We start from the raw sequence: 70,514 nt of genomic DNA on the forward strand, positions 1-70,514 counted from the left end.
ATTCTAATTCATTCATGAATCATTATTAGTTTTAATTGTCTCTACCACATGCAGGCTAATCCAATTTTGTCCCTACCCACCTGCTCTTAATTTTATTTTATAATCATCTCATTACAATAATTACATCTGACATTCTAAAATGTTTATAATTCAAAAGTCATTTTGCCTTTGATATGCCAACAAAAGACTTTAATTCAAGAAAAATTCTGATGCTTCTAAACCATGAATATTAATTTTTACGTATCATACCTACTCACTTGTTTTTTTATCTAATATAAGCGAACAATAATTGGAATCCTACGCAATCCCATCTTCCAAGATGAAGAAGACGACTGAATGATTGCCAAAATCTTTCCTTTAGTCCAAAAGCAACCGACTTAAGTTTTGAAAACATTGGAGTCTCCTTTTCTCACTAAAAAAGAATAAAATAAATTAAAAAAATAAAAATAAAAATAAAATAATTAAGATCACATTTGCTTACTAGAATATAATAGAATAAAATAAATTAAAAAAATTAAGATAAAAATAAAATAATTAAAGGAGATATATCAGTACATTCTTAAAAAGGAGTAATTTAGTTCATAATATTAAAAATCATGATTCATAAAATTTTTAAAAAATGTGATAATTTTCACAATTTTAATATATATTAGTGAGTTTTATCATGTTTATAATGAGGGAATAAGTGATTTACTTTATTTTTATTTTGATTTTTTCAATCCATACAATTCTATTATATTATAGTAAGCCAACGCAATCTTAATTTGATATGTGAGTATATTTATAAGAGGAAGGGATAAATATTAATAAATTTTGTTATACTTATCATAATAAAAATAATAATTTAATTTATTTTTATTTTAATTTTTAATTCATTTCACTTCAATTTTTTTTTTATAACAATCAAACGGAAGATCAGTGAAATGATAAGAAAATTAGGAAAATTTGCAAATAGGAAGGGAAATAATGGGATCAAAGAGGAAAGTGGCGGAAACGTTGATTTGACTAATCTACATATAGGTTAGGTGTCTACCTATAGCATCAAGACAATTTGCATCACTTATCCCCATCAAAAATCTTTATGTTGACTATTAATCGCACACAACGTATTACTGTATCCATTTTTATATCAACGTCAAGTTCATGTTTAGGCCCTAATTGTCATATGTCAAAATCACAGTTTCTATTACCTTTTTGAAACTGTTGAATCATTCATCATTTCCCGTCCCAAATTCATAAGATCATTTTAAAAATAATTTAATATCTTAAAATGTAAAATGTTCTGGTAGAAATAAAATTTTAATAATTATATTTATTTTAATATTATTTTTTTATTTTAATATTATTTTTCTCTCTCCATTATATTTCCATCTCTATATTCAATGTTTTACAAATAAAATTATATTAAATCAAAAATATTTTAAAAAATTTATAATTATATTTTTAAAATATAAAATTGTAAATTATATTTAATAAATTTTATTTGAACGTATAATTTTATTAAATAATATTTTATAAAGTGGGATAAAGGGATTATTATTTATTTATGTTAAGTTTTGAGGCCCAGTCCGCGCTTATAACATTTCTACTGTTAATTGTTGAAGCCATAAGTATGCCTGTTGCTGTGGTGTAGCGGTTATCACGTCAGTCTTACACACTGAAGGTCCCCAGTTCGATCCTGGGCAGCAACATTAAATTTCCTTTAAAGTATTTCTATTCATTTTGGTTGGGGGCTTTATGCTGTCAGGATCATCAACCTCCAATACAATTCCAGGTCCCCAAAAAAAAAAAAAAAAACAAATAAGAAAAAAAAACCTACAATGCAACTGTGTCTCGGACTTTTTGGTAATGGCATCTATAAATTGAAGATTCTTGGAAGAAGAATACAAGTGGAATTGTTGAATCTAGTGTAAAAGGATACGAATTACTTTTAAATTTCTGCTGAAAGAGATGTTTAGATTTAATAATTAAGTTAAAGTATATATTTAATTTTTAAATTTTATATAATATTTTATTTTAGTTCTTTAAATTTATAAATTATTTTTTAATATTTAATTCTAACATTGTTACTGGCAAACTTTTACATTGAATTTTTAAATATTAAAAAAATATTTTAAAATATTGACATATTAAAGTTAATTTTTTTAAAAAAATAATGATGGATACACAAAATAACATTTAAAACTAACGATGTTAGAATTAAATGATTAAAAAAATATTTTATAAAAGTATATTTTAACTTAATAGTTAATATTCAATTGTGTCAAACATGATTATACCTCCATGCTTCAATAGCTTGTGTGATTAAAAACAATAATAATATTTATTATTATTATTATTATTATTATTATTATTATTATTTGTTGAAGCTGACCAGGTCCAGGGGAAGAAATGTGATTTTTTAACAAGGTCAAAAGTTTAAATTTTATAAAGGAAAACACATTTTAAGAAAATTACTTCCAATTAAGTGCAATAATATTTTGAGGTTGATCCAATAATATATCAAATATGTTTTTTTAAATAATATGTCAAATATTAGATAAGAAAAATGATAATAAAATCTTTTCAAGTTATATAAATGACAATTTAATCATTCGAAATGTTATAATACTAATGAAGTTTTAAGAAACTTTTTTATCATTAAGAAGTTAATATAAATAATCAAATTATCTTTAGTTCAAATATCAATTGTCACTCACAAGTTTTGTTCTAAGATTCACAATTTTTTTTCTTAAAATTGCAAGAATTCAACAGTAATTCATAAGTTTGCATTTGAAATCATGATATCCTTCAAATGTTACAAATATCAATTCTCACTCATAAGTTTTATTTTAAGATTCACAATTTTTTTCTTAAAATCATAAGAATACAGTAGTAATTTGTAAGTTTACATTTGAAATCCTGAATTAAGGGCAATTTGATCATTTATATTGATTCCTTAATGGCAAAAAACTCTCTAAAAACTTTATTGATATTATGACATTTTGAAAGACTAAGTGATCATTTATATAATTTGAAAAGATTTTATTATCATTTTTCCTATTAGATAATCATTTCTAAAAAAAACATAAAAATTCTGCATTTAATTGAAGCTGTCTATTTCTTTATCCTTATTTCTCTACAAATTTCAGATTTAGATTCAATGAGTGTCTTAAATGTACTCGTTCAATAAATGTTTCAATTACAATCATTAGATTTCCCTTTCAAAAATTTAAAATTTGATATTTTTTAAATATCATATAATAAAATCATTGACAACCATTCTATTAAATGAAATTGTTGTCATCATACTATATAAAACACTAATTAAGTGAATGTATTTATAACACTTACCGAATCCAAACGAACAAATTTCTCTCGAGTGTTTATATTTTAAATGAAATAAAGCATTGAAATCTCGTACAATTTGATAATGAAGACAAACAAGTTTCCAACATCTTTTCCAAGTCCAAAACCAGCTGAAAGCATTGAAAACAAATGCAACACTTGGACGAAAAAAAGTTGGCATCCTATTGCTAGATTCCATGGACCTGACATATCTAGCCTACTTGTGAGAAATAGGCAAAACAAATGCATACTGCCTACGGTCCTATTTATAAATCATTTCTACCAATCTCATCAATATCAATACAATAAAAGTACAAGGAATAAAAGTAAGTAAAATTTCAAACATGCCCCTATATAACAAATCTAAAAAGTAATGTCCTGTTACTTTTTCTCTCTCATGAAGGGTAATTTTGGAAATACCTCTCAAATATTACCTAAAAAGACGCACCGTGACTTATAAATGGGACCAAATACACCTTCTAAAATTGGACTTATAAATGGGACCGGAGGGAGTACAATATTACATGAAAATGTGAATTAATAGTGCCAATATTAAATAATTATTATTTAAAAAAATTAATAATAAGGTGGTGGTTGATATTATAAAATGAAAAGGACCAACATAATTGGAATCCTATACAATCCCACCTTCCAAGATGAAGAAGACGACTAAATTAATTGCCAAAATCTTTCCTTTAGTCCAAAAGCAACCGAATTAAGTTTTGAAAAAAAAAAAAGCAACACTCAAACTTGGACCAAAAAGGAGCCATAATATTTGCTAGATTCCATGAATTTGGGTCCTACCAGTTCCCTATCCTACAATCATGGCATGCATGTCCTGGTTGGTTGCTGGGTTTGAAAGAATTGGAGGATAAGTTTTGATTTAGGGAGAAAGATAATTAGGTGTAAAAGATTAAATTAATGATAGTTAGGTTTTAATAATTTTTTTAAAAATAAATTGTAAATATAGATCCAAACAGTTACAAATAGAAATACATGTTATAATTTAAAAATTATATTTAATATTTAAATATTTATTTGTAATTGAAACTTTTGAATTTACAATTATCTAGATTGATATTTTTAACTTATTTTTTAAAAATTTATTGAGGATTTAATGATCATTAATTTATATTTTAAAATCTAACTATCATTTTTTATTTTTTTTGATAATGTTATTTAATTTAATAGTATTTTTTATCCACATTTTGAATTTTTTTCAGGATTAAAAGACAATTTTACTTTTAAACTTTTGGCATTTATCTGGAACTAAATTCATTTTTGATGTAATATTTTTATTTAACATTTAAAAAATATTGCAATGTCACCCCTACTATTAATTGATCAAAAAATTATAAAAAATGATATAAAAATTAAAAATAAGTACCACATAAAAATATAATTTTTGATCCTTTTATCTAATTTTTGATATTGATTAACTATCAAAGTTAATATTGGTTGGAGCAACATTACATCATTTTCAAATATTGAAACAAACATTGTGTCAAAAATAAGTTTAAGATCTCAAATGCTATTAGACATATAATTTAATGACAAAATTGTCATTTAATTTTTCTTATTATCATGTTTATCAATTTCACATACTACACTTTTGTTAATTATCGAGAAAACCCTCATTCTATATAGAGTGTGCTTCCAATCAAGTTATCACCTTGTTTGGAAGATGCACTGACCTCATACAATTTAAATTGTAGATTTAAAATATTACATTTACAATCTATGTATTTAAAATTTCTCGTTTAGATAGTATAATTTTTTATTTTAAAATTCTAATGTATCATTGAGAATGCGGAACCAAATGTCTAAACTCTAAACCACCTCACAGGAAAGAATATCCTCTCCCCTATCGCACCTGTCAAAGTCTAAAGCTGATATTTGAAATTTTAAAGAATCTTTACATTATATACATACATACATACTGACTTACATACATACATATAAATAAAGTGTGAAAGAGGTTACTGCTTATTCAACAGTGGTTTGAACAGTAAAATTTCCATAATTTTTTTGGTTTCCTTTTTCATTGTAATCTTTTTAATGGTTATTTTTTAAAATTTTTATTTTTATATGATTAAGAGAAGTTAAAAAAGTGTAGACCGATGATTAAAAATATAAATTTGGGACTCATAACAAAGGGTAGATATTTAATATGAGGTCATGGTAAAAAAGATAGGTTTAAACATTTTCTTAATTAAAATAAATTATACTATTTCCATTAAAAAATATTTTTAATCAAATTATATTTTCAATAAGTTAATTATTATCTTTTTTTTAATAAGAAGTTAGTTAATATATTTAAGTTAACATCAAAGTAATTTCTAAAAATAATTAAAAATATTTTTTTCAGATTTTGATTATTTTTAAAAGTTTAAACAAATATTATAAAATAGGTTTTTTTTAAAAATGATTTTTTTCCCAAAAATAAGGTGAAATAAACAACCCTAAATTGTTTTTAATTGATTATTCTTAGTCTTTCTCCTTATATTTTCTCTTTATTAAATTTTTATAACATCACTTATCATTTTTCAAAAAGGAGCTCATTAAAATCTTCTCCCCTTTTTTTTTTTTCATTCCATTATAATTTTTTTAAACTCAATGTGTTAATATCCTCGTGCATTACAAGGGTGTAAAATTTAGTTATAATAGCAAAATTCATTTGGATTCAGATCAAATTTAAATTTACAAATTTTTATTTACCTATATAATAGATTTGGCCCAAATCCAAACACAGCATAAACTTGATTTGAAATCAACATGCCAGCCGTGAACCTTGTGTATGCATTCATAAATGGTACAACTTTCAATAGTCGGCACAACTTAAAACTTGACAAACTTGACAAATTATGATAATTCTAAAGCATATGCATTGAATAGATTAATTCATTTATCTTAGATATTTGTAATTTATAGGTAACAACCAATAACAAAATATATAATTTTAGTATAACTAAACTCCTCAAATCTTATCTGATATCATGAGAACTTACATATATTTTTCTCTGGAAAACAAAAAAGCTATAACTAGTATACTTGGCAAGAACAATATCAGCATATATGCAAGATATTATTATCATCCTATCAACAATAAGCCCATAATAATACTGCACAATATCATCCTGTATATCATCACTGATGCATCAAACAAATGATGGCATTAAACTTATATCATGGATGACACATGTAAATACAATCCCATGATGTTTTATCACACAATGCTTAAAACTCAACCTCACAAGTTTATATCTTTACAAAATATACATTAGAATCTCCAAAATAATCTCAACGAGGGTGCTCAAAAGACGATGAGACATAAAACAAAACAGCAAAAGAGGAAAAATGAGATTCTGTTTAATGACTTATCTGCTTGCATCTCCTGTCTTCTCAGTCTCGGGCTGTTACTGCCCATCTGCTGATAAGAATTCCGGTAGGCGTATAGATTTTCCGGGTTGCCAAACACTCTGGCATAAACCATCCCAGCCACATGATGGTGAAATCCTTGAGGTGTAAGAGTGGTGCTGAGATTGAGCACTTGTGATGAGGAATCCTCATCCCTTTGGTACGGAGGCGAACTGAAATGTTGAGGACTGTAACGAGGACAGTGAAAAGGAAGATACTGATGATGACCACCCTGAGATGATGATGCTGACATCAGAGATTGAGCACTGAAAGCTCGTGGTCTTGGTGGTATACAAGTATCGTGACACGATGCCTTTGTGTCTTGCTCAGAAGGAGCTGGGGTTTGGCCCCGGCCATATAGGGGGACCATGGTGGCAAGAGATATATCAGCCCTGCAGACTGGGCATTGAGGGTGTTCATGAGATGCAAGAGAAGAACTTTGGACATGGAGCCACTTGAAGATGCAGGGCCAGCAATAGAGGTGACCACAGAGGGTGACTACAGGTTCAAGTGCAAAGTCCAAGCAAATGTTGCAATCAAAACAACCATTGTAGTTTCCAGTCTCTGTCATCACAGAACTTGGAGTGCTTTTCCATTCCTGAGAAATGTAGCGCTCAAAGGCCATATCATGAACACAGTTCTCAGAACTTTTGCCAACAGTGCTCCTTTAACCCTGGAATGCACAATAGACTCAACCACCTTAGTAAGATAATTATTGAATTTAGTTTGAGGTAAGGGCTTTGTGTTCATATTTACAGTAAAATTGAAGAAACATCAGTAGAACATGAAAGTAGATATTCAGATTTAGGAACAAGACACAAACTGACGATGATATATTGATTTTGAACTCCTAAGATGTTATGTGCAACTGGCTATCTATGTTAACGTGGGTGACTTGCAACAAATTCAAGGCAGACACATGGAGTGACTTAATCAACCAAGAACCAGCCGCATACACGCCTCAACAATCTGACAATTATTTGAAGAAAACAAATCATGATGATTGAATATCTATGTTAACGTGGGTGACTTGCAACAAATTCAAAGCAGACACATGGAGTGACTCAATCAAGCAAGAACCAGCTGCATACACGCCTCAACAATCTGACAATTATTTGAAGAAAACAATCATGAAGATTGAATATCTATGTTAACGTGGGTGACTTGCAACAAATTCAAGGCAGACACATGGAGTGACTTAATCAAGCAAGAACAAGCTGCATACACGCCTCAACAATCTGACAATTATTTGAAGAAAACAAATCATGAAGATTGAATATTGGGATTTTGAATAATGTATCATGCACTTTTGATGAGACTAAAGGTCCACATATTCCTTCATCAATTATCTCTCCTTATTAAACAAACCGTTAATTCCAATTTCACCTTCCCAATGTCATCAAAGTGAAGCTATCAAAAGACAATATAGAATACATAATAAGTTCCACTATTCATAAGTCATCAACATTACGACTCATTCATCAAAATTCATACCATGCGCATAGGCCCACCTAGTTTTCAAGAAAACTATATTTTCCCATTGCGATTTAGTACCTCTGATCAAACTAAATAGAATGTTTGTAAATCTAAGGTTAAAAATGCCAGCCTATATTAGGGAAAAGTCATTATCATTACTCTACCAGGAGAAATAAATATATTATGCAGCTTTCAGCGTTAACAACCCTACAGGAACCACGTGTCTAAACGGATGCAAAACAAGAGTCCTGGTCTTAAGATTACTACTGACAAGCAACAGCTAGAACGTGGGTCATCTAAAGCAAAAGAGCCTACTAATTCTGAGAAATAAACCTAATAAAAGATTCTTAACAGACATAATCAAAGGAATGCTTTTTCCAAATGTTTGAATATCAGTAATTGAACAAGTTGTGAACAAATGAAGAAAGTTCAATTCAATGATGCAGTAAGTTGCTTACAAACAAATGCCATAAGAAAAAAAGAAGAAAAATAGAGTCAGTCTTGATGTACAATGCAATCCAAGGTAGCTGTTAATTGATTAGAAAATCTTCCTAGCCAGACCAAACAAGGATTGATGATAGATGACTTTAAAACGTGGCTTGCTCATAAGTACTAAAATATCACCATTACTCATCAAATCAAGTAAAACTAATTATAAAATTAGAGAAAGCTTATAATTCTGTGTCCCCAAGACCCAATTTTCTCTTCTCCATTAAGATAATCAATAGAAGCAGCATATTAGACGATTCAAACCCATAATTCTGACCAAGCACAGATATGTTGAAAAAGGCGCTCTACCAGTCCTGGATAGATATCCCGTACAAATTTGGCCATGATATGGGTGTAAATGCATCAACAAATTTCATTGCTGGGTGAGCTTCAGAATGTGCCAAAATGCACCGAATGAAATGTAATCATTTTCATTATGAAACCCCTAACTTTCCCCAGTGAGCTTTTTCTTTTTTTTCCCTTAAGAGCTCTTTCTCTTTCTTGTCTTCGTCCTTGAGTGAGTTGAACAAAGCTTGGATCTTCCTTTTGTTCTGTCTTTGTCTTTTTTTGGTCTATGCCTGTTAGTGAAACTTACTTCCAAATTACGAGCCTTTCTTCATTTTGGTCTGTGAAAGAAGCTTGCTAAATCATCTATTTGCTTGGAAGCTTCAATGTTTGTCTGTTTGCTCCTATTCATCAATCATCAGTTGTTGCTTATAAAACACAGTTGCTTAATTCAAGTTCCATTGTAAGTTTTACTGTTTAATGCGTTGCGCGCGCGCGCACACACACATATCTAACAGACACACATTATACTTATATGCTAACATTTTTTTTTTTATCCTGCATGTCTGTGGTGATGTTCCAAGTAGGTGTATTGTATCGCTGCTTTATATATTTTAATTTTTAAGAAGACAACCTAATTATCGGACAAGAGTAAAAGACAGCAGTCCATATCTTCAATAAATGAAAGAACATTCTGTTTCTTATGGTCAGCTCTAGCCAATTCTAAATCACTGGACAAACTTATAGCAGATAGGAAAGCAAGAAGAGGGCAAACATACGCAGCACATAAGTGATTTCCATGCAATTACCAAACATTAGACGACAAGTGAACAATGACATAAACTAAAGAATCATTACAGATGCAAGGTAGATCAACCTCATAACAAGACCTCCCTGACTAGACGTAGATGCCATCTAATTCAGAACATATCCAATTGATTGATATTTATGAACCCAGCCAAATGTTGCCAAGATCTATCAATCAAGGAAATTCCTTCAAAATCAAATGAGAACAGTCACAGAGGACAAAAAATCCAGAGCATTGACCGTTTTTCATTCCCACAATCCAACTGAACAAATTAAGATGACAATAAAAAAAAAGTGAAGAAATGAACACACCCAGAAAGAAAAAATGAGAACAATCACAGAGGATAAAAAATCCAGAGCATTGAGCCGTCTTTCATTCCCACAATCTAACTGGACAAATTAAGATGACAATAAAAAAAAATGTGAAGAAATGAACACACCCAGAGAGAAGAGAGAGAGAGAAAGAGAGAGGAGAGATTTAGCTTTACGTTACGCAGGCTGAGAAACTTGTTGGGAGAAACTACGACGGCGATTCGGATAAAGACGGGTAACACGGAAGAAGATGACAGGGCGAAAGAGGGAAGAAGGTGAGGATTGGAGAGAAATGGAGGAGCGCGTCTTACGTTGGGGGTTTTTATAGAGAAAAATCAAATCCCCTTGATACGCACATAGATAGACTTCACTCAGCCGTTCTGAGGGCCCACCTCATTGTGACGTGGCACTGTATCACATCACATGCACTACCGGCGTCTGTTTCGGCGATCATCGTACAACGTCTAAGAATTTCTTGCATGTGCAGTGACATTACTAACATCTTAACAACTTTCTTTGGTGGGCTGGTCAAAAAACGTGTTTTTTTTTTCTTTTTCTTTGGTGGATTTTGTTTCCCGTACGTGCATTGCCTGTATCTATATACTTCCTCACATCTTATATATAAATAAAAAATAAAAATAACTGTTTATAAATTTTAAGAAAATTACTCTTTTCACCTAATTATATTTGAGATTGATTTTTTTTTTAATGAAATATTCCTGTAGTGATGTTTAAACTTCTATTTTTATATAAGTATAAGAAGTAGATTTTATTGATTTTAGAGGTGGTCTCTCTAATCTTTTAACTAAATTGCTATGGATACAAGAGTCAGAATTTGATCCCCAATCAATTGTTTAAGTGACAAGAATTCACCACTCACATCAATTTTAATTAATAGTAATATTTAAATTATATTCATTTTTTAAACAGAAAAGATGCCATTTTATTAATATTGAAAAGCAGATTTAATGACAAAAATTTATTAAAAACAATTGATTTGAACTATTGTCACTACTTTCAACTACTTATTTTTAAAAAAATTGATTTAAATTGAAACAAAAAGGCAAAATTAGACAGCTTTATTTACTACTAATCTCTCCATCTTAAATTATAAGATATTTTTAAATAAAATCTCACATACCAATAAACCTCATTAAATACCCTCAACAACCTTATTTTTTTAAAATAAAAATATAAACTTTTAAAAATATTCATCATTTAATATATTAAAAAGAGAAGGGATATAAATTAATTGTAGAAAAAAAGGATAATATTGAAATAAATTTACTTACTAAAACATTAATCTTCTTAAAAAATTTTATATTTTGGGAGGTTGAATCTTTTAAAAAAATGTTTATAATTTAGGACAGAGGGGTTATAATAGTTTTTACATAAATTTTAAACCACCAAAATTTAGTAGATTTTGTTTATATATGAGATTGGAGGGAATATTTAAAATATTTTCCAAAAAAAAAACTTATACGTATAATTTTTAATCACTAACTCAAAAATTATTTTTTTTCCTTCGATGGTATTTTACTATTTTTCATTTAACTATTTTAATATTTAAACCCATTTTTTGCATATAAATTGTTGGAATTACATTTGTCATAGCTCATAAATTTTTTTAAATTTTTTTATGATGAATATTGATATTTCTTTGAGCATGAGAGGACCTGTGAATACTAAAAGAAGGGTAAAATGCATCTTTAGTTTTTTAATTTTATATAAGATTTTATTTTAATATTTTAATTTTATGAAATGTTTTAGTATACTTTAACCCTAATACCTTTAATTTTATTCATAAAAAATTCTTACATTAAATTTTTAAATATTGATAAAATATTATTAAATGTTAACATATTAAATTTATTTTTTTAAAATAAGAAATATTGACAAAAAATGAATTAAAACTAACGATATTCAGATTAAACGATTGAAATAATATTTATTAAATTAAAATCTTATATAAAATTAAATAATAAATGAATGCTTTAACTTTAGAAGGATGTTGATATTCCTTACCCTAGGTGGAATTAAATTTTGAAGGTCGGTTGGCAGTTTTAATGTTGATATTTCTTACACGCTACGTGGAATTAAATAGTAGTAAATACTAACAGAAAAAATGCTGGTAAAAAAAATACTGACAGAAAAAATAAAAAATAAAAATTAAAAAAAAACTGTATTTTCCCTCCTCAATTGAACTCAAAAATATTTTACAGAGATGGCAGGGCAAAAGTTTCAAAAACCCAACGATCTGAGCGCGCTAAATTTCTTACAATATACAGACGTAAATGTTTTGAGTATCGCTGATAACTAAGGTGCCACGCTTCACTGAGCTTCGATTCATCAGCGATGTCTACAACCAAAATGGGAACCAGGAAACGATTATCCGAATCTGATCTCGCCAAATCGGACAAGAAAAAACAAGCTGGAGAGAATTTCGAGATCGATTTTGATCTCTCCGAGTTCGTATTCAGATAACAGTTTCCCTTCGTCTTTGATTTTTTTTTTTGGTTTGGAATTGTAGTCTGAAACATCTTAAGAAATTCGAATTATGCAAAACTTTGCAGTGATCTAAAAGGAATTATGTCTGCACTGCATCATATGCGAGAGAAGGCTCAGAAGGACGATCAGAAGAAGAACGAAGAGACAATAAGCAGGTATTACGATCCTTGTATCATACTTGAAGATTTTGTCACACCATGATAAATGAAGTATTTAGTGTTCGGAATGTGAATGCGTTTTTGTGCGATCTAGCTTGTGGTCTTGAACAGTGGGATTGAGAAATCAAAGAAGCTGTAAAATTATCTGGCATTCGAATGGTTACTAAATTCTGTTTTAATCCTATAATTTCGATTTCCAGAAATGTGCTTCTTAATTCTTATAGACTTCAAGTTTCACAAACTTAAAATAGAAAGATTGAGATTGAACAATGCAAGTTCCGCTGCTGAGGCTTTGTGGTGCTTTCTGCAGCGTAGCAGCTGAGATCAAGTCTATGATTGAGGAATTGAAGTCCAAACTTGAGAAGGATAGGTAAACTTGAGGCCATCTAATTCCAAATTCAGTGATAGACATCCCGAATCTCTTTTAGCCATATCGACTTATGGAGTCCTGTTTCATCGCACTAACCAATGATTCTGTTTTCGTTCTTTTTCAGACAAAGTTTTGCTAAGGCACTTTCAAAGAGTTCCAAAGACGTATGTGATAATTGCTAACAACCAATATGATTACTTTAAGCCATACGAAAGGAATTACGTATTACCCGGTATTCGTTTTTTTTTTTTCTGTTTGTTATCTTGCAGTGTGAGAATTCCTTGAAGGATGAAACCGCGAAGTTTCAATCACTATACGAGAAATTTTCCAAGGAGAAAGCGACCCATCTACAGGCCTTGAAAGGTACTTCTAGTACTGTCATCATCAACAGCTCTAACATGACCTGTTTGAGTTTCCACCGTCCTTTGAAAGACAGAAATGTGCCGGAGCTGAAACGTCTACCGTTTTAATCCGCTGTGAAAAGCAATTGCATTTATAACGTTCAAGCAGAGATAATAAATAAAGGTGACAACTACCAAGGAACCGCTTCGGATCTATAATTAAAACACTGGAACTCTTGATAAAGATTGAAGCTTATTTTGTCATGTGCTCGATATTGCAAGTCATAGTCTTGATACCAAGGTTAAATTAGGAATGTGAGGACCAGTCTTATTTTTGCATGTATGACGATCTGCTTATTTTGTCGTGAATCGGATCTATGTCGCCATCTAAATCTCCTTCACAGCAGAAAAAAGGATCAATTATGGTATTGGAATCACATTGATTATTTAATAAACTTACATGTATCAGTTTTCAGAAGGAAAGGGAGCGGATCTGATTATTCAAGTCATTACCTTGCAAAAATTTAACTGCATGGAGAGTTCATCATACCCATAATGAATCATTATCCCAGAAGCTCTCTTGGTTGCAGAATAATTTTGCATATAAATTAAGTTACCATGTAGTACTATTTGCTTGTTAGATTAATTGTTGCCTCTGTTTGCTAGATATTTTCTCTAAATTTGAGGAAGAGAAGGAAAAGCTGTTCTTGAGATACGAACAACTGAGTAAGCCATGAGACTTAATTCATCTTTCTAGTGAAAAACGAGAGTCAGGAGCCGGAAGCCACTACTTTATCGAATGACTTCTTTATGGATTTTTTCACTGTTTCAGGAAAGAAGGAAAGAAATATGATATCTGAACAAGAAAAGGCCTGTAATGATAGAATTGCCAAACTGGAGGAGTCCTTGAAAAAGAAGAAACAGGTATATTATGTATGCTAATAATAAGCATTGAGTTCTTGGGTTTGCAGCTGGTTTCCCTCCTACATCACGTTTATGCCTGCACAGCACAAAGCTCACTTTTCTTAGCAGAAACATTTGAACAATTCACTGTTATCACGCAGGATGATAAAACTTTCAGCATTTTGAGAAAAACTCTTGGTTCGTTTTTGGATAGTGCCTCAGATGAGGATTTTCCACCTGATGATTGAAGACTGCCACAATACTAGGGAAATCTTTGGTTCAGCCTCTGACTTGTTCGTTTTACTTGGATATGTAATTAGAGATAAACTTTAGACCGAACCATTTTTCTTTGTTAAATTCCTCCCACTTGCCATTAGATTCTGAATTTATAGTTCTCAGTAACGGAAATTCAATATCTTATACGTGCTTATTCAAAGACCTTTTCCGCCAGCAACTTTTGCTTTCGTGAAGAGAAAACTTGGTACAAACTTTGCATATTTGTCATTAGTTTTTTAATAACATGTTTTTTCAGATGAGTTCATCGTTTTGCGGTCTAATATTATACAATTAAGACATTTTTTAGTATGATAAAAGTTATTTTTATTTACTTAAATATGAAAAATAAACTTCCTTACTACATTTCTAATATCTCATCAAACTCACTTAAATTGTATCTCCACTTCTTGACATTCCGACATCCATAGCATTTTCAAAATTCAAACAACCAAATGGGCGCATAGGTTAGATATCAACTGAATAATGCATTCACAGATGTATGCGTTATGGATATCAAATATAAAATTTATAATATATATATATATATATTTTTTTTTTGGTTGAAAAAGTGATTGAGCACGCCAAGCTCAACTTGTTGGGAACTCTGCCTCTTACCCTTTAATTAACTAAATTTGTCATTTAATAAAATAAACTATTCACTTATTTAGGAGTTGTGCTAATAATTATAAATCTCGAATTCAAATATTAGGTATATACTCATTACGGGAGCTTGGCGTTCTAATGGTGCTTCATCTGAATTAATCACCAAATTTGAAGAACTCCGTATATTGAGTGTACATTTTTTTTGTTTTTTTTTTGGTGGGGGCAGATGAACAGTACACCATTTATTAATTTTTTGGAGTACAAGCTGACAACTACCAAAACAAACGAACGAAAACAAACCAAAGAAAAATCAGAAAGCCACAAGACACATCTTCTTATAATCCACCAACTCCCTACATAAAGTAGGGAATCATCAAAAGAGCAGAAGTCATAAGGAATGTCATGGGATATCTTAGCAAGACGGTGAGTTCTGACAAGAGTATTGAAATGAGATTTGCCAACTCCTCTTAAAAAAAGAGCCTTGCTAATTCAATGATATCACTGAAAAGATGGTTGGCATTAACTCCTAAAATAAGTTAGATGGCTTCAACACAGTGGAAATAAACTTCAAATCTTTGTAATCCCACTTGGGAGCAGAAATTAAGGCCCTCTATCATTGCGATAACTTCAGCTATAACTGTTGAAAAATCATTGGTCTTACAAGAAAAATTTTTAATCCATTCACCCTTACTATCTCTTATATAATCCCTCCTCTCCTTGTCCCATTTATTTTTCAAATTGTTTAAGTTTGCATATGTTGCCTGCCAAATATGTACTGATTTATAGGAGTTTCTAGACATTTAATATCCATTTGGAACCCTAACTTTTAACTTGGAAGTGCTTTTGACACTTTAAAATTAAAAGCTGTTTGGATATAAGAAATGAGATGAAAGTGCCTTTATAAATGGATTAAGGGAAATACCTTGAATATAGATTTGCCCAATTTGATTTTTCCTAATTTTTAAGATGTGCTTTTGAATTGTGATCCTTTAATTTTGACTAAAGTGTACTTTTAATAATCTAATTTTGCATAAAATTATAGTTTGGTTCATTAATCTTATAAAGTTTATTTTCAGTCTTTTAACTTTATCAGTGTTAGTTTTAAATGATTATTGATAAAATAGCATTTAAAGATCACTGTACAATATTTACATCTCATAAGGATCAAATAATTTGATAATATCACTATAGCCCTCTGGTCTTTTTGACATATTAATTTTATAAGTGAAAAGACCAAAATGTCCTCATAGTTAAAAAGCAAAAGAAAAAAAGAAACCCCATCGTCACCAACACCAACCATCGGACCTCTGCCGATGTTGAGGTTGTCGAAGCCCCTATTGTCAGCAGTCAGTCTTTGGAGCTCCGACACCAACGACATTTTATTTTAGAATTGAGGTTTTTAAGTGACCAAAAGTGGGTTTGATTCCATAACCCTTGGCCACTTAAAAAGTTTGGCCGCTAAGCTTTTTAATATATATAGGATAAAAAACAATATAAGTAATAAACTGAGCACAACTACTTTCATGTAATAACTTAATGTGTGCTGTTAATTTCTGAATGAAACTTGTTATTTTACAAATGTCACTTGTTAATCGGACATGGACAATTAAAAATTGGGGGCTTCAAAATTTCAATTATTTTTCTTATTAAACGTCTAAATATCTTATTGTCAATTACGAATAGATTTTGTCAAAATCAAACAAATACTTGTCAGTAAACGACTAACACGCACAACTAAACTCTTGTTATTATTTTTTCTAACTTATTAAAATCACAATAGATTTTTGTTAATTTTAATGAATTAGTGTTATTTTACAAATGTCGCTTATTAATCTAACATTGATAATTACAAATTAGGGGCTTCAAAACTTCACTTATTTTAATTGTTAAACATCTTAATGTCTGATTGTCAATCACAAATAAATTGTTGTAAGAATTAAAATGAATATTTATCAGTGAAAGACTAACACACACAATTATAATATGAATACTTATCATTTTAAAAATTAAAATGTATCAGAAGTTTATTTGGAATCTCCATCTATAGCTCTGAAGTCTATCTTTATATTTTGGATTCAGTAAAGTTTAAAGGATATATGTGGAGAGAGTACGTACATAACCATGGGACCCAGTCCATTCTCCACTCAAATTAACAACATTTCCTCGTCTTGCTTAGCGTCATCCTCATGTTTTCCTTCCCTTGCGCTTTTGCTCTTGCTGCTATCTGTAGCATGAATTTCATCTGATAGTCAAATCGGAACGACGAGCCTCTGACTCTGAGTCGCTAAAGAGAGAAAATGACCTGTGCAGGCGTTGCCTTCACCACTCATTTGTGTTCGGCTTTAATTCCCAATTCTTATTCTAGGCGACGACCTACCCTTCAGCTTTCGACTCGTTCATCTGCAGGTTTACTCATTCGTTGCTCCACTTCTAGTTCAGAGGCTACTCCAGGTGAGATAATGAGTTTCTATCATTGTACACAGAAAATTGCTGATGTAATGATGCTATATATATATATATATGAGCCGATGGAAGGGAGTTTATTAATGATTAGCAAGTTTTCTTGTTGAAATTGAAGTTGCTGGAAAAGATTAGGGGTTCAGTTGTGAAAGATTAAATTCTTATTGGTATAATTTTACATTGTGGATTTAATTGCATGAACACTATAGTTAAGATTAAAGAGGACTGCTTTTGTTATATGTCTTGTTGACCTTTTCTGCTAGTTAAAATTAAGGACCTTGATAGTCACATTTGAGTCTGTCATTGTTATATGTTTTTTGTTAGCCTTTTTTTATTACTCACGTTTTTGTTGTAAGTCTTTTTAATTTGAATAATTTTGAAACGTAGCACAAGTTAAATGTTTGATTTGTTTCCACAAGCTTTTCCGTGGGGCTAAATTCATAAAGGTAGGGGAAAACATGTGCATTTTCAATGTAATTCTTCTACTTATAATTGAGTTGAGTTTCGTTTTTATGGCGTCTTAATGCAGAGAAACTTGTAACTGTTGATGGTTTTCCTCTGACCGGTGGTGCATACGATTTCTCACAAGCAACAATTTCACTAACTAACGAGCCAATCTCTTCATCGAAGACGGTAATTCTTATAAGGCATGGTCTTAGCACTTGGAATGCAGAAAGCAGGATTCAGGTTTGCCATTCTTCTTAAATCTGATCTTTTCAGCCTCCAGAAGGTATGGATATTAGCGATAGTGTAATTATATAGTTCTACCCCCTTCATGTCTTTTGTTGGAATGTTTATAGATCACTTAAACTGTTTCAATAACTGTTCAATGTTTAAAATAACACTTCTGTTATTTAAGTACTTGTAACTACTTTAGTAATATGAACTTATTTAGCTTAAGGGGCTAGTTCCTTACAATATAATGAATTAAGATTTGAATTCCTACTGAAAGAAGTGTCCACATTTAATAGATTGTTTCCAATAGAAGAATACATGTGTGCAAGGAAAAAAAAAAGAAAAACTTTATATATATATATATATATATATATTTTTTTTTTTGCACATCAGACGCTATCCCTCCATTGTATCCTACATAGTATCATTAAATTGCTGATACATCCCCAGGGAAGCTCAGACTTATCGGTACTAACAGAAACTGGTGAGAAGCAAGCAGAGAGGTGCAAGAAAGCCTTGGAAAATATATATTTTGATCAGTGCTTCTCAAGCCCAATATCTCGTGCCAAGGTTAGGGACCAGGGAAACTTTATTCTAGAGGCTCTAATATTGATTTTCATTTTACTAAAAATGTTTGGGGTTTTGATATAGCAAACTGCTGAGATCATGTGGGAAGGGAGGGAGAAGCCACTTGTTTACCTTGATTCACTCAAGGAGTTGTGTCTATATCATCTAGAAGGCGTGACAAATGGTAAGATTTCTCTGTTCAATTGAAAATGTTCAACAACTTCACTTTATAGTAATTTTATGCCAGCACTCCTTTCCTGCAAAAGTTAATGCTGCTGAGTGTAGTAGTCTCGTAAAATGCTATTACATATGATCTGTATGTCACTGTTGGATACAACCTATATTCTTTTCTACAATTTTTAAGCATAAACTGAAACAGTATGTTCCTGGCCTGGAGGCAGCGGATGCTAAGAAAATATATCCAGAAGAGTATACAACCTGGAGAGAAGATCCAGCAAATTTTTTCATAAATGGTACATATCCTCTAAGAGATCTCTGGATATCTGCAAGAAATGCTTGGAAGGAAATCTTATTGACGCCTGTAAAAATCTTCTCCTTGCCAGTTGTCATTTACTTTAGCAAGTAAAATTTTTCTGAACAACATCTAAGGTTTTTTTTTCCCCTCATTTATCAGGGAGAAAGCTTTCTTGTTGTGACTCACAAATCTATATTGAGAGCATTGACTTGCACTGCCTTAGGTCTGGGCACGGAGAGGTGAGTTTTGTTAATGTTGTGATCTCAAATTTACATGATCTGGAATGCACTTAAGATGTACTGATTATTCTCCTAGTGTTGAAAGAAGTAGAAAGTTTTAGCTTTGTCAGGTAGTGTCAAAGCTTTCTTGTTATCGTTGTTGACTACAGTAAATTCTGCAAGCAAAATATTATTTTTGGGTATTGTTTGGATAGAGCACAATAACATTGTATAATCCATGTTCCCAACCTCACCTAGTGGAATAAAACTTATTACATTGTTTGGATTGATGAGAATGGAGAAGGAGGATCTGATTCAAATCAAAATTAGACCTCTCATTTTCCTCCATTCTTTGGATTTTGTGCGGGTAGAAATTCACTACAAAGTTATGTTCTATCCTTAAAATTACTTCGGTTATTAGATATTTTGTTCAATTCTGTATGTCAAAAAGAGGGGTCGTTTCCACCTCTTTCCTTGGTGAGTTGGTGTATAGAGAAGAATCTCAACACCTTTTTTCATGTTGTTTTATTCTACTTGGTTAACAGTTTAGGTCCCACTAGTGATCGATTAATTGAAACAAATCAGTCATTTCAATGATAACTTAGATGATTATACTCTTAAGAATAAAATCTCAAATGTACATTGGTTAATATGGAGCGATGAACCTTTATCTCCTGAGAAGGGGATTTAGTTTTGAGAGAAACCTAACTTCATCTTTAACCGTGACACCCAAAAAGAACCAAACAACTGAAAAAAAAAAAAAAGAACAAAACTATAGCAGCTAGTTTGAAATGTCAAAACCTCTTGCATGTGCATGTTAAACAACTTTCAGATGCTTCCTTTCCATGAAGTAGCTAGCTTCTTGATATTGATCTTGAATCTTGATATACAGGTTTCGTCAACTTGATATCAACAATGGCGGGATATGCAAGCTCAGCTTCAATGTCAGAGGTGAAGCCATGCTTCAGGCTTTGAACATGACGGCTCACATGTACAGTGATCATGTCTATCCTTCTAACTGAAGCTTCTTAAAGTGAACTCAACGGTGATGACACGTACAAGATGTGACACAGCTATATATCACATACTCAAAATGTTCACGTTTTAACGATGCCACATCCAAGGGAGGTAAATCCAGCCATTAAAAGAGGTAAGTCGATTCTTTCTGCAGTGAGAGACTGATTAGAGCAACCAAAAATACGTGGGAGCCATTTCTACCCATTTGACAGTTGACACAGACCCAGTGGAATTGAAGTACAATTTGTGCACTTGTTAATGTAAATTCCTTTGCTGGCTGTTGAGTCATGAGTGTATTGAATTTGTTCCATGACTTCTTTCTTTTGCAAGACATGATAAAAATTTTTATTGCTGCAGTAGCTGGCTGTGTTAGAATGGGACCAAAGTTCATAATGGGTGCGGGGCAGAATTCTGTCACTTGCGAACGTCAGTGAACTCAATTAATATCCATTGAAATGTCCATTTAGTTGAAGTTAAAAAAAATATGAATTCTAATTTTTTTTTGTTTGTTATGTCAAAAACTTCAACAAACTCAATTAATATCCAAACTCAATTAATGTCCATTGAAGTGCCAATACTTTATCCTACTTTTACGGTTTTACCATCTTCAAATCAAAAGAAGTTTTGACTTATTATTGCATATTTAATTTTTTAATTTTATATAATATTTCATATTAATTTCTTAATTTTATAAAGTATTTTTTTAATTCTTTTACTCTAGCACAGTCAGTTTCATCCTTATAAATGTTTATGTAGTACTTTTAAATATTGATAAAATATTATTAAATATTAATATGTTAAGTTTTATTTTTTAAAAATAATTATAATTGATATAAAAAATAATTATTTAAAATTAATAATGTTAGAGTTAAAAAATTTAAAAAAGTATTTTATAAAATTAAAAAATTAAATTAATTTTTTATATAAAATTAATAGTTTAAAAATATACTTTAATCATACTTGAAATCTTTTGTTATGGTCAAGCATGAATTATCATATTTAAGTATCTGTAAAAATGTTGTTAAATCAAACAAATGTAACAAACGACTGTGTCGTTCAACACATTAGCGCACGGTTTTTTCAAGGTCCCGCCATTTCCGACGGTGCTCGGCAACCTGAATGAAAGAAAATCGATTTCTTTAAATTGTCTTTCATGGCAAATTTTTCATGGAAGCCACACAATTGAAAGAAAAACCCCAAATTGCTGAAGGATCTTCACAGTCTGCAGAATATCGTGCTTTGCTTCGCGCAGGCCCGCGTCTCCGATTCCTCCGCCAAGCCCATGCCCATCTCGTCGTCACCGGCTGCCACCGGAGCCGAGCTCTCTTGACGAAGCTCATTATATTTGTTTGCACCGCCGGTTCAATTACCTACACTCGCCGTCTCTTCTACTCCGTTCCCGATCCTGATTCCTTCCTCTTCAATTCCCTCATCAAAGCCTCCTCCAAGTTCGGCTTTTCCCTCGATGCTATTATCTTCTATCGTCACATGCTACTGGCTGGTATCCCGCCTTCAACTTACACCTTCACGTCTGTGATCAAAGCTTGTGCTGATCTCTCGGCTCTGAGAGCTGGTAGAGCCATCCATACCCATGTTTTTGTCCATGGGCACGGGACTGATTCGTTTGTACAAGCTGCTCTGGTTACTTCCTATGCGAAATCTAGTAGTTTGGGTATGGCACGGTCGGTGTTCGATAAAATGCCGGATAGAACTATTGTAGCCTGGAACTCCATGATTTCGGGGTACGAACAAAACGGGCTTCCAAAGGAAGCATTAGCGCTATTTGACGAGATGCGTGCATTGAATATGAATCCTGATTCTGCAACTTTGGCTAGTGTATTGGCCGCTTGTTCTCAATTAGGATCTCTCAACTTGGGATGTTGGGTGCATGATTACGTCATTAGCAACAATATTGAAGTCAATGTGATTCTTGGTACCTCACTGATAAACATGTTTTCTCGATGTGGTGAAGTAAAAAGAGCACGGGAAGTGTTTGATAGTATGTCCAAACGAAATGTTATTGTGTGGACAGCCATGATTTCTGGGTATGGAATGCATGGTTATGGCGGTCAAGCTATGGAGCTTTTTGATCAAATGAAAGCATACGGGCCACCTCCAAATACAGTAACCTTCGTTGCAGTCTTATCGGCATGTGCCCACGCTGGACTTGTCCATGAAGGACAAAGAGTATTCACAAGCATCAAACAAGACTATGGTCTTGTCCCAGGAGTGGAGCACCATGTTTGTATGGTTGATATGCTTGGGCGAGCTGGGTTGCTCAACCAAGCATATCAGTTCATCAAACAACTACGTCAGAAAGATCTGGTTCCGGCGATATGGACGGCGATGCTGGGGGCCTGTAAGATGCACAAGAATCTTGATCTCGCAGTGGAAGTTGCAGAGCATCTCTTATATGCAGAGCCAGACAACCCTGGACATTATGTCTTGCTTTCTAACGTGTTTGCATCAGCTGGAAGAATGGACAGAGTGGAACTGGTCAGAAACATGATGATCCAGAGAGGCTTGAAGAAGCAAGTGGGATACAGCATCATAGATTTGAACAATAAATCTTACTTGTTCAGCATGGGTGATAAATCCCACCCAGAAGCGAATGAGATTTATCAGTATCTGGATGAGTTGATATTGAGGTGCAAGGGAGCAGGTTATCTTCCTGCTCCTGAATCGGCAATGCATGAGTTGGAAGAAGAAGAGAGGGAATATGCACTTAGGTATCACAGTGAGAAGCTTGCAGTAGCATTTGGTTTGATGAAGACAGGCCATGGCGTGACGCTGAGGATTGTGAAGAACCTTAGGATATGTGAAGACTGCCATTCAGCAATCAAGTTCATCTCAAATCTGACGAACAGGGAGATCATCATTAGGGACAAGCTTAGGTTCCATCATTTCAAAGATGGCTCGTGTTCTTGTTTGGATTATTGGTGAATGGTGACAGAATTCTTACCCGCTTGGAAATTGTTTAGTTATATGTATATATTTTTAAGACAAGATATGGAGTGAATGAGTTCTATATCGTCTATCTAAATCTTCTTTGGCTTGGTGAAGTAATTAATTATTCCAATCATTGTATGGACAACCGGACTAGCCAGGTCAACCCGTGAACTGATAAACCGGCCTTTCCACTGGTCTGATTTTTATCCTGACTTAGTCAATGAGTGACTCGATATGACTTAGCCTACTTAGGTTCAACTCGGCGTAAACTGGATAACCCGACAGGTTAGCTGAGTTAACTGGGTCACTTATTTTGCCCTTCAAAAACCCTAAAAGTTCCTATTTTGACCTTCAAAATTCCTTAAATATGATGTTTTGGGGGGTTTTTTTGAAAAAGAAAAAACTAAAAAAGCAACAAGGTGAGGCTTCGTTGGTTTTGTTTTTGAATTCTGAAATCAATTGATCAAACCCCACCCCTACCAACTCTGAACTCTCATCCCGAGCCTTAATTCAAATCGAACTCCACCCATTGGTCATCAACCATCATCGCTACTCGTTTTACCATTGTCGCTCTCTTGGGCTTCTAGCTTTTTTAGTTTAAACTCTATCTCTCCTATCGTGTAGCAGAAGTGCAAAACTCACCGTGATCATGATCCATAACTCGTGTCGCTTTTGGCCATGCTTTCTCTTACAGTGAAGCAAAACTTGCTGTGAAGCAGAACTCATTGTAACGTTGCTATCCTTTCTCTCTCTCAATGAATCTCCTTGTTGTCTAGTCATTAGTGTCCTAATTTCTATGCCTCTTCCTTCTTTGCATTTTTAATTCAAAATAAGTGATTTCTACATTATTTGTTGTTATTAATTTGTTTATTGTTGCTTACCTTTTCTGATTGTTTTTGTCTATTGTTATTTTTTTATTATTGTTAGACTTTTGAGTGGTTATATTTCTATAATCATTGTTATATTGGTATCTTGTATTAGAGATTAATTTTGGATTTGTTGAATATTTTTATAATTAATATCTTTTTATTTAAATTATATTATTTTAATTATGACCGGTTTATTATTGATTTTGACCCCCGATTCAAATACTAACTCATGACCTAGTGCATTGACCGATTCAATGATTGGTCCAGCTTTAAATACCTTGATTACAATCATTTTACTTTGATATTTTGAAGAAGTATTCTTTTGCCAAATAACAATGTAGATATACAATATTATTATTGAAAACTTATTTCTTTTAATATTTTTGCATTTAGAAACAAAATAAATATGGCTTGTTTGGAACTATTTCTGTTTTATTGTTTTGAAAATTAGTATTTTATAGATCAAGACTTGAGAATTAAAAAGAAAAAAGAAAAAACTTGCTTGAATCATTGTTTGATAAATTGTTCTCAGAGTAAAAGACCAAAAAAACTTGTTTGATTAACTTGTGTTATAAAACTAATATTGATATGATTTTTATAATTATTTAGTATCTAAATACCATTGTCATTAAATAATATTGAGAAAATTCTCTAATAAAAGAGGGTCATACCAAGCAAAACAATGACTAAAATGATTTAAATGTCACCACTGTTAAATAACATTTCATATTATTAAAACACTACCATTTCAATAGTGCCTATTACCCTTCAAGTAGCAAAATTGAATTGCGTGCATGCAACACAGTAGTCTTAGAGCAATACACCTCTAGTCCCACAACTACATGTAGAGTAGTGGATTGCCTCTATAACTATTAGTTGGTTAAAAAATAATTTATTATAAATATGGTTAGTACATCTATTGTTAATCTCTTCATCCTTTTTTGCACAATGCTACTTTCCTCTCTAATCTTGAATTCAAATGTCTCATTCTCTTTTTGAAAAACTTGCAGCACCCACTCTCTTGCATCCATTCAAATACACCAAAGCAACCAGGAAAAAAAAAGTTACATATATGCTCCATGTGGTTTCTCCAAGTTATAGGAAATATCCCAATATTTGGTATGCATCATTCAAAACTTTACTTTTAAGTCATGGCTCTAGCATTTCATTCTACAAAAACGCCAAAACTTTTACTAATTTCAACCCGTATTATCTTATATACTTAACCAATGGTTACGGTCTAGTTAGTATGTAGAGGAATGCATTAAATAAAAAAATTCTGTTTGATCAAATTTAGAGAACAAATTTGAGGTAGTTTGAAGAACAAGCATAAGAAAGTGAATCTAGTTCAAAAAATATTGTTGAAAATTCAGAGAACAAATTCTAGGTGGTTTGAAGAACAAATCTTATACATTCTATATTTTGCATTTAGAAAATTGTTTTTTAAATAATTTGTACAGGACAAATGGTATCTCAATTAATATCTCTATGATATTAGTGACCTTGATGTGCAGTATATAATGAAGGAACTTGAGAATGAATTTATTTGATCTGGATTTGAAATACTTGAATATGTTAAAAATGTCATATAACCAAGTTGCATTATAATAATACTTGGGTTTTTAGGTTTATTAGGGCAACACTTGAGTTGTTGAAAACTATTTTTTAAAAATTTTGAGTCAATTTAAATTTTTATCTTAAAAAATAAGATATTTGAAGCAGTATACACTGCACTGAACTTTTTTTTTTCCTCTACTTTTATTAATGTAATATCAAACATTAAAATAATAAAAATAAAAGAATATGAAGTAATCTCTTATACTTGTTTTTCATTGAAATTTAATTTATGAGTGTGAAATGTGTGAGCTCGGAGTTTAGGAGAAGATTTGTGAGTATTAAATGAAAGTTGAAGTAAATATTAACATTATTTTATCAATAAAAAATTAAATATTTGAATTAAATGTATTTAAATTTGAGCTTGATCTGAATTTTTTTAATCTTATACACGTTACAAGTGGGGAAAAACTTTCAAGCCTCAATTTAAAAAATCAGTTGGGAAATTAGATTCTGCACAAAGTAATGGGCCCACTCTCCTTTGTTTTGACAAGTCATCGAATAAAAAATGATGACCAATGATCATATTTTTAAGAGTTAAAGACTTGATACAATTATGATTTTTGAACATGAGAAGCATATTCACACTTTTTTAAAAAAGAGAGAGAGAGAGAGAGAGAGAGAGAGCTCTGTAACTCTTGTCACTATCACAAGTCCGCAACAAATCTGTCTTCTCTATTTGTTTATTTATGTATTTTATCAGATAAAATTGCCATAAAGGATAAAACTTTTTTAGGACACGAAGTGAGCGATCACAAACTGATAGCAAGTACTTTCGTTAATTTATTTTCAACTTTTTTTAGGTTCGGTCAGATAAATGAAGGAAAAGGTAAAAGCAGACTTGATGAAATTTGCTTCGCAAAGGTCAGGCATCAGGCTTTGGACAAAATATACCGATGAGATCCGTGTGTTGCATGGTCCCATTTCATAAGATTTGGATTTTTATGTTTTTTTTTATAAAAGAGCAATTATATTAATAAAGTAAAATGAAATTGACTTCAAATTTTTGTGAATTATTTTTTATTAATATTATTACTAATTAATTAATTAATTATCATTATTATTATTTCTTTTATTTTTTATTTCATTTATATTAATATTAATAAAAATTAAAAACGAAATTAAAATGAAAATTCATTTATTAGAAAATTCAGCATATAATTACAATAATGTAATATATTAATAATTAAAATAATTAATAATATTATTAACAAATTCAAATGTTGAATGTTTAATATTAAAAACAAAAACAGAAAAAACACGGTCTGTGATTTTTATTGTCAGTAGTACTATCGCAGAATAATTATGACAATAATAATTAATAATAAAAGCTTCCTGCTGCATGCCCAATAATGAAAAATGAGATTCTTTCGTAACTCGAAAATCGAGAAAAACATATGCTACAGAGCATTAGTATATTCCTCCTGACCAAAGAAATCTCCATCGTTCAAAAGAAAACTAAGATCATCATCATGAATTGAAGAACCACGTAATGTGAATAAAGTTATTCGAGACAGGACGGTTGAAAACGCTAGGTAGCGTGTGAATAATATATAAAATTAACTTTCTAACATAATAAGAATGGATAATTGCATTCAAGGCCATCGGAATTAAGATATTTGCAATGTCCATTTGATTCTAAATTTTTTTTACAAGTTTAAAAACTTCATTTACAATTATATTTTTAACTGAAATGACAAAATTACCCCTCACATAACCAACTACAAGCTGACTCTACATTTTCTTCTCTTCTTCTTAATCCACCTCCACCTCCACCTCCACCTCCACCTCAATTTCCTTTGTCTTTGAACCTACTTGATCATTATAATTGTTTGATTTCTTGATGCTTTGCGAACTAAGTTGGCATCGGAATTCTTCTTCGATGTTGCTACCATATAGAATGAAGAAAACAAGAGATGGTGCTATGTGGAGAGTGGACAAGAGTAAAGGGAAAAAATGGTGCATTTCGTAGAGTGAAAAGTCAACACAAAGCGAGGGAGTACCTACGATGCCAAAGAAAAAGAAGCGGAAGCAGATGCCAAAGGAAAAGAAATGGAAAGTCTTGCTTCCCAAGTGCAAGAGCCTTCAACTTAGGCTTGCCATCAAATAATGCTCATTTTCAGGTTGTAACATAGGGTGCATGTAAAATGAATTTTTTGTTGTAAAAAAAAATGCTTTGTATTGGTGTCAAAATCAAAATTGTTGTTGTGATTTGGTTGTTGATATAATTTAACTTGTTTGTTAAACTCTAAGTTGGTAGAGGATGTTCTGGAATGAATCATTTGTTGTGGAATTGAACAATCAAAATTTCATACTTTTGTCAGATCCTTCCTATCTCTTGATCAAGCTTGTGCAAGTAGACGTTGTTTGGCAGGGCTGATAGTAATACACTGTGTGGAATGGAGTAAGGGCCCTTCTCACCTCCTATGAGTAGTCTGGTGGAAAAGACTTTATGAATGGAGCAAAAGAACTCAGGATCTTCAATCTCTTTCTTAAAGATGGGGATGAGTCTATGTCAATTGATAGATTTATTTGTTCATATTAGATATTCACATGTGAATTTGGAAATTCATGACTTGTCCATTATTGTGAAAATATCCTGCTAGAAAAACTGGATTATGTATTGTGAAAATATGAACTTTGTTTTGTTTATATTGAATGTTTAGTTGTGAAAAATAAAAGTTGAGTTTTCGTATGTGAACCTTTTTTTATATTAATTTGTCCATTGCAGGTTCATACAATAGATGGCATGACAGATCTCAAGACTAGCATATCCTCATGCATGTGTTGCTATAAAGTTTTTGCATGGCAGTGTATATGGAGAAGAATCAAGGATTATGCAAAAAATTATCACACTCAAATGACACGTTAGTTGAAATTTGGAACAAGATGGTGGAGAGGAGATGGAGCCTAATAGCAGTAGCTAAAGGAAAACATGATAGGATGACCTTATTAATAGAAGCATTATAATGTAAATGCAATTAGAATTACTTTAGTATTGTGTTTGTGTTATCTTAAGTTTATTTTTTTGTATATAAAATTTCATTTTTGTAAATGGATGTAGTGCAGATGTTGTGATATATATTTGGAAAACATTTGTTGTGGTGTGATAGTTAAATTATTTTCAATGAAATGTACAATTTACTTATGTTAAATTTATAATAGAATATTCATAAATAATATCAATATTCATAAATAATATCAAAAGGTTCATATGTTAATAACATAAGGTTTGTATTTTATACATTATCCATGTAGTTTGGTAACCCAAGTTATCCAAGTGAAATTTATGGTAGAGCATCCATAAATAATATCAAAATTTTATATATTAACAATATAAAGTCCGTACTTATACATTATTCATGTTTTTGGTAGAACTAGAATATATAAGTTATTCTAGTAGAATTCACAACAATATATTTATAAATAATATGACAATGTTTATATATTAATAATGCAAGTTTCGTCTGTATCACACACTTAAACATTTGCGCACGTAATTACTTTTACATGGTTAACTTGTGGCTGTTGTGAGTCAGTTGTACGTCAATTTTCAACCTTGCAATACTCACTGGCAATTCTCACCTTTTTGCTTCACTCCTCCCATCCTTGGTTCAAGAATTTCCAAAGCTTTCTCGTTCTCCCACTTTGAATTCCTCTCAATTCCCATCAAATGTTTCTCTCACCCACCATTTGTAGGCTCATCTTCTGGCATTTCCCTCTACTTTGTTAATCATGCTATCAAAAGTTGTGCTCAGATTTAAATTAGGAATATTGACTATATTTGAAACTTAAAAACTATTGCCTCCTTGCGTTAAAAAAGAACATCTACTTTTGCATTGCATTATGATCCATGATTCCATCATTTTTCGTCTACTCCAATCTATAAGGATTCAATATCATATAATAGTGTCAGAAGTTGAACCAATTTGATTTGAAAAATTATGTAACTCCCACGTACTTCATAAATCGGTGAAAATTTGTTGCCTCATAGTAGTTTTGAATGTCTATATGCATAAAATTGACTTAAAAGTAGACAATTTCCTCATAACATTCCAAGATAAAGAATGGAGAGTGAGGAAGATAAGAAGAAAATATGTAGACAGGCAATAGTAGTTAATTATGTGAAAGGCAAGTTGGTTATTCCAGCAAGAAACATAATTATAAATGAGGTTCTTAATATGAATTTTTTTAAAAAATAATTAGATCTTATCTACAAATATCTTCATTTAAAGGGCTTTGAATGCAATTCTCCCTAATAAAAAAGTGCCAATAAAAAATAATAACGTGAATTACACAAAAACAAACGCCCTATGTCTAGGCATTTGAGCGTCATGACAACACCGCTTGCAATAACCAAATAAGCACGACTTGAACTTGAACAATGAACATGTACTGTTTTTTTACCCCATTTTCGAGCCAAAAATCAAAACCTCACTAATTAAAATTACGTAAAATAAACGTATGTGGTTACGTTTCTTTACTGGCTCACTCAAGACGCAACGCCAACATGGATGCCTTTGAGGATCAGGATCTTACAAGCTGATAATGGCGGACTCCTGGGTCCTACCTTTTGTCTCTTGATCTTTAGTGGGTCCCAGTTAAACTCCCACGTCCAAATATCCTGATTGGAGCGTGAATTACACATCCCGAGCTGCGAGCGCATCACCTAAATTATTCTTGCAAAGAAAAGTGAGCTCCAAAAAGGCACAGTTTTTTATTTTATATTTTTCAATGCCAGCTTTCGTCTGCTTCTCTCTCCCTCTCTCTCTCTCTCTCACTGCAAGCCTGCAACGTCTCGCTGGTCTCACTCACAGTCTTGTCATCACTGCAGCATCGTCTATCTTAAGGCTTTGTCCGGAGACGGTTTTAAGATGTTTGAAGAAATCAAGTAGCTTGGGAAGAATATGGGTTCCAAAACGCTATAAGAAGGATCACGAAATTTCTTTATTTCGCCCACCATGAATTTAAGACAGCGTCTTCCCACCAGGCGTGGCGGTGCGGGTGAGCACGCGCCTCCGCCGCCGCCTCTAGCGGGTTCAGTGTTCAACATTATACCTGTGCATGACCTCTTCATTGACCACCCCTCTCTTCGGTACCCAGAAGTGCGTGCTGCTGCTGCTGCTCTACGCACTGTAGGAGACCTTCCGAAGCCCCCTTTCGTGCCTTGGAGCTCTCACATGGACCTCCTCGACTTGCTCGGCGCCTTCTTTGGGTTTCAGAATGACAACGTACGGAACCAAAGGGAACATTTGGTCCTCCACCTTGCTAACATGCAGATGCGGCTTCAACCTCCCCCTACAATCGTCGATGCCCTGGACCCCGGCGTGCTACGTCGTTTCCAACGGAAGCTTCTTCATAATTACACTGCTTGGTGCTCTTATCTTGGATTAAAGTCAAACGTGTCACTGTCGAAACGACGAGACCCTACTGATCTCAGCCGTGAATTGCTGTACGTTTCGCTTTACCTTTTGATTTGGGGTGAGGCTGGAAATCTTCGCTTCGCTCCTGAATGTATTTGCTACATATATCATTTCATGGCGAAGGAACTTACTTACATTCTGGATGAGCACACAGACCCTGACACGGGTCGTCCGTTTTTGCCCTCAAGATCTGGTGATTGTGCCTTTTTGAAGTCAGTAGTAATGCCTATTTACGACACGATTAAGGCTGAGGTTGATAGTAGTAGAAATGGAAAGGCTCCGCATTCGGCATGGAGGAACTATGATGACATTAATGAATATTTCTGGAGTAGGAGGTGTTTGAAGAGATTAGGGTGGCCCATAGACCGTGAGTGTAATTTCTTTGCGACTACTCGAAAGAGCAATCGAGTAGGGAAGACTGGGTTTGTCGAGCAGAGGTCTTTCTGGAATGTCTATAAGAGCTTTGATAGGCTTTGGGTAATGCTCATCCTTTTCTTGCAGGCTTCCATTATTGTTGCTTGGGAGGGTACAAAATATCCGTGGGACGCATTGGAGAGAAGACATGTCCAGGTAGAGTTGTTGACTGTGTTTATCACATGGAGTGGTCTTAGGTTGCTTCAATCAGTGCTTGATGCTGGGACTCAATATAGTTTGGTTACAAGAGAGACTGTGTGGCTTGGGGTGAGGATGGTGCTGAAGAGCATGGCTGCCATTACGTGGACTGTTGTGTTTGGCGTGTTCTATGGAAGGATTTGGATGCAAAAGAATTCTGATAATATGTGGTCAGATGAGGCAAAACAGAGGATTATTACTTTTCTTAAGGTTGTCTTTTTCTTTCTTGTCCCAGAATTGTTGTCACTGGTACTATTTATTGTTCCACGGTTACGGAACTTCATTGAAGAATCAAACTGGAGGATAGTGTACGTGTGGACATGGTGGTTTTATTCCCGGATTTTTGTAGGCCGTGGTGTGAGAGAAGGGCTTGTAGATAATGTAAAGTACACTGTGTTCTGGATTTTGGTTTTAGCTTCAAAATTCTCTTTCAGTTATTTTGTTCAGATCAAGCCTCTAGCTGCTCCAACGAAGGCTCTTTTGAATCTTAGGGGTGTAAATTACAACTGGCATGAATTTTTCAGTAGCACCAACAGGACAGCAGTTATCTTGCTATGGTTACCTGTTGTTCTTATCTACTTCATGGATTTGCAGATTTGGTATTCAATTTTCTCTTCCTTTGTTGGTGCAACTATAGGGCTTCTCTCGCATTTGGGTGAAATTCGGAACATTGAACAACTCAGACTTAGATTTCAGTTCTTTGCCAGTGCATTGCAGTTCAATCTGATACCAGATGAGCAGCTGTTACGCCCACAATTACCATTGCTAAGGAAGCTCCGTGATGCTATCCATCGGTTGAGACTGCGATATGGGCTTGGTCAACCCTTTAAAAAGATTGAATCAAGCCAAGTGGATGCTACAAGGTTTGCCTTAATATGGAATGAGATTATCATAACATTCAGGGAGGAAGATCTCATCAGTGATAGGGAGCTTGAGCTCTTACAACTGCCACCAAATTGTTGGAGCATAAGGGTCATTCGCTGGCCATGTTGCCTTCTTTGCAATGAGCTACTACTTGCCCTCAGTCAGGCAAAAGAGCTGGAGAATGAGCTTGATTGGTCACTTTGGTTGAAGATATGCAAGAATGAGTATCGTCGTTGTGCTGTTATCGAAGCTTATGATAGCATCAAATTCTTGCTTTTTATGATTCTTAAAGATGGCACAGAAGAGTTCTCCATTGTGAATAACATATTCAGGGCCTTAGATAACTGCATTCAGGCTGGGAAGTTAACGGAAGTGTATATGATGTCTCGGCTTCCAGATATTCATGCTAAGTTGAGTGAATTTGTTCGGCTTCTAATGCAACCTAACAAAGATGTGAATGCAGCTGTAAATTTGTTGCAAGCCTTGTATGAATTGTTTGTTCGTGAATTCCCACGGGTGAAGAAGCATGCTCTTCAGTTGATAGAGGAAGGTCTAGCTCCACGCAGTTCAACAGCTAATGAAGGCTTGCTTTTTGTAAATGCTATTCAGTTTCCTGATGTTGGGGATGCAATATTAAGTATGCAGCTGAGACGACTGGACACAATTCTTACTTCGAGAGACTCCATGCACAATGTACCATTGAATCTTGAGGCAAGAAGGCGGATTGCTTTCTTTACCAATTCTTTGTTCATGAACATGCCTCGTGCCCCCTATGTTGAAAAAATGATGGCTTTTAGTGTTTTGACCCCATATTACAATGAAGATGTTATTTATGGCAAAGAGATGCTTAGGAGGGAGAATGAGGATGGCATCACTACTTTGTTTTATTTGCAGAAGATTTATGAAGATGAATGGAAAAATTTCCTAGAGCGGATGCATAGAGAGGGTATGGAGGAGGATGATGAAATTTGGACAACAAAAGCTATGGATCTTCGCCTCTGGGCATCTTATAGAGGTCAAACATTATCACGCACAGTGAGGGGGATGATGTATTATTATAGAGCCCTTAAGATGCTTGCCTTTCTTGATTCAGCATCTGAGATGGACATTAGGGAGGAATCACAAAATATTGGTTCACATGGCTCAACGAGGCAAAATAATGGTTTGGATAGCTTAAATTGGAATGGGCCTCCCTCTTTACGAAGTCTAAGGAGGGCAGATAGTGGTGTGGTCCCATTGTTCAGGGGGCATGAACATGGGAGTGCACTGATGAAGTTTACGTATGTGTTGGCTTGCGAAATTTATGGGCTGTACAAGGCAGTGAAAGATCATCGTGCTGAAGAGATTCTGTATTTGATGAAAAACAACGAGGCCCTTCGAGTGGCATATGTTGATGAGGTGTCTTTAGGGGGACATGAAACTGAATTTTACTCTGTTCTTGTGAAGTTTGATCAGCAGTTACAGAGGGAGGTGGAGATCTTTCGCATTAGGTTGCCAGGTCCCTTAAAACTTGGAGAAGGGAAACCAGAGAATCAGAACCATGCCATAATCTTTAGTCGGGGTGATGCAATTCAGACCATTGATATGAATCAAGACAATTATTTTGAAGAGGCTCTCAAAATGCGGAATCTGTTGCAGGAGTTTAATGCCTACTATGGTATTAGGAGGCCAACCATTTTGGGGGTTCGAGAGAATATTTTCACAGGATCCGTTTCCTCCCTTGCTTGGTTCATGTCTGCTCAGGAAACAAGTTTTGTGACATTGGGTCAACGTGTTCTAGCTAATCCTTTGAAAGTGAGAATGCATTATGGTCACCCAGATGTATTTGACAGATTCTGGTTCTTGGGTCGGGGTGGAGTGAGCAAGGCCTCTAGAGTGATCAACATCAGTGAAGATATTTTTGCTGGATTCAATTGCACCCTGCGAGGTGGCAATGTGACACATCATGAATATATACAGGTAGGCAAAGGAAGAGATGTTGGCTTGAATCAGATAGCGATGTTTGAGGCCAAGGTCTCTAGTGGCAATGGTGAACAGGTTCTGAGCAGAGACGTGTATCGGTTAGGCCATAGATTGGACTTCTTTCGCATGCTTTCAGTTTTCTACACAACTGTAGGTTTTTACTTCAACTCCATGATTGTAGTACTGACAGTGTATGCATTTCTATGGGGTCGTCTTTATATGGCTCTCAGTGGCATTGAGCGGGCAGTTAAGAATAATGCTTCTGCTACTAACAATGAAGCCCTTGGTGCTGTAATAAATCAGCAGTTTATCATCCAGCTTGGTCTTTTCACTGCACTCCCAATGATTGTTGAGAATACCCTTGAGCATGGGTTCCTTCCAGCAGTATGGGATTTCTTGACAATGCAGTTGCAACTTGCATCTTTGTTCTATACGTTTTCCCTGGGAACTCATACACACTTCTTTGGTCGGACTATTCTTCATGGCGGTGCAAAGTACCGAGCCACGGGACGCGGTTTTGTGGTTGAGCACAAGAGCTTTGCTGAGAACTATCGGCTTTATGCTCGGAGCCATTTTGTGAAGGCTATTGAACTTGGAGTTATTTTGATTGTGTACGCTTCTCATAGTCCCTTGAATAAGGATACTTATGTATTCATAGCAATGACAATCTCAAGTTGGTTTCTTGTAGTTTCATGGATAATGTCACCTTTTGTCTTCAATCCCTCTGGATTTGATTGGTTGAAGACTGTATATGACTTTGATGATTTCATGAATTGGATTTGGTATCCTGGTGGGGTGTTCAAAAAGGCAGAACAAAGCTGGGAAACATGGTGGTATGAAGAGCAAGAACATTTGAAAACAACTGGTATATGGGGAAAGCTATTGGAAATCATTTTAGATCTTCGTTTCTTCTTCTTTCAGTATGGCGTTGTGTACCAGCTGGGTATCGCAAATCGCAGTACCAGTATAGCTGTTTACTTGCTATCTTGGATATACTTGTTTGCGATTATTGGTATTTATATCATCATAGCTTATGCACGGGATAAATATGCTACAAAGGAGCACATATATTATCGGCTAGTTCAGCTTATTGTGATCGTGGTCACGATTCTTGTCATTGTTATATTTCTGAGGTTCACCCATTTTCAATTTATTGATCTTCTAACAAGCCTATTGGCATTCATTCCCACAGGCTGGGGAATGATTTTAATATCCCAAGTTCTCAGGCCTTTTCTTCAATCAACTGTCTTGTGGGATACTATTGTTTCCTTGGCTCGGATATATGATTTGTTGTTTGGGGTTATCGTTATGGCTCCTGTGGCGGTGCTCTCATGGCTGCCTGGATTTCAATCAATGCAAACTAGGATCCTCTTTAATGAAGCTTTCAGCAGGGGCCTCCAGATATCTCGAATTCTTACTGGCAAGAAGTCTGTTTAAGATGTGACTGGAGGTAAATTTTATATCGTGTGTTTAGTTATATGTTTAGTCTTCATCAACTGAAATTTTTTTTTGGGGGGGGGGGGTTGGGGAAGAGAGACCCTTATATAAATAGTTTGATACTTTGACTGAAGTCAACCTGTAGCATTTGAACTGTCAATTCTTGATATTAATTGCATCCTTTTTTCCCTTTAACCGTGATGGAGTGACTGGCAAGTTACTTATTGAAGCATTTTGCATTTAGAGGGTTAGCTGAACCATTCAGTTTTCTACGTAAAGTTGCTCCTATATTGTAAAATGCATGTATGGCTATTGTGATATGCTCATATATTATGGGCATGCAGTTATTTCTGCTGAGATGCATTTGTACATTGCCAGGTTGTGGATCCTGCAGGGGCCAGGGCCATAACTCATAAATGGAGGACGGACACTAATTTTAGACCCAAGTTTGAGGACCACCAGTACTGAAAGCTTTTACATTATCATGATGAATGGATGATTGCTGATAAATCCAAGTATGTACATATTAGAAGAGACAAATTGCTTTCTTAGCGCCACTTTGGTGCTATTTAAGTTACGTTAATCTTTTTGCTTCTTAGATGCTCCATATATACAATACATATGCCCCATATATCACCACTGTGGTATATTCACCTTTCACTTTAACTTAATTTCAGACAGTACAACATTCTGTACAGACCAATTTTAGTTGACTTGTGAGCTTGGATGTGCCAGTTTCTTTGTGTTATAATAATTTTAGCAACAGTACTCTGCTGGGATTCTTTCTCACTGCAACTATATTTTGCTATGCTTAATATGTTTCAGAGCATAGGAATAGAATAGTCAATGACTCAATGGTGGACAAGATGGTTTGAAAAATCAATATAAAGCCTGTTTACAACTGACCATGGCGACTGTTTAACTTCATTATTCTGTTAGATCAGAACTAATTTATATGCTACTCCAAATAGAATGAAGCTTGGTCTAGGTTTTGGTTGTAACTAGGTGGACTATGAGGGTATTCAGTTTCACGTTTCGAACATGAATTCAAAACATGTATTACGTTTGTGATTGTTTGCCAGGTTTTGAGCGTCCTGCGGTTATTGTAGTGACTCTCTTTACCCTTGGTAACTTCTGTCAGAAGAACGTTTGTTTCTACTAACGGCAATTGGCTGTATCATATGGACTTGTTCTTGGTAGAACGTTTAAATTTCTGATTGAAATTTTGCCATGATTTGCAGGTTATGTTCATAAAAAAACTGAGAAGTCTAGACCTCTTCTATACTTATGGCTTATGGATGTCACCTTGACAGTCAATCTGTAAAGAGGGGAGGCAGATCTTGATTTGTCCGCATGTTTTCCTGTTTCTGCTTCAGATGACTTATGTTTAGTATAGTGTGTATTAGAGGTGCATAAGATGATTTGCCTATTTATCATTAACTTAACGGACGACGTGCTGCACAACTTGTCCCTATCGATACCCTCTAACTACAAAGCGCTCACTAATTTTGCAGGCTCAAGGTTACTTTATTAGCATTTTGCTCCATCTAGTTTTGTAAAGCCTTGCCTTTTGGATGCTTTTGAATGTTCCATGTAATAGGAAACTGCCTTAATTTTCGTTTCCTCTAATGTAATTCAATTTGGGAGCTGCAATTTCTTATTAGCTGTTTTTTGGGCTTGCTCGAATGTATTTTGCACTCGAACATGCCTGTTTTATGCTCCATACAATCCCCACTAATTTTCTTGGCATAAGGTTACTTTATGGGCATCTTGCTCTGTTGCTTTCTAAACTCTTGCCAATGTACATCATTACATGTAAGGAAACCACCAAAAGTTCTCATTTCTCTCTTCTGACGTAATTTAAATTGAATTTCTTGGCTCAAGGTTACTTTATGAACATTTTACTCTGTTTCGCTTTTTCTGAGTTCACTAGTACATGTAAGGAATGAGTTTTCTCAATCTGCTGTAATTGCGTGCTTTCTGTTTCATGTTCTTGTTCAAGTACATGTTGCACTTGCCTGAAATGGTCGTCTTAATATTTTGCGTTGGTCACAACTATTTCGCCCCGAGAATGCGTTTCATGGACAACATTATGCTTTTTCTGTAGAACGATGGTACAACCGTTTTGTAGTATTGTTTGTGAAAAGCTGTAGAATTTAAAATCTCAAATGTCTGAAGGTACAGATATGGTATTGAGTTTAGGACTTCGGGGCCCTCTGAAAAATTGCAAGCAGGGAATTATTCAGAACAATACAATTTATATCACAAATCGTCATTACCAATAACAGGTACTTTCTCATAGGAAGAGCTTTCTCTGAATCTCATTGGAAGAATACACCGGCCGCCAAACTTCTGTTGAAGGCACATCAATAGAGAAAACAAAAGTCCACTGCAAGGTATTATGGTGTCCCAAGCTGTGGAATACAAATCCATCCTATGGTTTGCATATATATACGATAAATCAAGATACCGTGCTGAACTTTGACCTCTGTAAAGATCATAAGCATGAGGCAGAATTCGAACAATGGTTGCTCCTACATAAAAAGATGATGCGAGAACCTTTCCTTCTGAGTTAAAGAATACGTTGAATAGTATCTGGGGAAGAAGAAAACCGTCTAGGAACAGACCGGCCAAAGATTTGAGATCCTCCCAGAGGGAAGGGGGCCTGAAAAATGGTTGTCCATGGGATCGGTGACGCGATAGTCGAAATGGCCTGAATTTTTTCAGCTGGGAATTCTTCCATCTGTTCAACAGCCAAGCTGTCAATCCACCAGCAAGATACAGTGGTAGAATTACACAAAGGACCTTTCTCTCAGAAACCCAACAACCCGGCTGGCTTATTTCACCCTTTCTTGAGGACCAAGTCAACTGGAGAAGACGCAACTCCAGAAGGAAAGCTACCATTGTTACCATCCTTATAACTACTTCATTCACTTCAAGCCAACCTCCACTTCCAAGAAAAACATTCTGTTGGCTGTGGTTTCCCATGATTAAGGCCTCAAAGTTCAACAGCAATGGTATCATGTGTCCCAGAGTAAGAAGGATAAGCATCACAATGCTTATGTAAGGTAGCGCATCTGGATGCTTTTTCACGTAAAGGAGTTGAATTCCTACAAATACACAAGCAAGTGTGTTCGAAATCAATAACAAAATGATTTCAAGATCCATTCTCCAAATGGATGCTTCCGCTTGATTGGTGTAAATGGAAAACGAGGACAACCGAAGGGGCTCAAAATAATAAGGATCAGATTTATCTCTTTTGCTTTTAACAGTTCCTTTGATATATTCACTAACCTTCGCATTCAACGGAGGAAACTGGACATTAATCAAAAGTTCACAATCCAATGATTCATTCTTCATCAGTTGCTTGTCCGTCGATCTCAGATTCCGGCATCCTATCATACACAGAAGTCCTATATTACTATTGTATATTCCTTCAGCAAAAATAACAACTTCTCTGGCCGAAGCACCCCCACTATCAAACTTAAAATTAGCTGATGGCTTGAAGCTCATCGTGTAGCTGATATTCAACAAATTACTATGGTTGTCTAATTGAGCTATATGTACTTTTTGGTTGGCCCTTGTCAACATAAGTGAACCCCCATAAAATCTACTGTCAAAAATCTGTTCACTAACAGAGAGTGGTGATGAGTAACCTTGTGCCACTTGTCCTTTGCTGTTTCTCACTGACATGCTGAATCTCATATCAGAAGAATTTCCATCTGGATACATCTTTCCCTTCCCTCTAGCGGCCTTGTCTTCTGTACAAAATTTTCTTACTGTATCAATTTCAGTGTATTTATACTGGAAATCAAGGGGAAGTCTTTGAACAATTAAGGAACTCTGAAATTCAATTTTACTTAGTTGGCCAGATTCATCAACCGCTTTATTGCTCCAAATTTGGCCCAAAATAGTACTTCTGTTTCTTAAAGACAAAACTGAAGGGAATCTCAGTGTAAGCTTAATTGAGCAATCTCCCACATAAGCATTATTGAGTGATTCTGAGAAGTTCAAGATTCGACATGCAACTGCACAAAGTCTGTGCCTTTTCTCATCCCACGTTCCCTCAGATACTAGTGTTGAAGTAGGATTAAATGGAAACATTGTATCTTGATAACTGGGATCAGGAAAACTCAGTAAAATCTGAACTTTTTGCCTTTCTGCACATCGAATGCCATAAAAATACATAAACTCGGGTAAATATCCAGCATTTGCACCAAGAGGATTGCAATCATCACCGTGACAGTTACTTTCATATTTCAGTTCGAATAAATCTGTGCGTTTATTAAAAACGGTACAGGCACCTTGACTGAAGTTGTTGAGCGGTATGCTTTCACCATCTGCTTCAGCTAAACAACCAACATCATTGTCTTTCCCCCCAATACTGTACTCGTAATTTGAACTCTGAGACAAAGCAATTATTGAGATAGGCTCGAAGGAAAGCAAGTTACTCAGGCCATCAACGCTTTCAAGTGTCCCATTAATGAAACTGCTGAAAATGCTCGATACCAGCGGGTAATTAAGCTTCAGAATAACATTTCTTACTTTACCATTAACATGCGAATCCGTTCCGACCATACAAAGCTTCCCAGAAGATTCAGACCACAATCCATGCAGCGCAAAGTCTATACCTGCTCTCCAATGCGTTATTCTGGGGCGCCGGTAAGCTTGTCCTCGCAAGCTGCGGAAACGGTTCTGTAATGGCTGCATTTCTCGGTTCCGGAGATGCAACTGCGCTTGCACTTCATATACGCCATCCTTCCCCGTTTCGTGAACAGACTGAACCACAAACCACGTATGCTTACCGGCAGAATGTGAGGTCTTATTAAAAAGTCGATCGCCGCCAGAAAAGTACCCATATCGAAATCGAAGCAACTTAGCAATGCCAGGAACATCGCCAGTGTGAGGCCGCAACGCAGTAATGGGGACGATTTGATTGCAGAGACGAGCATATGTACTTTCAAAATTCGAATCTGAGAATGTGGAGGCCACAGAGCAAAAGCTGCATAGGAAGAAGAAAACGAAGAAGATGTTTAACGGAGATTTAAGGGAGTTTGAAGGGTTCACGAGAAACAATGGCCAGAGAAGGGCAGCAGTAGATCTCAGAAATGGAGAAGGAAGTGAATCGGACTCCATAGACGAAACTGATGAAGCTGCGTCAAATCACACAGGTGATATCGAATTTTCTAGGGTTTGCATAATTGCATTGAGATCGAAGCCTGAAGAATCCTCGCGTCTAACGCGAAGCGTATTTGTCAATTGCAGAATCTTGAAAGAGAATGGCTCGCTCGCGTCATAGTATAATGATACTTATTCATCCGCGGGCTGTGGCTGGTGGTTTGATATTAGTATTCCTTTTCTTATAAAGCAAATGAAAACTTTTTTTTCGGTAGTTAAAAAAAAAAAAAAAGTTTATTTCTCTTCCTTTCTCTTGCATCATGTTCTTTTAATTCTGATTTTAGACCTAAGATTTTTTTCTTAATCTAATCGAAGTTACCTCTGTCTTTATTATAAAATACTTTCAACTATTTTGTCAGAATTAAAAAAATTATTTAAATTATTAAATTTTATATGCCATTGGGCTAGGCTTATTTGGTTTGGTGGTCATCTTGAGTAAAAAATGAAGAAATCTTTGTTAAGCAGAATTGAGGATTGGTGTGCTACATGGTCAATGAATACTAACCTTTCTAATATGATCAAATGTAGAATAGTCACTACTTGTTAGTATATTTGAAAAATTTGTTGCAGGTTTGCTTTAGAAGGTAAAAATGTTGACGTTGTTGAAGTGAAATTTCTAGTTGACAGCTTCTGTGTGTGAATTTAATGACATGTAGAATTCTATTTTTGTGGTTAAGACTGATTAGAGTAAGAAAATTAAAATGCCTTGGCATTTTCCTAATAAAGATGAGATTAAATTGAATTGTGATAGGGCTTTTGACTAGGAAAAAAGTTGTTGTGGTATTTAGATTGTTGGGAGGGATGAGTTGAAAAATTATGAATGGTGTAAGTGAGAAAATGATAGGCTCTTTAATTTTGATGATTGAAGTTGTAGCTTTGAAGAGTGTCTTATTGCTAGCTAAAGAGATTTAGAAATCAAAGACTTCATAGAGAGGCACTGTGAGGTTTTACATAAAGATGTTTTTAAGGGTGTGACTGTTACTTGTGATTGAAAAATAATTTGTATTATCAATGATATTTGTTTCTTACGCCCTTTTATGAAGAATTGTTATTTATCTCTTGTTTGCAAGAATGTTAATGTTAAGAAAAAGATGGAACTAGCTAATTTGGTGTTAACCTTCCTCTGTTTTGGCTTGAATTTTGCTTTTTGATAAGATTAAAGTATTGAATTTTGATGTTGCTAGTAGAGGTTATTTTTTTGTAAAGAAAAATATTGATTGATGTTTAGTTTATTGTTTCTTTTTTGGGTTGGATATTTTAGTTTATTTGAATTGTTTTTACCTTTTGTTGAACTGGTTATTGCTCTTTTCCTTTTTAAAGTGCTTTGGTATGTTCGGTTGTATTGGTAGGTTTTTTGTTTTTAGTGTTTTTTTTCCCTTCGGATTTTAGTGTGTAATTTGATTTTTTGTGATTAATAAAATTGGATCTTTTCTAGCCAAAAAAAAAAAAGGTCATTGCATTTGTCTAAACAAAGAATACGTTTTTAATGTTACCCTATCTAAATAAAAAAAAATTCAAATTTGTTTTATATTTTCTCTCATAATAAATAATTTTAAATAGGAATAATTATTAAAAATTTAATTAATACATCACTAAGTGTCATATGTTAAAGACTTAATCTTTTTTAGAAAGTATCTTATAAAGACTGGAGGGAGTATTTCATTATAAAAAAGAAACTCCTTATATGAAAAAGAAAATTGGAATAAGTTATTTAACTTCTTGCTTTTGAAACACTTTTTTTTGGCAAAAAAAAACTAAAAAAAAAAACAACACTTTCTTCTTGACATAGAAATCAGAAACTCCATAGATGTTAATGGTTTTATAGTCTGGTATCATGTAAGCCTTTTAACCTCGTAATTTCAAATCACTAATCTTTGGTTCCTGCACTCTAATTTTTTTTTTCAAAGAAAAAAGAAGACAAACAGATCTCTTGCTTGGTTAGATTTCTTTCCAACCCAATGGATGTGGCACATATAATAGCGGTCTGAGCCCTTTAAATATTATTTCAGAGTTTGATTACTTGAAGTGTGTATGAAAAGACATTACTTGGGAGAGAATAATATTTTAAATGGAGCTCAGATTCCTCAAAAGATTAATCTCACAACTGTTAACTGTGAGAATACCATAGGCAACAAAACAAAAAAAGAAAGAAGAAGAAGAAAGTTTTCTTTCTCACGGCGTAGAGCTTCCCTGGTGAATTCATTTCATATTTTTCTTTTTCTTTATCTTCTTTTGGTAGCATAATGTCGTCTCAGATTATAAATGTAGATCTATTATTTGAAGCAACAAACACACGTAGGTTCCAATGTGTCATGAAACAATAGGTTTTTCGTCTACAAAAGAACTTTAATTTTTAGCTTACATGCTTCACATTCAATCTAATTAGTTTTCATTCTCATTATTTCCTGCAAATTTTTAGAGAGGTCGATACAAAATTTGTAAAATTCATCTCTCAAGTGAAGTTTTTAAATTATATATTCATCTCTCTTTAAAATTGACCAAAACAAATCAAGATGGTCCATTGAAGTTTATAACGACAAGCAATTTCAATCAACAATGGTCCGTCTAAAATATTTTAGACTACAGTGACAGGAAACAAATATTTTGTTTTTTTAAAAAAATCAAAGATTTTGTAATCAATTTAAAAAACAATACAATTATTACCTTGAACTGCTAACTCCAAATTTGTCAGTTACAGGAAACAAATATTAAAGTCATAAAACTTCGATACCAGGTTATCAAACAAATGACACACCAAGCAAACCACTCCTATTATTCTGCTTCAAACTTGATATTTTACATATAAATTTTGAAAGCCATAGTACTGATACACACACACAAGGTTTTATTGACACAACATCAAACAACAAAGAACAGAACAGTTGTGTTTGAACAAGCATACATAGGATATCATACAAAAGATACAAGACCGCTTATTTATATCACACATACGGTTCGAATGTTTTGGTCGGGAAGCTTGGTGGTCATTTGCAGCTTGGCACTTGGAAGGGTTTTCTCTGCCATACCAGAAAGCCTTCTAAAAGACAGAAAGAGATAGGAGAGGTGGGACCCACATGGGTGAGTCCTATTGAACTCAGTTTTTCTTTCTTCATCTCACACATCTATGGAAGAGAATCCATGATGGTTACTTCTGCAACTGAACGAACTGGCTGCAATCAATTCCTTTACCGGAAAAAGCCTCGATAAGCTTGGGGAGGAGCTTAGCGAGCATGATTCTAAAACCTGTAGAAGTTCCCTTCTGATTTTGGTGCATGGTTTTAACACTTTCGAAAGCACATCCAATCGGAGCTCCTTCGCTATACGCCTTACAAGCGAGAAGTATGTGTTGTGCACGTTGGCCGAAGTGCTCTTCCACAAGTGCCTCAAAATGCTGCAACAGGCATCATTGTTAGTGACAACTCAAAACTGAAGCATCTCTTGTCATTTTTCAAACTGCTATATGATTAAACTATTATATAGGGCCTGAGGATTTATTACCAAGTCAACATTTTTACTGACCAGCACTTCATATAATACAAGATTTCAAGGGAAGTAACATGTCTTTTCTATTTCCATCATCATAATGATCCTCTATGAGAAATTACAGATTCCATGTGAACATCAACATTATTCCAAGCTATGGATGCAGCAGTGTCCACTTTATTTTTGATTTTTTAGTTCCCACCAGTATGGAAACACATGTTTCATGTTGCACAAGAACTAACATTCAACATGTGAGCAATAGGCCAAGTGACTATTAATCTTTGTCTACTCTTCCTATCTCAATACTGACAATAGAGGAAAACTTTTGTAAAGAAGCAGTCATTTCACCTTGGGTGGTTTTCTCAGTAGATATAGCATTGATTTACAGGTGACAAGGAAAGCATTTTCATTATAGCTCACTGAATTCTTCTCTCCCTCGGCTCTGCCAATCTGCTGGTCATATCCAGCCTCATTGAAATAAGGCTTTTCATTAAGGACAAGGGCCTGCAGAGAGAGAAGGACTTGAAGAATTGTGGAGGCCCCCGGGTTCCACATTTCGCTGCCTGTACCGGTCCATGTATTCAGGAGGCTCAGACAGACTTTCCCTGATTCATACAAATTAGGGTTTAATCTGAGCCCACCCGAATTGTAGTGCACCATCTGCATGTGATTTCAAATGTCAGCAAGAGTTTATTGAGATATAAACCATACAACTTTATGTTAAATGCTATGCACAAGAGCAGCAAAAAGCATGGAGAAAATTGAATGTTCATTTCAACTAAATAGACTAAGCAAGATTGAGGAGTGCTAAATAGAAGGCCTACAATGCATCAAATCATGAATGAAAAGAATTGAACAAGCACCACAAAATTGAGTTCAAAATCTTACAGGAGGTTCATTAGGATACTCAGGAGGAAAACAAACATCAAAGAAGAATAAGCCATCATGATAAGGAGTTCCTGGTGCACCAACGACCACTGCTTGTAGGAGATCCATTCTTTCTTCAAACACACGGACATATATAGTTTCTGTTCAGACCAATAAAGGTCATATAAGTGCATTTACAGAAATTAATTTACACCATAAAAGCATTGGCAGAAATTTACAGAATAATTAGAAATTTTAACAAGCAAATCAACACATTAATTTTCAGGCTTTCTTTTCATTTTTTATCTTCAATGACCAACAAAGGTCAGATAGTGTTGATTAAATTTATGGATTCCAACTCTTGAAAAATGGCATTCCAATACTTTTCTTGTTTATCTTTACACCGACCATCATTTTAGTCTTAACTTTGCTGTTATCTACTGATCATAAGAATCAAATAATAAAAGATGCCATGTTCCCCCCCCCCCAATTCAAAACAGTCTTCTTTCCAGAGATTAGCAAGCAGTGGTTCCCATGCAGCTGTATGGAAACCGGTGCCGGATGCTCAAATTTAAAAAAGAAGAACCGGAAAACAAAAAAAATGAAACACGCAACCTGGAATCGAATTACATTACTCATGAATTATGAATAACACAGGCCCCCATGCAGCTAAAAGAAATGATAAGCACTATCAATCCATATTCATAAGGTGACAGAGACCTACAATAGCAGTGGTCCAATTGAATTTGCACCTAAAGTTTCAATTTGATTGAACAACAAAAATCTGCAAGGCAAATGCAACAATGTAGTTCAAGCACAATAAGGAAAATTGCACACCTGGAAGATTTCTCTCTAGGATGCTCCATTCTTGCTGAATCCTTTTCACCCACCCTCTTTTTACCTATGAAAGAAAACAAGGAGAGGAAAACAAATTAACCTCAATGTTTTCAGTGCCAATGTAAAACTTTAAATAATAAAGAGTGAAGTACTAACCTGAGACGATGTCAACCCTTTTCGCTCATCAAAGAAGTGGTGGTCTGAGCAATTATCTATTATATCAAACTGCTTAAACCGATTTGAATTGTTGCTATTAGTAGAAAATAGAAGATCTTTCCTCTCTGAAAACCTAATAACATCCCTATCTGCAATTATGTCTTCAGTAGACTGCAATTCACTCATTGGATTTGCTTCAGTGCAGAGTTCACAAGTTTCTGAAACTTCTTTCTTATCAAGATTTTTAGATTGATTTCCCTCCTCAGTTGTAGGGACTAAAGAAACTGCTCGTGAAAGTGATGTTACACCAAATGTTTGAAAAATGCTGGCCTTAATGCTGGAGAAAATTTCAATGGCAGCTCGGGGAAGGGAAAAGGTACTACATTCCCCTGGATGCCTTTCACAATGCACTCTATCACCGGCCAAATCTAACAAGCCCTGATCATCAAAGTAACAATCAGCTTGTGATTAGATAATTTCAATTGATAAGCCCCTAGTTTTCAAGGATTTATCAACTAGAAAACTTTTCACACTTTAACTAATTTTTGTGAACATTGATGACTATTTTTTAAAAATGAGTTTGATTTCTTGTAATTTTACTGGCTACTAATAACTAGATTTTTTTTCTGAGATCTATGTATTTCAAGTTAATTGATACTACGCATTTTAAATTATTATACGAGAATTCACATGATACATTTGTGGATGAACAGAAAGATGCAGACACCAATACACAGAAAATGGGTTCACCTTTCCCTTTCTGTCAGAAGTTAGATTTCCAATTTCCGACATCTCTTGAGTCAACTCCTCAATATCTGCTTCATAAGGAACAGGAGTTTCAGTTGAACCTTCATGCTTGTCAATTCGAAAAATTTCATGAGGTGCAACCTGTGGGGAAAAAAATCACATATGATTGAGGACTTCCTGAATTTGAAAATCAACAAATTAACACAGAGATCAGAACAAAAAAAAAAAAACAGATTTTTCCAGATTATTCTTGAACGGCCGATGCCAGCATCCAAATAAATTATTGTAGATGCCAGATGTGATTGTCTGGACCGTCAAATATATCAGGTGCAGTACAACTTAAATGGTTGTATATTATTTTGACTGTTACTACCAAAATGCAGATTGTCACTATGAATAGATGCAATGCTCTATTACACCCCAGGGCAATGGAAAAGAATATACGAATTAGAAGCTACAAGTCAACCCAGGTTTCACTTTAAAAGATTAAATATGTCTTCAAAGAGAATGAGGAGTATCACAAAGCTTATAGGAAGACCTAGAGAGAATATCTGTCATGAGTTCTTCATGACCATATATAGCAAGCAGCAATCATTAACAACATATTGAGCACAGAAATAAGATGTCATCCATACCTTGGTTGCTAAACCAGTAGCCCATTTCACCTCTACAAAACCATCTTTGAAACCAATAACATTGCCAATACAGGACAGGTAACAGTCATCAGGGAACTCATTCTGATAACTGATGTGGCTCCTGTCTATAAGAGCAGCCTCCACATTCAAGTCAGTTGTTGACTTTGCTTGATCTTTCTCAGCTTGGTAACCAAGCTGCTTTTGAGCCGCCTTGAATACAATATCACCAAAACAATAGGAGTAGTCTGGATGCTCTATGATTTCATAGGCACTCACAGTTTCCTCCATCCTATCTCCAGCCAAATTCTCTGGCTCAGATATGGAAACAGTATTCCATTGTACCTTTATAGTACGCTCTTTTGCATTCATAAATTGAACAACTCCCCACCTTTGACTGCTGGGCTTAGGATGATCATCAGCAGTACCTTTTTCCAGCACAAACTGCTGAGGCCAGAATTCATGAGTGTCTATGACATTCACCGGGAGTAAAGTATGGGGATCTGATCCCAAAGTGTGCTCACCATCCTGCCATACAACATCAACTTTGGTCCTTATTTTCCCAATTACAAAAAGTTCCCCAATATTGAAGTTAATGTTTCCATTTTTATATCCTCCTGCCATAATGTGCTCCTTAGTAAGACCCCAAGTAGAAGTGTTTCTGAAGTTCTGTTCCATCTGTTCCTTAGGGTCTGCCACTGTAAGCATGCACCAGTCACCAAGCTGCCAGTTTGCATGTGAAAAACATGACAGCAAGGTCAAGTTTTTGGAATCTTGCCAGCATGGGGGTGCATTTACAGTAAAATCAGGACCCATGGGAACAAATGCAAGCCAGTTAACATATACTAAATCTGCTTCAACAGAACAAACGGTTCCTTCATCTTGACTGTCTCTCCAAGTTCCACATAACCACCTAGCTGACTTAGAAGAAGTTGAGGAACTAATCCTTACTCTCTGCCCTGGATAGTATGGGTACTGCAAGTCTTCAAGTAAATTACGAGTCAGAGGCAAGATCTTATCTTTCTCCAACATGGTGACCTCACATTTAGCTCCATCATCAAATAACACAGTTACTTTGTCCACCACCTGTTGAACTCTTCCAAGCCATGGCCCCTTAATCACATGATCACCTTCTGAAATGGAGCGAATTTTTAGAAGCCTCTTGGAGTTTACATTTTTTAATAGTTTTCCACACACACTTTCCAAATCCACAAACACATCAACGCCTGTAATCCTGCCCATCTGTCCAGATGGGTCAGACAAGGAGCAAACCACATCCCCATGAACAAACGCCCTCTCAAATGAGAGGAAATCATCAATTCTCCCAATGCTTTCCTCTAAACTGGATAGTATGCTCCGAGCTTGCCCAGCATATAGAAAATCAATTTCCTCTTGATCCTCAATGCTGCTGCTCTCACTGAAAGTCTCCCAGTCTGAATCCGCAATGTGCATATCCATCTATGATAAGCCTGTCTTAATCTATGCGTATTAAAATTACTTCAATAATTACAAGAAAGTAATAAGGATGAATAGAGTTTAAGTTCATAGACAGGTATCCTCACCAAATTTTGGATAGATGAAATTGGAATTTAGGCCTAATATTTACCGAGTAATGTCTTCAGAATCAAGCATGAAACTAACACTGCATAGCTTTTTTAGTTATTGGAAAGATATGTGTTTTTAAAAGAACATTGACAATCAGATTTCCTTATTTAGGGAAACCTTTAGCCACTTGGAGGAACTTGTTTGAACAACAAAATTTCAACAAGTTGACGATAGAGCAATAGCAATCTAGAAATAAGATACAAGAAATCTCTTACCTCAAACAAATTAGAGCACTAAAACCCAGTGCCAAACTGTGTTTCCATCAACAGTAGGTATTTTGATATTGATCGCAAAGGATAGTAGTCTACAGCACAAAAAATTTCCAATTGATGCTGCTTTTGCCACAAACTGTAATGTAGTTTCTCCAAAAAGATTATGTGAACCACCTAAAACTGGAGATCTGATGCCAAAGGAGATTTGCCCATTAGGGTCAATAAATGCGAGTCAATCCAGGACTCATAAATGCCAAAGGAGATTTGCCCAATTGAAATGGACTTTCCAGAGGAAGAAATTATCAAGTGAGGCTTCCAACACCAGAAGGACCAAGGACCTACAACCTTCAGATATCTCTTTCTTTTTTTGGGGTGGGGATTTTTTAAGAAAGGAATTCAAGAGGCTGGAGATAGCAAACTGGGTAACCAAATATGCCAAAGGAGATTTGCCCTAGAGATAGGGAGGAGGACTGAGAGGTACTACCTCGCTATGGTAATATTTTGAAGGAAATGACAATTTATATATATATATATAGAGTTACTACCAGAAATCTAACAAACGTAGAAGGAGTAACTTTTGCCAAAGGAGATTTGCCCGATACAGCTGAATCTTCAGACACAAATAAGAGCTGGATAGGTAAGAAATTTGTCTCTTCCAAGAATGGATGTTAAACAGCCAAAGGAGATTTGCACCATGATGAAGCCAAACACTTTACTCTATCTGCTACCAACGGAGACCAATTAACACCAACAATCAACAGAACTACAGAGTTGAAACCAGGAACGCTTAGCTATTTCACAGAAAAACCAATCAAACTTAAAATCTTCTGCAATTGATTCCCAGCAAGAGGGCATTTACCAGATGACCTGTCCAAAAGAACTCTATGAAAGCTCATTGCCATTGCCAAAAGTGCAAGGCTCCTGTTACCATATCATTTCTTTCAAACCTGCAAAAACATGATTGGTGTGTATTCCCTTCAACTTATTTATTGTGAAAGAAAATGGAAACAATCAAAGAATATACAAATATAGAATCCCAATTCAGGAAGAAAGAGAAGAGCTGGGGGTGAGAAAAATTGGTTTGCAAATTTGACAATTTTTAACAGTACATCAAAGACACAGCTAAATAATATTAGAAATTACAAAAGTTAACTAAATAATTATCTTAAAGTTCCTTTCATCTTTGAGTCTTGACAAGCACACAGTTAGAAAAAAATACAAATACATGCATACTTATCTGCTGATTCAGTAGAAAATCTATTTATCACCCAGCATAAAGTCACTTTATGAGGAAGCCATTGCACCAAACTCAAAAGATTTTTGTACAACAAACACCCAAAAAAAAAAAAAAGACTTCTGTACAACAAATGAGGGAATGACAAAAATGAATCGTGATCCATCGCCTCTCTTTTTATTCGGTTCATGGAATTGACCAAAAGAAAAGAAAAATAAAAAAGAAGATGAAGGATATAAACCATTCATAATTTCTTTCAACCAAATTCATGCCTTTATGCTAGTCTTTGATGAATTAAAACAAGCGCCCCTATGAATGATTTTTGGCTTATATTCAACCTACGGGAATCATACGAATAAACTTATAACATCACTGAAGAATAAGGAAATCAACAGTATCTATCCGCCATGATCAAATACCAGAATCCTGTATAGAAATTAGTTCACACAGAACTTTTGGAGAGCAATTCTGTGGAGAGTTCTGCAACTAAAAAGATTGAGCTCTCTCACTAGAAGGTCAGACTGAGACTCTTAAAATGCATGATGGAAGAGGGGAAAAAACACTCTCTTTTTGAAAGGTGGAGTCTTCATAAAGTAACCCAAACTTAAAACCACTAATCCTAAGCCCCCCAAAAAATGAGTAAATCCAACCAAAGGACAGTGATATTGCAGAGTAAGGGACTTTACCATTTTTGCCTTTGAACTGATTAGACCCGTATAAGCCGTCAAACTAATACACCCAAGAAACCCCATCATTCCAAAACCAAAGAAAAGTGAACCCAAATCTTTCTTCCAGCTTTCCAAAATGATCTTGCGCACTTCTGCTCTGTATCTACAATTTTCACGTCTGATTGGAAGATTGGAAAGGTGGGTGTTCTTCAGATAGGCCTATTTCCACGCCCAGTCCCACCATCCTCCACGCCATCACCGAACTTCCAGACCATTGCAAGGAAACGCAACGAACCTTCTACCTCTCTCTCTGGGATTGTGAAAGCTTTAATATTTCGAACTTAGCGAATGGGGCCTTGATTCACACATATAGGCATAGCAGGGGATTATTGGAACCAAAATGGGAAAGAATATTCCGAACAGTATGGGACACAAAAGCTTGTCGCTGTACAACTAGAGACAGTTAAAATTTGTTGACATTTGTACCCTGAAGCCGCTAAATCTCTCTTTTTGTTCCTTCGTTTTGTCTGTCTCCTCTCCTTTCCCTTTCTGATAATGATAGTATTTTTTAACAAACGAGTTCAACAATTAAAGAAACGTACTCTCTGGTTCCAACCTAAGAGAATGTCTTTGGTCATTAACGTACTCTCATGTCGACATTTAATTAATTGACAAAGTAATTATTTAAAATTAATGCTTCTTTATTTCATTTTTATAAGATAAAATTTTCTAAAGTACACCATTAAAATAATTTTAACCAATTTATATCTTAAAATGTTTTTATCTTTTTACTTCTTCCGCCCTCAACTAATACTTATAATTGTTTTAAATTTACAACAAGATATTAAATCATGTATATTTGTGAAAACAAAAAATTACATTGTTATGAAAAAAATTTTATAATTTACAATGCTTATACTTTTTTTTTGGATGAAATGTAATGCTTACACTTTGCTCGAACATAACTGAATGAACTATTCTAGTTTATATAATTAATGTTATCAATCAGACCAGATATTAATTTATTTTAATATTGGAAAAGAAAACCTGATTTTAAGATATCATTGTGGCTTAATCAAATCAAAACTTAGACACTTGGCAAGCTATATCATTGAGATATAATAGAACTAAAGCTTAAAAAATAAAAAAAAAAACTTAGGCAATGTATAATTAGCTGCACAAGTGCAGAAACAACGTAAATATTTTTCAAAAAATAGTTAAAAGTTTACTAGTCCTTTGAGCTTTTCTTTTAATATTTTATCAATTTTTAAAGAGACATATCTCACTGTCACCCAAGTGATGAGTTTCTTTGAATAAATGTGATCCACTTGAATAATTAATCTTATATACTCTGTGCCAAAATCTCTTTATAAGCTTTAGTAACAAAAGCACCAAGCTTTGATGCCATTTAGCAAGTTCATGTGAAGGTTATTCTCTTGAATATCCTTATGCAATTTTTCTATTGCCATATACCAAAGAATATGCTACTAGGTGCTTCAAAAGCGTCCTGCTTATTGGGATGATTTCACTAGCAAACTTTGCCATTAGCATAATGTAAAGACACATGTGCCAGTCTTTCTTTTGTTTATTTATTTATTTTGTTGTATCAAAAGAGTTTGAGATTTCTACTCACACCTTATCCCAAATTGCTCGCGTAAACTAGCCTCAGATGATAAAAGTTGGAAGCTGAATTTCAAACCATTTGCTTTAAGAACGGAAACCTCTATCACTCACGCCAACTAATATAATTAGTAAGCAGATACTACACAGTATAACTAGAATTTTCTTGCATAAATATAACAAACAGATCACAGAGAGAAAGAGAGAGGGGTTAAGGACCTAATCAGTTTGATTCCACGTATAGTTGGGTATGAACTAAACCAAGAGGACCAGACCAGAAGTACTTGTTTTTTGTAGTTGCCAAAGTTTATTATAAATGTGACTAACCCAACAGCACTGAGACAGCGAACACGCTCATCCAATTGGAAAAAGTAAAGGGTGAGAACAGTCCACTCACTGAAAATGACCATTTCCTAACAACTTTTTTCACTTCCTTTGACAATAAGGAGTTTTTAAATCTTTTCTCTGTTCTTTTTGTTGCTGTTGAGTAGATTGCTGAACTGGGAGTTTCTTTTTGTACTTTGTTGGCTTTGATTTCCTTCCCAGATTCCATTGACCGACCTTTCATGATTGCCAGCGGACCAGTTAAATTAGCATGTAAAAGCACCACTTGGTTGGAATGTTTTGAGAGTTTTATTGTTACCACATTACTCAGTTGATCATGCAGAATTTTTATCTATTCAAGTCTTCTACGTTTCTAAGTTACAAACATTTGAATATTTTTTATATATTCCATTATTATATATTGGGCCAGATTCGACCATTGTCAAGTCTGATTAGGAGTAGGTCTTCAATGTAATTTTTTCATCTACAAGTTTGGAACATTCAACCTTACTTAAAGGAAATCAAGTCCCTTGCACTTGACTCGAACACCATTGGTATGAATATTGAATATTATGCCACATGTTATTAGTCCTTGATGCACATTAAGAATCAAACTATGCTATTCATCTAGCTGTTTGGAATGAATGCAAAATTAATACTATCAATATGTAAATTTTTCCAAATTTTTTGGCTTCATTAGTTAAAAAAAAAAAAAGTTTCAAGTTTCAGAATTTTGTCTTCTTCAAAAGCTAATACTCCTGAAAGGACTAAGGTGGGGCAAATATCAGAATTTCTCAAGCAGTGAGGGCCATAGTATCCAAACATGGCACAGCTGCATTATGCAGATTGGTGACTAGAAATAGCAATTTTCATCTGTTCCACTTTTTATCTTTTATCTTTTATTTTTTTTATATCAATATGTTCTCTAGGCCAAAAAGATAAATTCTCTTACAATATATAATACTCACAAGGAACTGAATTCTAAATCTGTGTGGCTGATTGTCATTACCTGTCAACTTTGTTATTAATGAAGCTTTAAAATATTTACATAGTGGATTCTTTGTCCTTTTCAAACAACTACACCTGATCTGCATCAGGGCTGGAAATGGTTACAATTCATTCAGGGCTTAATATCTATCTTTTCTATAAAATTCTTCTGCAAATAGTTCCTATTCATTCATCTTTGAAACAACTAATGTTTGGCTCGTTTTCTTGGTTTAGAATATTCGTTCAAGCTTCTTATTCATGCCATTCAAATTTACAAAAACGTGTTCTTATATATCAGAACAAATATAAAACTTAATGAGGGACCAACATGTTATAAGTCATACATCGGAGAGCCTCACAATTAAAGTGAAGATTATAAATTCAAAAAGCTTTCTCACATAATAAGCTAATTTTTTGAAATGAACTCTCTCTTTAAACTTGTATGTATAATATTGATAATTTCATTAAGAAGTCGGTGTGTCACACCGAGGGCTAACCTTAATGAGAAATATGAAGAACCTCATGGAAGATTTCTTATATCACTGACAAATTCCGTTTAAATCACCTTTAGTGTCTATGAAGAAATACATTCAGTTATTCATAGACTTGCCTCTGCAACTTTTTTCATTTTTTATTTACTCTCACGGGGAGGCAGCAGTGCGCAGAAGATTGGAAAATATATATACATATATAAACACAAATATATGATGTCAAACTCGAAGGAAGATTGTGAAAGCTCCAAACTTGGTGGACTATAAACAACAGTGCGAGCCATTATATTTATAATGATTTAAATATTTTCTGAAATGGAAGTGTACGTGTCTCTCTCTTGTCTCTCTCTGTTTGTGCGTCTCAGTGTGATTGCGAAGTGATATATTGTTGGAATTGTTAGTGAAGATAGAAATCATGTCATACAAGGGCTAGGTTTGATCGTGATGTTATCAAAGATACATCTCGTATATATCCTGAAAGGAATAGGTTTGAATCTTGCTGTTATGTAAATATTTCTGTAAACACCTTTAAAATTGTATGGTATGATCTTGAAATACAACTTACTTAAAAAAAAAAAATTTACTGATGAAATGAGAAAATTATGAGAGTATGCTATTAATTGGATGAAGGTGGAGTTGTTAAGTGTTGAATCTATACACATTGAATTGGACCAAGGAGATGCATTCGAGTAGTGGCAACGCCACTGTATTCATTTTTCAAAAGTGCTTTATTCGCACGTTTCAAAAATCCTCTTATTCTGATTCTTTCTAGTTGCAGAAAACATTACCTAAAAGTGCCTCTCAAATCATGTTTCTTAATTCTGCCTTCTTTGTTTTTTTTATAACAGTTTTACTTAATTTTAAATTAGGTCCCTGTAATTTATTTTATTTTAACTGAACTTTTACAGTTTAATCAATTAAATTTTGTAATCCTTTAATGTTTAAGTCCTTCAATTTTTCCTTAAAAAAACAAAAATTAATAACTTTTATATTTTTATTAAATGATTATATGACTTTGAAATTAATTACATAATTTTTATAACTCAGAATTTCTATAATTAGGTTATCTTCTAAATATTTTTTATACATCTAGAATTTTCAAAAGAAACTAATAAAAATATAAATAGTGTATTAAACCAAATTTTTTTAATTTTTCCTAAAATATTAAATTAAAATTTCTGTAAAATCCAAGAGTATTTTTGTTTTGTGAAAGTTAACAATTCATTATTAATTTTAATCTTCAGATTTTTAACATATATAATGTATCAAGTTATAAGGACTTGAGTATAAAATAAATTGTAAGAATCTAATTTAAAGTTAAGTAAAATTGTAAGGACTTACAGATATATTTTTCCTTAAAACAAAAACATATATGTCTCCGAGAAGGGCCGTATAGTTTCTGCTTTTTAAAAATATTTTCTATTTTTAAAACGAAAAAAAATATTTGGATAACTGGTTTATATTTAAATATTTTCAAAACCATTTTCTTTTTTTCTTTTTTCAAAAACAAAAAATAAAAAACAATTTGGAACTGTTTTTGTTTTCATGACACGATGAGAAGGCTTTGGTCTTATCTAATTGTCGACTCTGCCTTTCCGAGTTTAGTTTGAGATGAAGCATGCTACCTCCATTTTAAATAGAAGACATTTTTTTGAAAAGTCATTTTCAATTTATAAGAAATTTTACAAAAATTTAATGGTGTGTTTGGATTAATAGGAATTTAAATTTGAATTTAGATCAAATCTCTTGTTTAAATAAACAAAATTTTATGAATCCATCTCTTATTACATTTTTTTTGTAATTTTAAATTCCTCCTATACTCTAATCATTTAAAATTTTAATCATTTTTAAATACGTTGTTCTCTTCATATTTTTATTATTGATGCCTTTATAATTTTTGTATCTTTTCTCATCTCTCATCGATTGTAAATTATTTGTAAATTCATCACTTTCAATCTTTTGTTTTATTTTGAATCTCAACTCATTTTTCTTCTTTATTTAGATTTTTTTTTAAATTGTCTAAAAGAAAATATTTTGAATATAAAAATTGTAAATGTAAAATTTTAAATCTAAAATTGAAATCAAAATCCACCAATCTAAATGCTATCCAAACATAATTAATATTTTTTATCTAAATTTTAACAGACATATATCAAAATTACTTGCTTTCTATTGAAAATAAATAATTAAAGTTTGATTTATTTCTTACCCAAAAAAATTAATGTATGATTTACTGTAAAATGTCTTTTATATTAAAACATGGGATTTCTAAAAAAAATACCTTGTATTTAAAAGGGAGGATTATAAATAACGGGACTTCTACAAAAAATTTTATTATATTTTTGATTCAAGATGCTGATGATTGGCTATGAAGCTTGTTTAAGTTATGAGAGAATGATAAAAAAATCTTAAAATAATCAGTTAATTTAATTTAGGTTTCAAGTGTTAATTTTTTTGGAATTTGCAATTTTAATTTTTAAATTTTATAATTTTATTGTGATGAATTTATAACTTATTTTTTTAATTTAATATGATTGAAGAATAAATAAATTTTTTTTCTGTTAAAATGTAAAACATAAGTTATAAATTCAACACAACGAAATTGCAAAATTAAAAATAAAACTTATAAATTTTTAAAGTTTGACACTTGAGATTTAAATTAAATTAATTAATTCAAAACCTCTCTGTTATTCTCTCTCAAGATATTCTCAGCACTCTTCAGGCTAAAGAAACATGTTATATCCTGCAAGCAGCAAGGTAAAATTATTACTTTTTTTGTTAAAAAATGTAAAGTATTTTTAACTGAATTTCACCCTAATAAAGTAATTTTTTTTCAAACTAATTCTATATTTTTCATGTTTATCCCTATTTAATAGTGTTTTATCCTAAAATAAATGTAAAATAATTTATTCAATAAAAATACTTTTGATAAAAAGGCGATGATTACATCTTATTAAATTGATGATGACTAAAAATGTTTTATATTTTTTAACGAAGGGAGTATAAAATTTAACTTTTATTATTTTGATTGTGTTTAAGTATTTTTTATTAAAAATAAAAATAGACTAATTATTTAACTTATAATTTAAAAATTATTATAAAAATTAAAATAATAAAATTAAAAATTTTCAAATTCAATATGAATGATTAAAAAAAAAAAGAACACAATATACCCATACTTCAACACCCGTCAGGTCTAGACGCAATGCTAAAGCACTTGCCTCAGCTTCTTATTTTTCTAAAAAAAGTGATTAAGTTGTATTTATATTAAGATTAGTAATTATTTATGATCTGACATTGAAAATCTAACATGAATCAAATTTGTATTTATTTATACATTACATTACAAACCGACACTTTTTTTTCTCCAGAATGCTTACCTATTTTATTTGACGTATGTTTTATTGTTTAATAAAAAATATTTAATTTCCTTTCTTTTCTGGAACAATGATTAGTTTGAAAAATTTGACAATCAATGTGCTGCATGTTGGCGGAAAGCAACTTGAACTACGCTAAAGCATAGGGTCAACGGCCTCGGAGAGGTTAAGCAAAAGTGGATCATTAGCTGGAGCAATGTGATACCGAAGGAAATTAGTTTTTTTTTTTTTTTTTTTTTTTGCCCCACCTTTTCAGAAGTTGCATTCTAACTGCCAACAATTATGAAATTAATTTTTAAAAAAAATTTAAACATCAGAGTTTTTTTTTTTTTTCAAGCAATACTCTATATATACATCTTCAGAAAATCAGTCATTTAAACAATCAAATAATATTCATAAGATAAAATTATACATGCCAATAAAATTTAATAATAACACATTACAAAATTATCTCTCTAATATTTTTTATTAGTCATCTTTTAAAATATTTTTTTAATCCTTTTTATAAATTACTTTTTCTTTCCTTTTATAATTTTTAATATATTATCTCAAAACTACCCTTCAATAAATTTTAAAAAGAAGTGCAATATTTTAAATTTCAACAAAATTATTCCTACACATAAAATTAGCCTTTTTTAAAGTAGGGACAAAATTAAAAAATAATTTATATTTAAAATAATTTTATTATTTTAACTAGCCCACCTTAGTTTTGATGAGTTAGTTAAAAGTGACTTATAAAAAAAAATTAGAAGAGCATTCTCTCTATCTTTATATATGAAATGTTTTTAATTGAAATTTGCATATCAATAAAAATGTTATTTAGTTAAAAACTTTAAATCACATAAAATTATAATAATTTTTTAATTTTACTCTTAATGATATCACAATTAATATCACTGGAGTGGTAAGTACGACACATAATTAATATCTTTTTCACTTTTTAAAACAAAGACAAAATTATTTAATTATTTAAATATATTATGACATATTTTATATTTAGAGATAAAAAAAGTTCTTAGAAAACATTTTATATCCAAAGATAGAGGAAATACTTTTTAAAAAAAATATAAACTTTTAAAATTACATTTCATTTAATATAACTTTTAATCCACAATTATTTCAATTCTCTTTCCATTTGAAGGATGATTTAAAAAAATTATTATTAATAAAATCTTATTTTTATTAAATTATCGTATATTTTGAATTAACAAAATTCTTCTAACATTATTTTATAATCTGAAGCAGAGAGAATAATCAGACGTTGGGCAAAAAGCCATATTGGTTTGGTATCCTCCCATTTTACGCACAACCTATAATGCAAAGCTTACCAACTTTAAGTCTTAAAACTTAAGAAGTCAAGCATAGTATTTATTTATATTAAAATGATAACTTTTCACTCTAAATTATTTAGAATATTTTAAAATTTTATATTTTCAAGTTTCATAGATTTTTGAAATTCAAAGATATAATTTTTTTGTTATATGAGATTATTTAAATATTAAACTTCATGTTGAAGACCGTGTGAACGTAATAAATATCTTTAATAGAGCTATTTTTAATTAGACTGAATGTTGTTCAAATCTGACTTTGATATATTAAAAAAAATTGCCAGTAAACATTTTGTAATCAAATGTTTTGAATAAAAATATAAAAGGAACTAAAAATTAAATTACCTATCTAGTCTTGTATTATGAAAAAAGTATTTACTTACAATATTTTTTGTTTAAAAGCTTTATAAAAAGTTTGAAATTATACTTAAATACTCAAAATGCATATAGATTTTTCTTATGAACCTATAACCTAGTGGATCCGACTCCACTCTCACTAGTAAATCAAAAGGGACATATATATATATATATATATATACATATATATATATATATATATATTGAGTCGGCAAATGTCGAAATATTTGTAGGCGCAACTCAAGTTTACAATATGAACACTACAAGAATGTCCCTGTGCCAGTTAAACCAAAGGTTCTCGGCAAAAGGAAAAATACATTGACACATGGCAATGGAATTTTATTTATTTATTTATTTATTTGTTAAGGCAAAAAGCACAAGCACAAGGGCAAGCCCCTATATATATATATGAAATGGGAGAAGCACTAATAATGGCGAGTGCATTTTAAAGCCACTAACATGATAGTGCTTTGTAAAAGAATATATTCACAAAGTGGACTCTCGCATCTGCATTTCTCAATGACCACCTCTTCTTTTTCCTTTCAACTTTTCTCAACATTCTTAGCTTTTGAATTAATAATAAGCATTTATATTAATTTTAAGAAAAATATAAATTTTAAATCCCTATACTTTATTCACATTTTGTTATTGATTCCTGTATTTTTTTTGGTTGTTTTTAATTTTTGTACTTTTATTTTTTATTATTTTATATCCTTTTAAAATTTCTATACTTTGTTCATGAATGGATTTAAAACAATAAAAACCAAAAATATTAAAAAAATACAGAAATTAATAATAAAATGCACACAAAATACAGAAACTTAAAGTTATATTTTTTTTTAAAATTTTAATAGTTATATGAGCCAATCGTGCACGTAGAGCGGGGAATTCGGATGGGCCGGGCCTATTCGGGCTCGGCCCGAATAGGCCTGAACCCGAACAGACCCGACTCCTTCAAAAGCCCAAATAGTCAAGCCCGACCCGAATTTCTTAGGACTTCGGGCGGCTCGAATACCCGAATTTAATTTTTAAAATTATTTTTAATTATTTTTTTACTTTGAAATTAATTATTTTATTTTATTAAAAATATAAAATATATTTTTTAATACTTAAACGATGTCTAGGACTCAAATATATGGTATTTTAGTATAAAATGATCTAAAACTTAAACAATTAATTAATATTTATTATATTTTATATATTTTTTAAAAATATAATTTTTTTATTCGGGTATTTGGGTGTCGGGCTAGATTGAATTGGCCCGAAAAATTTTAGGGCCGGGCTTAGAAAAAAAAAATTTTTTATTCGGGTATTCGGGCTGGCCCGAATAGGCCCGAACATAAAAAAATATTTTTTTTTTAAACCTGACCCTAAAATTTTTCAGGCCAATTCGATTTAGCCCGTCGGGCTTGGCCCGAATTACCGACTCTACGTGCACATAGTGTCATTAGATATTCAGGGAAAAAAATTTATAGGCAAGTATTGGTATAGTTATTACTTTCTTCCTTACCATGTATCGTGTGCTAAATAAAATTACAATAAAAATTCTCAATTATATTCGTGAGGCCAAAAAAAAAAAAATTGACCTTGCGGGGCAAAGTTTTTGACTTTACTTTAGGGGGAAAATGTATCTCGTCTTTTACTTCTCTCAATAACAAAAACATGTTGTGTCTTTGAATCAATGTATATTAGTGTAGTACACTACCTTTTTTTTTCTTTATTTTGTTTTTTTGAGCAACTAGTAGCATACCTAATATTTAAACAATTAAATGCAGTGGTTAATAATTCTTTTATTAATAATAATTTTATTCAATTGTCAGCCCTCAACGAATTCAATTTTTCTTAATAAATATAATAAAAAATAAATGTACTGAAATATGTCTATAGTCTTTTCTGCCTTCACACAAGTACCTTTTTTAGTGTCTATAGACACTAAATCACCAAGTAGGTTTAGCACAGATTGAGCTTCTTTTTTCTTTTTTTTTATTACCCTCCTCACGCATGTTTAAGACTGAATCCATTTAATTTTTTATCTTAAAAAGAATTTTTAATTCTTAACTTTTTAAGAACTTATTTATTAATGGTTGTGAATGACCGAATTTTCAATCTTTATGACTTGTTCCTATAAAACTGAGGTCTGAAAAAATTGATAAGTAAAACCACTTGATTTGATTCATTTTCAATAGCCACAAGATGATCATCTTAGGGTGATCTTTTTGTCAATTGATACTCTTATTATACTTTTAGTCTCTAAAGGTAGGTCTAAGCCGGCCCTAGGTATCATTCTAGACTTCAATTTTTAAAAATATGCATGAAAAAACATTGTTTGTAAGAAGACAACTTTTTGAATGGAATTTAAATTTCTCAAAATATTAATCTTATGGTCGCAAGACATGAGAATGGGTAACCAAAAAAAAAAATTAGACACTAAATCAATATTGAGTTATTCATACTGCACCATTTTTGTAAAATATTATAACATTTAAAAAAAACTATAACTAAAGAATTCAAGTTAAAGATAAAATATTTATTCCAAATTTTAAAAAGACTCACGAACCAAAAATTAAAAGTTAGCAAATTTTTTTGGCAATTCATATTTTTAATTCTCAGATCCTTAAAAAAAAATTTAAAATCTTAACATTTCTTTATATATTTTTTTTGGGCCGAATAAAATTTAATATAAATATCTTTACGTTAAGGCCATTGGTTACAACTTTTTGTCATTTATGAAATACTATGAATATCAAATGTTGTATCAATCCACGAAGCCACGCGTCTTGACTTGATCATAGAAAGGGTCGTTCCATGATCAAAATGAATGAAAACCCTTGTAAGTGGCCAGTTAGGCAGAATAAAATATAATAAGAAAGTGGCCAAAAGTCTAATCAAAACCCACCATGTTCTATTAAAAACAATACAAAACAAAACAAAGCAGAAAGTAGTACACAGTGAAAACAAAACAATGATCACATAAAAAAGCAGATTCATCAGAATCAATCTCTTCTCTGGTTTATCATAATTATTATAATAGTGAATACAGATAACAGCAAAATCAAGTGTTCATTAAAAATATGGGAGTGGTGGGAGAGAGGGAAAGTGGAGGACCTGCTGCTACAAGCAATTGTAAAAGCATAATCATATTTTGAAGGAAAGTAGGGGGATGGAAAGTGCTTCACAATGTGCCAAGTCATTGTGTATAGTTTAGAGGAAGATTGACAAGTGACTAATAAAGTGAATCCTCCACTCACAACCACTTTGTTTCTTGGAAGGAGATATACCCTTACCCTCACAACTTTTCACACAACAAAAACCCCTACAGCTTGCCTTTGCCCAAAAGGATCACAAATCCATAATGCTGTTGTTGTTGATGATGATGTGAGTGTAAGTACAGATAAACAGCGTTAGTTAGCACAAACTTACACAAATACTACCTCACCATAAAATTTAAAAAAAAAAAAAATTAGTCTTGAGTGGGAATATGAGAAAGGGTAGAAAATTTTGTAAACCAAAATAGTCATGCAACTCAATGCCTTGTAACTTAGTGACATCTAAGCTCTCTTGTAAGTGAGAGGTCACAAGTTCATTCCTACATGTAATTTCAGGCCATCAGTGCTTGTACCTCCAATCAAAAAAAAAAAAACCTGGAAGATAAAGATCCAGCTGTTGATCTTGACAAATTTCACCTATTTTATCCATTTATACTCATCATCAACACTTCAACAGTTGCCAACAATGGTTAGAGTTTGTGGAAAGAATTTGATATTCTTTAAACCAGGTTTAGATCTCAACAATGTTTGAATCTAAATTAGTCAATAGTAGTAAATACATGTTATATGCTTGAAAAACAGGGTGCTTCAGCAGTTGAATCACTGACACAAGGAGGGACCATATTTATCATATATATAAATACAAAGCATATTCATGATTCTAAAGTAAGATTTCTAGCCAAAGCATGACTTTGATGGATGGAAAAGGTTTGAGACAATATGGGCTTGTGGGGCCAAGCCAATGAGATAGTGGTAGAGAAAGAGAAGGGCCAAATGTAAGGAGCTTATGGCTGCGGGTAAAGAAAATTCTAATCATGTTTCCTGAGTCAACCATGGAGATTCTGGTTGACTCCCCCCCACCCCCTTTGCACCACCGTGAAATAATCAATCAAAGCACAGGATGGGAATGAGTAACCAGATAGGCATTGCCTAATGCTTTTGAAGCTCAGTCATTGTCCCTATCCAAACAGTGCTGGAACTTGTATATATAACACATTTAATAGATAGTGATCTGTCAAGAAAAGTCTGATCCTAAAATATGGATAAGGGAAGTGGCCATTAAGGAAAGAGATTTCTCAGGACTCTGTATTTCATGAGCAGCATCTTAAAACAGATTAATCTTGCCAATTCACAATAGCCAGCGAGTATTTTGGAAGATTTGTTTTCTTTCAATCCTTAAGGGGGCATAGCATCTCAGGTAGCCAGATGTCTTAACCAGATCAGTAGCCAGAAAGGATATGGAATAAGCTAGCTTCTCATGCCTATCCTTATGAATGTTGAAGCCTGGTTTAACTATCTTATAAAATCTCACGCCAGGAATAAATTCGATTACATAAACAGGTCAGTTATGGAGATGAATTCTAGATAATCCAATTAATCAGCCAACAGAATATGCACGATCTTTGAAATTGTAATGAAAATAATAAGAATAGGCCAACACTGGGTCGGCATAAATGGTTGAGAATTCAAAGGAGAATTCTTACCTTATCCATAGGAATGAATTCCAATCCCACTAAAGCCATTCAAAGTCATGTTTGGTGGGTATCCCTCTCTAAGGAGACCTTCAGGCTTAAAACCTTAAATGTATGCCGATATTCTCAGCATATCAAGGGCACCTTACCCGATAACACTTGGGATGTCTCTCTTTCCTATCCTTTTTTGTCTTTTTTAAAAAGATTTTACAATAGATTGATCTGAATCTGATATAGTGGAATTTTTTTTTTAACAAGTTAAAACACTTCAAAAATTCAGAAAAAAAAAAATAGCAGAAGGAAGTTCTGCCATAACCAAAAGAGAGATAAGATTTTAGAGTACAGGAAACAATAGTAGAAGGGGAGATATGGACACAATAAAATCTAAAAGTACTCTTTGTTGGGATAAGTACTCACATTTAGTGCTCAACTATATCTCCAATGAAATTATCTCCAACAGGAGGAGGATGCCTATAAGCAATTAACAAAATCTACAAGTGCAACAAAATGAAAGGATGAAAAAGGAAAAAAAATGATTTTTCAGTTTTACAAAAATTTAAAAAATAAGAAAAAATATTAAAGCTAAAAGAAAACGAGTGCATCAATAAATAACAAGTTTTTTAAAAAAAATAAAATGCTTATAAATTGTTTAAGAGGAGTTGCCATATGACTCAGCCAATGGAAATGACTTCATATCTATTATCTGATACATAGCTAATGAACAAGGATCAGCCAAATCAAAATTGGGCCAAGTCAGATGCCATCCTGCATACGTCCTAGACTACGCATCCATAAGTCTTGAGCCCTAGCTTCCGCACCATGCAGATGCAGATAGTGGAATGAAGGATCTACCTAGATACCTCAACACTGCTAAACATCTAAAACCTTTTAAAGATACAAATGGGCATAAATTTGGGGCAAGACGAAGCGTATGGACACGCAGAATGGGCAAATAAAGGGGACTGTCTTCTCCTTGCATCAAAATCGTGATATGTAATATTTATTATATCTCTATTATCATTACTTAATAGTAACCATTTCATTTTATCATTTTTTTTATTTAAGGTAGCAAGAGACATTTCTTATTTACATGATTTCTTTTTCCATTTTTTTGGGTTCAGTTCTCTCTCAAGCATAGTATGAAAACCTGGACCGGACCAACCGAGTCAACCCATAAACCAGCAACCCGGTCTTTTACTAGTTTGGATTTCCACCTAACCTAATCAATGGTTGACCCGGTGTGACTCGATTAACCTTGGGTTAACCCGATATAACCCAGCTAATTGATGGGTTGACTGGGTTAGCCAGGTTATTATTATTATTATTATTATTTGCAAAACCCCCAATTTTTTTAAAGTTTTTAAATTTTGAAATTGAATGAAGAAATAAAAAGTGAAAAATGAAATCAGAGGCAGAGCAAAGTGCATCAATACAGATATTTATCTCTTGTATTTACCTAATCAACCAATCGCTCTCGTCTCTGTCTCTTCTCATTTGCTCACCGTAAACCTTTGCTTGCCACAATCCTAATCAGATGCTATAATTCTTCTTGTCGCCAACAATGTGTAGCCTAGCTTGACAACTTAGCACGAAGTTCTTTCTCTTCTCACCTTCGCTACTAAAATCTTGTACATCCTAGTTCATGCTCGCATTCCCTTTGCATTAAGTTAGTTTTTATAGCTCGTGTCTCGTCTTCTCTTCCCTCTCCCCTTTGTATTTTTTATTTTACTTTGACTAATTGTTACTTTAAGCTTAAAAATTTGAATGAAGTTAATAATAACTTTGTTGTTAATAAATATTAATTTTAAACTTTTTAATAATTGAAGGGTTATAATTGTAATGATAGATATTTAAAACATTGTATTTTATTAATATTCGACTTCTTAGTGATTGGATTTGATTGAATATTTTTATAATCAATGTTTTTTTATTTAAATTATATTATTTTAATCATGACTAGTTTAACCCCTGGTTCAATAGTTAAACCACTAACCTGTGACCTAGTGTCATGACCGGTTCAATAACCAGTCTAATTTTACGTACCTTGCTCTCGAGCACACAAAACACATACAATGATTTTTTTTTTTTGGGCCAGCAAAACAGGTACAATGATTTGGCCAGTATGGATCAAGACATTGCTTACCATGTAAGAACCACAATGCATGGCAGGGTTTTCTCAATACATTTTCCTCTCTGTCCTGTACGAGCGATGGAAGACGAAATATGGACAGTTTATTTCCAAAGGTGAACGTTAGTACATGCATGATATGGTATCATGCCTAGATCAACCGCAAAATATAGGAGTCAACATTTGACTTCTTGAGACCTTAAATCCGGTCTAAGAATCAATGGTGTCCACAAATGGAACTAAATATAACACTGTAGGGCGTGAAAATTCTGTGTAAACAATCCTACAAAACCTGCCTGCAGAATGCAAGCCGAGAATTTCCATCTAAAGAGACTTTTGAGATGTAAATGGAGCTTATCAAAATAATTATGCTCAATAAATTGCATCATACTGTCAAAACTCATTGAGATATATGGGTTGCGTCAGTAGCTACTGGGTGCTCGCTCCTTAAGCAGGAACTGCAACCTTTTCCTGTTTCTTCTTAGCAGCTTTTGAAGGCACTTCAGCCACAATGTTTTCAGGTTTCTCAATTCCTTGAATATCAGTTATCCTTAACTTCGTCAATTCCTGAGGATGACAACACCAAGCAGATTTAACATCCATAATTTGTCAAGAAACTAATTATGAGTAAAGAGTTGCTTTTCAACAATACCTGGCGATGCCCTTTGGTTCTACGGTAGTTCTTTCTTCTCTTTTTCTTAAAAATAATCACCTTTGCATCTAATGCCTGAATCAGAGAAAAGAAGATAAGCAAGTCATCTAGCGAGTAAAGAAAAATTTGGACCCACTTAGCTCATATTTGTATATGTCATTTAGTTCCATTTCATCATGGTTTCAAGTAACAATCAGGAATGGGATGAAATTCAAGTGCAATTCAGATACCACCAACTAACAAAACAAAGATCATGAGTCTCTGTTTGAGACCCATTCCAGGCCCATTCCCATCTTTATCCATGAAAATTGATTCTGTATACCAAACTCGCCCAAATTTAATTGAAATGCAAAGTTCCACACTTACGTGCTCCTCAACAACGGCATGAACAGCTGCATCTGGCAGCATGGGTCTGCCAACAATTGTCTGACTTTGAGAGCCAAGCAAGAGGACTTTATTAAGAATTAACTGCAATATACAAAAAATGCAGGTATCACTTTTAATATCACCAACCAAATATTTAACTAAGTGACATTATAAATTCCATAATAAGGGGGGATCCCAAAGTGCTACACCTATTGATTAATAAGATTACTAAAATACTTATACACAGGTATATTAGCTATTTCAATGTTTCTACAACGAGAAGAAACAGCAGAGATAGTATGCCTATACAAAAATCATAAGAGCTACATGATTTTAAGATGTACTTCCTGGAAAAGGCTCAGACACTGATTGATTAATTTCAACAAACAGTGTCTATGTATAATATTATCATATCTATCCAAATCCTAATGTGCTAGTTTTACTTCAGCATGTTTGTGGATGTCACTTCTACAGTTCTACCCTGCACATCGATCTGACATTTTTACAATGTCTATGGCAAAGCTCTCCTCCCAATCATGAACCTTTCCATTTGGGGCAACCTCACTTTTAACCAAGTGCTCATTATTAACTCGTTAACTTCTGCTTCCAACTCACTGAAATCAAATCTATTTTCAGCAACTCCTATTAACTACATTACTTGCCTCAGTTTCAATGATAGATCCACCCTGTTCATCTCCAAGCCTCCTTCAATGAGCATCTTTTTCCATCTCCTCTTAATTACAGAAGAGTAGACTTCTTTCACAAACAAACTACCAGTGTAATGCTCACCTTGCATTAGAAAGGGGCGGTAGCCATTGACTTTCACAAGGAGTAGAAGTTGCCAGGTCAGTAGCTTTTACTTTCTAGTTACTCTAGTACCTTGGTAAGAGAAACTGCGAGAGAAAGGTAGTGCAAGTAGCATAATTGCCTTTTTCCTGTCATCATGCCACCTTCTTGGGGGGGGGGGGTAACGGACTCCATTTGCAAAGACAAATGAAACATTTTGACCAACACAGACAGACCCTATTGCTAACAAAATGACAAACAAGTATACCCAACCAAACGAACCATTGACACAAAAATAAACCTAAAATGACTTTCCTCTAAACAGTGAATCTACATTTTGGGTTAGCCCACCATAGAATCTATTCAATGTCCAAGATTGCAAGTATTTGCACAAATTCAAGAACAAGTTTAGAGTTATTTGAGTTAATACAAATTCAATTCAGCAAATCCATAAAATTATGAATACCAAATACTTAGTTTCACCAACTAATGATATCAATTAATGCTGTGGAATACATTTTTCTAAATTATAGATCATAATAAGATGTTAAGAACTAAAATAGAAACATTGATAAAGAAAAGAAGAAATAAGAAGACATTTGTTGGGAAGTTTCCAATAGTGAGAAAACATTACAAGAGATGACAAAGGAAGGAAGCAGAAGTTTAGGGCAAAAACTGGAAAATAAAGATTAAAAAATGATGTTAACGAAAAGGCAGAAGCTGATCCAGACTCAGTTTTACATATAAACTGTTCAAGAACTAATTCTCTTACAGTACATAGTTATATAGTTCTTGGAATTTGGCAGAAACATCAATCCATACGCTCTAATGTAAACTTAAGAAGTGTTCTGTAATACAACTGGACAGAGTATCACTCATAAGAAATCTTTCTTATAAAACAATTCTATAAAGAAAAAGCATCATTTGCAGCAAGAACAACATAATGTGCTGATTACCAACGTACTTGCAACGCTGAAAAGAGGAAGAGTTAACAAGGCACCAAAAGCAATATTGAAAGATCTATAACTTCTTATTTGAGTATACTGTCTGGGCACATTATGATAGTGTATTTCCTATGCTAATTGAACGGGTCTATAAAGCCTCTTAAATATGGAGGGTGGAAAATCAATAGGCAACATCATTTTAACAGTCAGATATGAGACGGAAAATTCAAAACCGTTTCAAACTACACACTGCCCCGCCACCCAAAAGGAACCAAATATCAAGAAGACCTAGCGCGGAGCCGTGCCAGCCTCATGAAACAGAAGCAATAATGTCATTCCTTGATATCAATCAGTCACACGAAGTGATTGCAGGATCTAATTAA

General features: G+C 33.3%; 8 protein-coding genes, 1 long non-coding RNA gene and 2 other non-coding genes across 14 annotated transcripts in view; 6 read left to right on the forward strand and 5 right to left on the reverse strand.

Annotated features, from left to right (window-relative positions):
- Positions 1–1,618: 1,618 nt before the first annotated feature.
- Positions 1,619–1,691, forward strand: TRNAV-UAC (transfer RNA valine (anticodon UAC)). The gene has a single exon. It is a non-coding gene; the product is annotated as a tRNA-Val (tRNA).
- Positions 1,692–6,393: 4,702 nt separating this feature from the next.
- On the reverse strand, positions 6,394–10,232 carry LOC129304635 (E3 ubiquitin-protein ligase RMA1H1-like). The gene is made up of 2 exons (XM_054944358.1): positions 10,114–10,232; positions 6,394–7,417 (listed from the first exon to the last, which is right to left on the reverse strand). The coding sequence occupies exon 2, from the start codon at positions 7,367–7,369 to the stop codon at positions 6,641–6,643; it is 729 nt and encodes a 242-aa protein (XP_054800333.1). The 5' UTR covers positions 7,370–7,417; positions 10,114–10,232; the 3' UTR covers positions 6,394–6,640.
- Positions 10,233–12,359: 2,127 nt separating this feature from the next.
- Positions 12,360–14,838, forward strand: LOC129304568 (uncharacterized). Its single transcript, XM_054944267.1, has 8 exons — positions 12,360–12,581; positions 12,687–12,776; positions 13,090–13,149; positions 13,274–13,313; positions 13,419–13,512; positions 14,157–14,216; positions 14,323–14,414; positions 14,555–14,838. The coding sequence occupies exons 1-8, from the start codon at positions 12,469–12,471 to the stop codon at positions 14,639–14,641; spliced, it is 636 nt and encodes a 211-aa protein (XP_054800242.1). The 5' UTR covers positions 12,360–12,468; the 3' UTR covers positions 14,642–14,838.
- A 2,578-nt stretch (positions 14,839–17,416) lies between these two features.
- Positions 17,417–21,124, forward strand: LOC129304966 (probable 2-carboxy-D-arabinitol-1-phosphatase). Of its 2 annotated transcripts, XR_008591819.1 has the most exons (8): positions 17,417–17,723; positions 18,262–18,419; positions 18,858–18,977; positions 19,059–19,158; positions 19,376–19,515; positions 19,609–19,688; positions 20,560–20,944; positions 21,042–21,124. XR_008591819.1 is itself a non-coding variant. In XM_054944834.1 (7 exons), exons 1-7 carry the CDS (start codon positions 17,570–17,572, stop codon positions 20,687–20,689), a joined length of 882 nt encoding a protein of 293 aa, XP_054800809.1. In that variant the 5' UTR covers positions 17,417–17,569; the 3' UTR covers positions 20,690–21,124. The 2 variants fall into 2 exon arrangements, 1 of the variants encoding a protein (XP_054800809.1); XM_054944834.1 differs by having other exon boundaries at positions 20,560–21,124.
- A 623-nt stretch (positions 21,125–21,747) lies between these two features.
- On the forward strand, positions 21,748–23,746 carry LOC129306516 (pentatricopeptide repeat-containing protein At2g33760). Its single transcript, XM_054947153.1, has one exon. The coding sequence runs from the start codon at positions 21,852–21,854 to the stop codon at positions 23,625–23,627; it is 1,776 nt and encodes a 591-aa protein (XP_054803128.1). The 5' UTR covers positions 21,748–21,851; the 3' UTR covers positions 23,628–23,746.
- Positions 23,747–30,845: 7,099 nt separating this feature from the next.
- Positions 30,846–38,297, forward strand: LOC129306663 (callose synthase 11). Its single transcript, XM_054947364.1, has 3 exons — positions 30,846–36,427; positions 36,793–36,929; positions 37,656–38,297. The coding sequence occupies exon 1, from the start codon at positions 31,078–31,080 to the stop codon at positions 36,412–36,414; it is 5,337 nt and encodes a 1,778-aa protein (XP_054803339.1). The 5' UTR covers positions 30,846–31,077; the 3' UTR covers positions 36,415–36,427; positions 36,793–36,929; positions 37,656–38,297.
- On the forward strand, positions 34,049–34,129 carry LOC129307507 (small nucleolar RNA J33). The gene has a single exon (XR_008592400.1). It is a non-coding gene; the product is annotated as a small nucleolar RNA J33 (small nucleolar RNA).
- A 1,058-nt stretch (positions 38,298–39,355) lies between the features above and the next one.
- LOC129306665 (uncharacterized) lies at positions 39,356–41,755 on the reverse strand. The gene is made up of 2 exons (XM_054947365.1): positions 39,709–41,755; positions 39,356–39,524 (listed from the first exon to the last, which is right to left on the reverse strand). Exons 1-2 carry the CDS (start codon positions 41,548–41,550, stop codon positions 39,504–39,506), a joined length of 1,863 nt encoding a protein of 620 aa, XP_054803340.1. The 5' UTR covers positions 41,551–41,755; the 3' UTR covers positions 39,356–39,503.
- Positions 41,756–44,339: 2,584 nt separating this feature from the next.
- Positions 44,340–52,488, reverse strand: LOC129305811 (probable ubiquitin-conjugating enzyme E2 24). 3 transcript variants are annotated; one of them, XM_054945922.1, is made up of 10 exons: positions 52,052–52,487; positions 50,991–51,078; positions 50,135–50,894; positions 48,318–49,783; positions 47,686–47,823; positions 46,936–47,373; positions 46,780–46,843; positions 45,964–46,103; positions 45,424–45,735; positions 44,340–44,983 (listed from the first exon to the last, which is right to left on the reverse strand). In XM_054945922.1, exons 4-10 carry the CDS (start codon positions 49,770–49,772, stop codon positions 44,738–44,740), a joined length of 2,793 nt encoding a protein of 930 aa, XP_054801897.1. In that variant the 5' UTR covers positions 49,773–49,783; positions 50,135–50,894; positions 50,991–51,078; positions 52,052–52,487; the 3' UTR covers positions 44,340–44,737. The 3 variants fall into 3 exon arrangements, with proteins under 3 accessions (XP_054801897.1, XP_054801898.1, XP_054801896.1); XM_054945923.1 differs by having other exon boundaries at positions 48,318–49,793; positions 50,135–51,078; positions 52,052–52,488; XM_054945921.1 differs by having other exon boundaries at positions 50,135–51,078.
- A 10,978-nt stretch (positions 52,489–63,466) lies between these two features.
- LOC129304417 (uncharacterized) lies at positions 63,467–65,439 on the reverse strand. The gene is made up of 2 exons (XR_008591688.1): positions 65,268–65,439; positions 63,467–63,872 (listed from the first exon to the last, which is right to left on the reverse strand). It is a non-coding gene; the product is annotated as an uncharacterized LOC129304417 (long non-coding RNA).
- A 2,028-nt stretch (positions 65,440–67,467) lies between these two features.
- LOC129304752 (50S ribosomal protein L21, mitochondrial) overlaps positions 67,468–70,514 on the reverse strand; it is a 3,999-nt gene continuing 952 nt past the window's right edge. Inside the window, exons 3-5 of the mRNA XM_054944520.1 lie at positions 68,402–68,503; positions 68,036–68,110; positions 67,468–67,950 (exon numbers count right to left, since the gene is read on the reverse strand). Coding sequence (XP_054800495.1) covers positions 67,831–67,950; positions 68,036–68,110; positions 68,402–68,503 — 297 coding nt within the window. The 3' untranslated portion in view covers positions 67,468–67,830. The remainder of the gene's footprint in view (positions 67,951–68,035; positions 68,111–68,401; positions 68,504–70,514) is intronic.

The sequence above is a fragment of the Prosopis cineraria genome, unplaced genomic scaffold, assembly GCF_029017545.1.
Source record: "Prosopis cineraria cultivar Desert tree isolate PC_DT_omini unplaced genomic scaffold, ASM2901754v1 PC3, whole genome shotgun sequence".
NCBI classification, from domain to species: Eukaryota; Viridiplantae; Streptophyta; class Magnoliopsida; order Fabales; family Fabaceae; genus Prosopis; species Prosopis cineraria.

What these genes read in the sequence shown, in the direction of transcription:
- LOC129304635 (XM_054944358.1), bottom strand. Translation starts at nt 7,369, where the DNA reads ATGGCCTTTGAGCGCTACATTTCTCAGGAATGGAAAAGCACTCCAAGT.
- LOC129304568 (XM_054944267.1), top strand. Translation starts at nt 12,469, where the DNA reads ATGTCTACAACCAAAATGGGAACCAGGAAACGATTATCCGAATCTGAT. An exon ending in ATCGATTTTGATCTCTCCGA is followed by an intron (nt 12,582 to 12,686) that starts GTTCGTATTCAG and finishes AAAACTTTGCAG; the next exon opens with TGATCTAAAAGGAATTATGT. An exon ending in CTTGAGATACGAACAACTGA is followed by an intron (nt 14,217 to 14,322) that starts GTAAGCCATGAG and finishes TCACTGTTTCAG; the next exon opens with GAAAGAAGGAAAGAAATATG.
- LOC129304966 (XM_054944834.1), top strand. Translation starts at nt 17,570, where the DNA reads ATGACCTGTGCAGGCGTTGCCTTCACCACTCATTTGTGTTCGGCTTTA. An exon ending in TAGTTCAGAGGCTACTCCAG is followed by an intron (nt 17,724 to 18,261) that starts GTGAGATAATGA and finishes GTCTTAATGCAG; the next exon opens with AGAAACTTGTAACTGTTGAT. An exon ending in ATGCAGAAAGCAGGATTCAG is followed by an intron (nt 18,420 to 18,857) that starts GTTTGCCATTCT and finishes ATACATCCCCAG; the next exon opens with GGAAGCTCAGACTTATCGGT.
- LOC129306516 (XM_054947153.1), top strand. Translation starts at nt 21,852, where the DNA reads ATGGAAGCCACACAATTGAAAGAAAAACCCCAAATTGCTGAAGGATCT.
- LOC129306663 (XM_054947364.1), top strand. Translation starts at nt 31,078, where the DNA reads ATGAATTTAAGACAGCGTCTTCCCACCAGGCGTGGCGGTGCGGGTGAG.
- LOC129306665 (XM_054947365.1), bottom strand. Translation starts at nt 41,550, where the DNA reads ATGGAGTCCGATTCACTTCCTTCTCCATTTCTGAGATCTACTGCTGCC. An exon ending in TTCCTCCGTTGAATGCGAAG is followed by an intron (nt 39,525 to 39,708) that starts GTTAGTGAATAT and finishes GTGTATTTGTAG; the next exon opens with GAATTCAACTCCTTTACGTG.
- LOC129305811 (XM_054945923.1), bottom strand. Translation starts at nt 49,772, where the DNA reads ATGGATATGCACATTGCGGATTCAGACTGGGAGACTTTCAGTGAGAGC. An exon ending in CTACTGGTTTAGCAACCAAG is followed by an intron (nt 47,824 to 48,317) that starts GTATGGATGACA and finishes TTTTCCCCACAG; the next exon opens with GTTGCACCTCATGAAATTTT. An exon ending in TACTGAGAAAACCACCCAAG is followed by an intron (nt 44,984 to 45,423) that starts GTGAAATGACTG and finishes TGCCTGTTGCAG; the next exon opens with CATTTTGAGGCACTTGTGGA.